A 72,089-nucleotide genomic window follows, 5' to 3' on the forward strand; every position below is an offset into this window, starting at 1 on the left:
CTCCAGCCTGCTATGCTATGCTATGCTATGCTATGCTATGCTATGCTATGCTATGCTATGCTATGCTATGCTATGCTATGCTATGCTATGCTGGCTGGAGAATTCTGAGAGTTGAAGTCCACAGGTCTTAAATTGCCAAGTTTGGGAACCACTGGCCTAGAGCAAAGTTTCTCAGCCTTGGCAACTTGAAAATGTGTGGACTTCAACTCCCAGAATTCCCCAGCCAGCAATGGCCTAAAGGCACAGGAAGGTTATCTGCTTTCTTGCTCTTCTGTATTATTCACACCATAGTATCACATTTACATAAAAACAAGTTTATTTAGATTTTTTATTTCTGTTTTCTGTTATAAAGAAGCAAGTTGATTTTAAAGTAAGAGTGGGGAATGATAGTCCTTTCATGGCTTGTGGACTCCACACTGGTTTTTCTGGGAGTTGAAGTCCACAAATCCTAAAGGGGCCATCATCGTTCCCCACCTCAATTTTAAAGAATCAGATTTTTTTTAAATGTCTGAAGACTTGAAATCAAACCCATTGGCCTTCTTTTTTTACTTGTTAGAGATGATTGAAACTGTGTGAGTGTGTGCGTGCGTGTGTGTGTTGATGTTACTGTATATGTACATGTGTACAACAGGAAATTATTCAGGTTAGGATAGGGATTGTTTTTATTTTTATTTTTTTTATATGTAATCCTACATTCTGCATTTTCTCTATCATATCAGATAAACTTTGCTCCACATCTGCCGTTCCTTCATTAACAACCTTTAGACATAGTCTATCCATGGAAAGTTTCCAAGAATCCAGTCTACTCAAATGTTCTTTGTGATATTTCTTGACCATCTATTCTTAATCCCATTTGGTGGTCAACGTCTTCACATGGTTTCCTTCTTGTGTGACAGTAGTTAATCTTCCCACCTCCTTGATCTTGATGGTTTATTTATTTATTTATTTTATTTATTTTATTTATTTATTTTGTCCAATACAATGGTAAAATGTTTTGGAAATACAGATACTGCATTTTAAAAATGAAGGTGATATGTATAATAACATTATCATGCCATAAAACAATACACAACCCTACAAGGCTATGCAGTATACCATCTGTGAGCAGATTCATTTGAAATCACTGTTTATTTGTAAATTTGAATTTTCCAATAATGGTTTCTAAAGAATCTGAACAAAGAATCTGATCTGACCTGGATCCCTTTTTGCTAAAATCTTCCTAATATTCAACGCTTGTTTCCACTTATTTGCTCTCATCAGAAATGAAGCACGAAGCAGCTCAAATAGATCTATGGAACACCATCCATTGCAAACAAGGCAGAATAGCCTTTAATGAGTGAATTCCACCCCACTGATTCAGAACAATCACCCTGTAAAAGCATCGCTACAATGCAAAGTTCCTAATTAATGAACAAGCAGCGTGAAGACTGCAGTCCATTTTAGTAGTAATGCTGTTTACAAGACAGAGTAGGTGTTTTCTTGCTGGTGGGAATTCCTGACTGCAGGCCATTCATGTTTGGCTCCTTTCCCTGTTGTCAGTCTGGTTTCTAAATGCTACTTTTTTAAAAAAAAGGATATTTCAGTGACTTGTTCAGTACTTGTTTTATAAAGCAAAGTTAAAGGAAATGGTCTATTTCAAAAACAACAGTCGGGTTCCAGGTAGCACACCAGCAGGAAAATAAAACACAAAATTGCCCAATAGGAACTTTCATCATGAACAGAGAAACCTCATCCTGCTTTCCTTGTCTTACACTACTGTGAAAAAAAAAAGCAATGTTGTGTCCAGCAAGAAAACTTAAAGAACTACTATGCATGCGTGCATTCAGGTTTTTTGATGCTCACCAAAGAGGAAACCCCAAACAAGTCAAGGTTTAAACTCCGTTGGATAATTAAAACATTAAAAATAATAGCAATTGCTTAAAAGTTGAGTTGCTGGTATTTTCTGAGTTTGGTTATTTTCCTGCAGATTTTTCATTACCAGACTAATAGCAAAATCAGTGCATGGGAGAGTGGACTTTTCTGGTTATGTAGTAGCTTGGTCTGCCAATGTTGCCTGGTTATGGTTTGTTCTTAGATGCTCCCTAAATTGGGGCATTCTATATTCTTGAACCATATGATGTGTCAAATGCTTTGGAAGAACTGCTAAAGAAGCTACATTTGGGGGCCTCACAATCTGCAGGGCCTCATAGCATTGCAGTGTATGCTGTTTGTGTGTCTTTTATAATTTGATTTTGCTTTTATGTGTAATTAATTTAATTTAATTTAATTTATTTATAAGCTGACCATCTCCTGACAGACTCACAGTGTGGCATACAACAATAAAACAGCAAACAATAATAAAAAAACCCCAATATTAAAAGACATTCATCCATCTGTCATTCATCACTTCTAGCTGGAGCAGAGTGCTGTTGCTCAATGGCCCCAGGCCTACCGGCAAAGCCATGCTTTTAAGGCCTTTTGGAAGGCAAGGAGGGTGGGGGCAGTGCGAATCTTCAGGGGGGGTTGGTTCAGAGAGCCGGAGCCACCACAGAGAAGGCCATCCCCCGTGGTCCCACTAGTCAGCACTGCTTGGCTGACAGGACCCGGAGGAGTCCAACTTTGTGGTTGCTAGGAAGTGTAAATAATCTGGTCCTAGTCCATGTAGGGCTTTACAGGTGATAACTAACACTTTAAATTGCGATTGGAATGTATGTGCAGTGCAGTGCAATGCAGTGCAGTTAATGGAATGTTGAGCTTATGTGGGTGTATCTGGGTGTATCTGGGTACACCAACAACAGCTCACACAGCTGCATTCTGGACTAAGTGTACCATAATCTATTAGAGAGATTATGTACTGTAATCTGTGTGAGAGATCAAGCCAGCCAAAGAGAGATCAAGCCAGCCAAATTATAAATGAAAGAGATCAAGCCAGCCAAATTATAAATATGTAATCAGTAAATGCATTCATTTGAAAATAATTTTCATTTTAAGTATCTTGCTATTAAATTATGTATATGTATATATTCAATTTTTTGTATCATCCCAAATGTCCTATTTTGTGAGACTTTCTGGTGTAATTTTAAACAAAGAGCCTTCAAGATTTATATAGTTTTATATAGTTTTGGGCCTCACAAAGTCTGAACCTGGCATTGTTCAGAAGGCATACAAATGGGAGCAATTTGCATGCAGGAAATCTCAACCAAGGACAAGCATTATTTCTGCACAAAAGTCTATGACAGCAGGCCCTGCCCACCAGCATAAGATTCAGGTTTCCAATAAACTATGCAGCTGGATGGAAATTAGCCCAACAGAATGGCTGAAAAATGGTACATCTGATGATCATGGCTGCTTGCCTTGTATTGCATAAATGCCAGCATTTTTTTGATGGCTTCAAAAAGAAATCAGAGCAAATTATGATGCAAACTAATACAGATAATAGCAATGACCATCAACACCATCTCAGAAAGATAAATTGGAAAGGGAAGATCTCATGTGCAAATCAAGCTACTAAACCCCACAGAAAAAGAGGAAACCAAACCTGGAGGGCAAATTCTCCAGCTGTCCACTGTCCACCACAAAACACAGAATGCCCCAGAAAAAACTTAAGCACAATACAAAGAATGCAAGCCAATTAGAATTTTGTCCAGCCCTGGAAGCATGATTCAAAACTACTTAGACTAAGGGAACCCCAACAAATATAATACAGAAGAGTATAACAATGAAATTTTCATGTATATGTATATATTTTTATGGTGTCTCAACAGTTAAGGCACTGGGCTTGTCAACTGGAAAGCCAACAACCATCGCACAACAGGGTGATTTCTCATCCTCACTTCATCCTCTACCAAAGTAACTTTTCAAAATCAGGCAAATGAGAGTAATAATAATAATAATAATAATAATAATAATAATAATAATAATAATAATAATATATTAGATTTGTATGCTGCCCCTCTCCAGGACTTGGAGCGGCTCAAAACAGCAAAACACAATGTATAAATCTAATGTTAAAAGCAATTTAAAACCCTTCTTATAAAAAACTATCACACAACCTAACGAACCATACATAAAAAAACATAGTAGCTAAGGGGTGTATCAGTTTCCCCATGCCTGGCAACATAGGTGGGTTTTTAGGAGCTTTCAAAAGGCGAGGAGGGTGGGGGCAGTCCTAATCTCTGGGGGAAGTTGATTCCAGAGGGCTGGGCCCCCCACAGAGAAGGCTCTTCCCCTGGTTCCCACCAGACGGCATTGTTTAGTTGATGGGACCCGGAGAAGGCCAACTCTGAGTATATAAATAGATACCACTCAGGCAAGGGTTTCATATCGGCACAAGAATCAGCTTCTGCGCATGTACAGGAAGCCAAATCTTGCACAAGGATGCTCGCATGCGTCAGATTTTGCTGATTTTCAGCCTTCTTCTGATTCACAGAAGCAAAAAAAAAATAATGCCGAAAGATAGTGAAATCTCACACACACAAGTATTCTCGCATGAGACTTGACTTCCCGCACATGTGCAGAAGCCAAATCTCATGCGTGCGTGTGCATGCACATGTCAGGGATGCGGAGCTGCACATGCAGGTCCATTTTTCCTACCGGGATGCCGTCACCCACCATCCCCCCAGGAACCCAATTCTGATACCACTTCAGCAGGACGATAGCAGTACTCAATGACATCATGCTGGCTACATGATGGTGGAAATGTGTTCAGACAGTGCTGGCTCAATGGCCTTGAAACAGAAATGAGGACTTCCCACCTACAGTTGGTAATGACAGTGTAAAACCTGTGGTGACTCCTCCCACCCACATACACAAACCAGGACTGCATTATTATAAACTAAGCACACTGGCTTTTCTGAAAGGTTGTCAGTGCCATTTTTAAAATTGGGAAGACGCTGGAAATCTTCCGCCCAGCACTGAGCATTTACGTGTCTGTGGCTCAGACACACAGATTGTTTTGCACATGTTATGGGGAACAATCTCTGATTCTCTTTTCAAGTCTTTTTTGTGCCAGGGATTTTTGCCAGGAACATACGTCTGCTGCTCTGTATTCAGGCTTCCTGCCTAGTGAACTGTCAGAGACACCAGCTGGAAGACCTCTTTGGGTCATAAATGGGGCACCATGAGGATAGGGCTCCCAGGGTTAAAACGCCAACAAATTGCTATTCCATGTTATATTTCTAGGAGACCTGTAGTTCCATTTTTAGAGTAAGTTTATTAAGCATTACAGCAACGCATATAAAAACTGACCAAAAAAATAAAGGGATAAAAAGAAATAGCAATAGAAAAGGAAAAAAAGGGGGGGGGGACAAATAATTTCCCCCTTCTTCACAATAAGATGTTGTACACCGCCCAAAGTTCAGAAGGAGTTGAGCGGTCTATAAATTAAATTAATAAATAATAAATAAAACAAGTAGGTAACTTTAACCACTTATTGTCTTGTCTTAAAATACAACAGTTTCTTCATTCCATATTTCAACCTTATTTATAAACAAATCCTTAAAGCCTTGTCACTCAGTCCTGGTCAGCATGAGACCATTAAGGCTTATCAGAAATAACAAAAATATTGGATAAACTGGAAAAAAATAAAAGAATTTTGACAATAGAAGTCCACCATTTACAATTAGGTTGCCATGCATTTTTATGGGAGGGGAAGAATAAAACACATACCTATTTTCAAAGGCATCAAATTAGAGAGGCTCTCTTAGTAATATGGGGAAAAACGAAGAAGAACCACTACAATAAAATACCAGTCTGGCTATCACCTATGGAACCACTAATATACCTGGATGTGTTGGAGTTAGATAAAATAGCAAGATACAAAGACATATTGGTGACCAAGGAAAATTAAAAACAAATCAAGATTTTTTAAAATCAGGGAATTAATATAGATTGGTGGCCTTACTTGCAAATTCAGCCGAGATACAAAGAAAGATGTAAAAAAAAGTAAAAAATACAAGAGCTGGATAAAATGCTAAAGAGGACAGAGGAAAAAATATTTAAAAATCGAATTATTTACTGAGATTCAAAATGAAAAAAGAAATGGTTAAGGAAACCATGATAACCTGGGCAAAAATTTTTGGCTGCACTATTGAATTAGAGAACTGGGAAAATTGTGAGTAAAAAATTATAAATTGACAATGTTAGCAGTACTGTATACCCCCAGCAAGATTAGCAAAAAGGTTTCCAAACAGATCAATGGAATGTTGGAAATATAAACAGAAGCAAGGAACATATTAGCAAATGAGGTGGACATGCCCAGAAGCAAAGAAATATTGGATGAAGATAAGAAAGTGGCTAAAGGAAATTACCAAACAATAAATAGAGCTTAAACCAGAGTTATTTTATTAGGCATATTAATAGGGAATTATAATTTTAAAAAACCCAATATATAATGTCACATATAATAAAAGTTGCCAGAAATGTTTATGTGCAAAATTGGATGATAATTCAGGATGTTAAAACAGGATAAGATGTGATAAAAATGTTATATGTGTATGTGTGTGTGTGTGTCTGTGTGACTGTAACAATTGCACAGTGTAAAGATCAACCTATGCTGCTAATCGTTATTCAGTAGTTATAAAATAATAGGTATGTATATAAAAAGAGAAGAAAAATGAAAATAACCTCTATGCACATATGAGGTCTACTGATATCAAAGTGCTGTAAAGATGAAAAGATAAAGATAAAAAAGAAATAACATCTATTTTAACCTTGATCAAATAAACCAGTATTATATTCCTCTCCTTTTAAAATTATTTATTACTTTGTGGTTAATATAAAAAAGTGGGGGTAAGGAAAACACAAAGATAATAATTATATAGATACATTTCAAAGATGAGGAAAAATACACAAAAATGTCTTTAACAAGAATGAATTTTGTTCTCTATTATCAGCTGTTCATTTCAGAATTTAGAATCAGGACACTCACACTGATAACTCTATTCCCCCAAAATGTCATGGACCAAAATGGAAGACCCTTCCTGAGTACTTATGCTGACCATCCACAAGTCCATGATAATATACAGATACGGTAAATGGTATAAAGGTGCTCATTAGATTATGAATCTGAATTTGGTAGTTTTCTTTTGTAATCCATTGTTTGTCTGTGCTTTGTGAGTAGCAGCTACAAGACATAATATTTTCAGCCTACTAACTGAAAGAACTCTGCCCCAAAGACAGAGATGCTTCAGCCAGCAATCCTCAAGAACTAGATGAGAAATCTGTTCCACAAAATGTTAATGTGTGAAGGACAGTATCTATTCCAACAAAAGAGATTAAATACAGTTTATTCATAATTGTTTTATTCAAAGATTCCCAGGTCTTTGTGAAATACAGATACCAATCATGACTGGTCTTTTATGTGAAGATGACTATCATTTTCCATCCACCTTTGAACTAAAATTTATTTTTATAAATTTAAACAATTTAAATTTATAGCAGACCTTGGATTGCGCGCCTCCCCCCCTATTGTATATGGTTAGCCATGTAAAATGTACACAGTTGAAGCTTAAAGGGCAAATCTAGTAGGTCATTTAATTCTGCAAGTTTGCAGAAGCTTAGATCTTGCTAATAGCCTCTGGTAAATATGCATGTAAAGAGTTTGTTCCTGATCTTCTGCCTGTTATAAATTAATGTCTCTTTCCCCCACCCCAAGGAGTTGGTATTTCTTTGACAGGAAGTATTTCCTGTCATTACTTTATTTAGAACCCACTTGCCATTAGCAATAACCTTGGAATCAAAGTGTGAAGATCAAGTTACAAAATTCCATACTTCTGCATGACACCTAATTATAATGATATAGAGTAGGTGGCAGAATTTTGTCTCTGTCTGTGCTTCCTTGTCTCTGGTGAATGCCAAAGAGCTGCCGCTTACCTGAGCTCCCAAATTTTTAAAAGCCCTGTTCCCAGAGCTGGTTATTACAGGTTTCAAGAGACTTATTACCCCTCCCTCCCTCCCTCCCCCCAATATTAGAAAAACTACATCCATTATTAGCGAGGGGGAAAACAGGTCTTTATGATTTACTATACAAAATATGAACCTGGAATATGATCAGATATTGCCAAGCTCATGACAGATGAATGCTGTGCTTCTGCTTAACAATTATGTATTTGTATTTAATTGCAAAGCACGGTGTTTGAGAAAAGCTTATTTTAAAGTAAGAATCATTTTGGAATGGAAGGAAGGAAGAGTTGATTCAATAATTTTAGGAGGGATCTGATTATGCATTGACAGTTTTGCTTTTGCAGAAAACAAGCACAAGGAAGAAAGAAAGAGAGAGAGAGAGAGATGGAGTTTGAATTTTTTTAAGGAAAAAGCTGTTTAATTAAAGATCAGCAGACTTGCATCTACATACAAGTAGCATCACTAGAAAGATTATTCTTGTGAACACTCCAAAGTGGGAAATGCTGTGTTGTGTTTGCATCATTCACTTCTTTTGAAAAGAGTGAAGTCTTTCTTGTCATTGCCTCTTTTTGTCTTAGAAATAAGAAATCCACTGAAGCAAAATTCTGCCCTTGTTTTAATGTCACAAGCTCACTTTATGAGAACCGGTGAAATGTAGTGGTTACAGTGTTCTTCTAAGTGCTATGAAAACTCACTGAATAACTTTGAACCAGTTATCAGGGGTGCCAAAATGACAGCCCATGAGCCGGATGTATCATGTACAGGCCACGCCCATCCCAGCTCCGCAAAGGCAAAAACTGTCACAATACATCACAATACATTATGTGATGCGACCATGTTTGACATCTGTGAGTTTGTTTCTCACTCAGCCCAACTTATATCACAGGACTGTTGCAGAGAAGTAAATGACAGAAGAGCTTTGTGTACCTTGAATTTTTGTTGTAAGGTGGGCTATAACTCTTAACCCATGACTGAAGAAATTCAAGAAGCGATAGGCAAAGACTCTTTGCAAATTACTTATTTGTGACGTGTAGGGTGGGAATTATTTTTTAAAAAGCTAATAGTCCTCCCTTGTTCATCATTATGTACATTTAAAAGATAGCAAACACTGTCCTATTTGACAATTAAAAATAAATTCTGTTGGAACAATGACAGGACCAGAAAACTACAGCAGAAAAGATCGGGCTTTGGAGAATCTGTAAATCTAATCATCCAGGAAATCACATTTTTAAAAAGATGTTGAAGCACCTATAAAGCTTTCCACAAGTGATCCATACCACCAAGGAAAGGTATTTATTATCTGATTGTCTTCCGGATCTGGCTGCCTTCTTACCTGTCTTTGAGATTTGGAATTGTTGCCATAGGGCTATTGTTTAAACTGCTCATTTGGAATGCGTTACTTACCCAGTAGAGTCCTGCCAAGACTGTTAATATTACTTAGAAATATCATCCCATCAACATTTTGCTTCATTCCAGGAACCAGGAGTTGCTTGTCAATATTTATCTATCTATTTATTTATGTGATTGATTGATTGATTGATTGTTTGATTGATTGATTAATTTCTGTAGCCACCCATTTTAATGAGTGACTCTGGACAAGCATACATAATAAGACATTAAAAACATGAAAGCATAGCCATAAGAGATCTGTGTCTAGCCCCCTGTAAATTCCGTTGAATCCTATCTAGTGCCAATTTGGCTTAGACTGTTATTTGGTCAGATTTATTTATTTGATTTATAAGCCGCCCAACTCCTTCCGGACTCTGGGCAGTAGACAATAATGAAAACAATATAAAAAACTATTTAAAATCCCTAAAAATAAATCATCCATATCCTCTTTGCATAGATGGCACGATTCCTTTGAATAGTTGGCAAGAATAAACTCTAATGCAGAGGTGTCAAATCAATTTCATTGAGGGCCACATCAGGGCTGTGGTTGACCTCGGGGATGGGGCTGGGGCAAGCAGGCCTTGTGTTTGACACCCCTCCCCTAATGCTTTGAATTCAGCTACTGATCCTGGTTATTTGCACCTGACAGGAAGGCCATTCAAAGAGTACATGCCCAATCTCACATTCAGTTGGATGAACCTCTCTGCCAATTACATCCTCAAGACTCTTTCAAGGAGCCCATGAATCCAAATTAATATGTTTAAATGTATGAGTTTTGATTTCTAATATAATAAATATTGATGGATATAATCCAGGAAAATCAACTCTCTTTCCGGTCCTCAGTCATTTTTAAGAATATAAATGGATCCTGAGAACAAATGTTAGTGAGTTGCTACTCTAAAAATACATAGAAATTGCAGAAAGATACTTAATGATGTAAGATTTAGACATCAATACTTGGATGAAAGATGGAAGAGTAATTTAATCTCTGTCTTTAATCAGAAAGCTATTGTAGATTGCTAGGGTCTTGACAAAACAAATGAATTATGGAGAACAAAGTACTCAAAGGATATTCTAGTTCAAAAGAATCAAAGTAAAAAAATAGGAGGCTAAATAGCTTTGTACACAAACAACCACCTCACCTGAATATGGCCATCCTGCTGAAAGTTTCTGGATGAGATTAAAAGGAGTAGAATAAAATAAAATAAATAAAATAAAAAAGTTGATGAGGTCTGTAAGGGGCGGTAAGCGCACGATTGGTCTGTAAGCGCACCATTGTGCCTACTGACACTAGGCCCTCAACAGTCAGGATTCAGGCCCGGCTACAGCACGGAAACTGCTTTGGTTGCATTGATGGATGATCTCTGGCGGGCCCGGGACAGGGGTTTATCCTTTGTCCTGGTGCTTTTTGACCTCTCAGCGGCTTTCAATACCATCGACCATGGTATCCTTATGCGCCGGCTGGAGGGGTTGGGAATGGGAGGCACTGTTCTTCAGTGGTTCTCCTCCTACCTCTCCGGTCGGTTGCAGTCGGTGTTAGTGGGCGGTCAGAGGTCGACTTCAAGGTTACTCCCTTGTGGGGTGCCTCAGGGGTCGGTCCTCTCCCCCCTGCTGTTCAATATCTACATGAAACTGCTGGGTGAGATCATCCAGAGGCATGGGGTGAGGTATCATCAGTACGCAGATGATAGCCAGTTGTACATCTCCACCCCATGTCCAGTCAACAAAGCAGTGGAAGTGATGTGCCAGTGCCTGGAGGCTGTTGGGGTCTGGATGGGTGTCAACAGACTCAAACTCAACCCAGATAAGGCGGAGTGGCTGTGGATTCTGCCTCCCAAGGACAATTCCATCTGTCCGTCCATAACCTGGGGGGGGATTATTGTCCCCCTCAGAGAGGGTCCGCAACTTGGGCGTCCTCCTCGATCCACAGCTCACATTAGAGAACCATCTTTCAGCTGTGGTGAGGGGGACGTTTGCGCAGGTTCGCCTGGTGTACCAGTTGCGGCACTATCTGGACCAGGACTCACTGCTCTCAGTCACTCATGCCCTCATCACCTCGAGATTCGACTACTGTAATGCTCTCTACATGGGGCTACCTTTGAAAAGTGTTCGGAAACTTCAGATTGTGCAGAATGCAGCTGCGAGAGCTATCATGGGCTTTCCTTAATATGCCCATGTTACTCCAACACTTTGCAGTCTGCATTGGTTGCCGATCAGTTTCCGGTCACAATTCAAAGTGTTGGTTATGACCTATAAAGCCCTTCATGGCATCGGACCAGAATATCTCCGAGACCGCCTTCTGCCGCACGAACCCCAGCAACCAGTTAGGTCCCACAGAGTTGGCCTTCTCCGGGTCTCGTCAACTAAACAATGTCATCTGGCAGGACCCAGGGGAAGAGCCTTCTCTGTGGCGGCCCCGACTCTCTGGAACCAACTGCCCCCAGATATCAGAGTTGCCCCCACCCTCCTTGCCTTTCGCAAGTTCCTTAAAACCCACCTCTGTCGTCAGGCATGGGGGAATTGAAATTTTCCCTACTCCCTAGGCTTATATAATTTATACATGGTATGTTTGTATGTATGATTGGTTCCTTAAATTGAGGTTTTTTAAGATTATTTTTAATATTAGATTTGTTTACATTGTCTTTTTTATTGTTGTTAGCCACCCCGAGTCTGCAGAGAGGGGCGGCATACAAATCTAATAAATAAATAAAATAAAAATAAATAAATAAGAACTTATGAGCCATGGAGGTGAGTGCAATTTAGCATTCCAGCTCATAGCCCACCGCTGTATATAAATCTAAATGCTATTGCTATTGCTATTTTGGCACCAATGAAGACAAAACCAACTCTAGCTAATTCGCACACAAACCCACAAAGTTACAATATGGATTTCTCCCTTCCCCTATTAGTATAGGTCACATTGTCCAGAGAAGAAGTCTCTGGAGTTGGTCTTGGCAAGCACCTGCAGATGTGTCCTTGGGCCTCATGGATCTTCTTCTTGAAGTCTGGGGCCTGCATTTCATCTCACTTTTCCCTCCCTCCCCATTGGTTCTTTAGTAAGTTGGGAAGCTATAATAGCTGCAACGGCATAAACACACATCAAGCTTGACAGCAATTGGGCTTTCTTTGTTTTTCCTTGGTCCAGTTGCCTTTTGAAAAGCTACCTTTGGGACTTTTTTTTTTTTTGAGACATCAAGCACCACCCTTCCTCTTGCGATTAGATTAACCTGCTCCACCACCACTCCTTCTGCCACAACCATGACCTATACATTTTTCCCTCCTTTGAAATAATTCTTCTCCAATTTCATATTCATGGCCAAGGAAATCCCCTACCTTTCAGAATGGTGGGTTTAAATATAGAACGGATCTAATCCTACAAATCAATCTGTTCCATGACAATATTCTTTCACAGACCCAACTATGTTCCCAAGGATGTTAAAGAGAATCTTTCCACTGTCAAGATGGCTTATTAGACACATATTTGCAGTGTAACAAAATGACAGCTGCAGAAACCTATTCCTCATCATATTGACTGATCTTGAAGAATGCAGAAGGTATCAAAGAAGGAGCCATGTCACTTTGGGCATTCTCATCAAGATAACACTACAAACACATCCTCATAATTCATCCCAGGTAATCATACTTCTTCGCCACTCCTGAATTAATAATATGCAAAAAAAACCAAAAACCCACCCACAACCCAACATCAACATCAACCTGGTGACACACCGCTTCAAATATTGTGGGGGCAATATGGTGGCTCTGTTAAAAAGTGCTGTTGCTAACATGTTGTAAGCTGCCCTGAGTCTAAGGAGAAGGGTGGCATAAAAAAAATCTAATAAATAAAATAAATAAATTATGATATGTTATGATTTAATTGTAGATTGTTTAATAATAAACTGTAAAGGTTTATATATGTTAAGCCAGTGCTTCTCAATTGTTTTCTATTATGTCCACCTAGGAAGAAGTAAACATTTTGCACCCCCCAACTCTCTTCTGGGAGATTGTTTGCAATATATTGGCATGTTTTTAATGAAAACATCAAACGGCTTATCAACATGAATGGGATTTTATGTGTTTAAGTGATGCCTTCATGTATTTGGCTTGATGCTGTCTGCTGCCAACGTAAACATACCAGTCTTTCCTCGTCTCCCACGGTAATCACAGTGAAGCCAAGCACTACATATGCTTTGTCATATTTCCTCGTCTTAACTTTTCGGAGATTTACATTTGTCTCACTATCTCCATCCTCCTTTCTTTTCATCCCTGTTAAATATTTTTCATTGGAGTCTCTTAAAGGTTTGTTATCTGCACTTATTTCCCATTCCTTGTGCCAAAAAAAAAGCACATTCCCCAAGATCATGCACCCCCCTGGCATTGCTGCACGCCCCTCCCGGGGGTGTTCGCCCCATTATTTGAGAAACACTGTGTTAAGCTAAAAACCAAACTGCTTAATAGTGGGATTGCAAATAATCCAACCGTGCTCTGAAAATGACACTTTTAAGAGCACTAGTGCAAAATGAATAGTGTGATTTGCAGGTGTGCACCTATCCCCTAACCCCCAACATTTTACCCTTAGACTGTCCAGGGTTGACCTCTCCAGATTCCTAAGAGGTCAGTAAGGGGCGTGCATAAGTGCACTATAGCGCCTTCCGTCCCCTGTCCTATTGTCTCTCCTATATCCCATATAGCTTCTCTTCTATCCCTATATCTTTCTTCTATTCTCTTATTGATTTATTTTATCCTATATTCTCTCTTCTATTCTTTCTCAAATTCTATTTTCTCGAAGGTGTCCTCTATTACCTTCATTGTGTATTATTGTGTATTGGACAAAATAAATAAATAAAAAATTAAATGTGATCTATGTTTCCTGTAGGAAAGGATGCGAAGAGGTTTTTGCATTCAGAGGCAGAATAAAGCCTAACATTATTTGCCATTATTTTCTGCTTTGTTTCTCCTCACTTCTATTCAACCAAGTGGGTAGAAGCACTCATACATGGCTATTTTAACTCCTTTGGACAAACATCCATCTTCTGCAATGTTTGGGAAGCTTCGTCAAAAGCCTCATGATTCTAGAACCAGGGCAGCTTTCCTATTGATCCAGTCCAATTCAGACTTGAATAACTTCAGGCCTATCTGAGAGCTAATTTTGAGGATCCTATCAGGGAACAAAGCAAAGCTGTGAGATTTTCCGCCTGCAATAGAAAAGCCTTGAATATGAGAATAAGCTATAGAGTTTCACAGCTGGCCCTGAATGTGTGTTAGAATGAGAAAGACATGACTGATCTGTTTAACGAGGCACTATCTGCTGAAAATGAAAACTGGACTTCTGTGATACAATAGCAATCCAAGGCGTTTATTTAAATTTTAGGAATTACAGATAATCATAGATAGAAAGCTGCCATTCCTTTTATTCCCTTCTATTTCACCTTCACTAAAGGTTTTTAGGCAGTGGTGGGCTACTAGCCGGAACGCCTAATCGGGCTGGCCTCTGTGGCTCTAGAGGTCCCATGAGTTTCAGCAGAGTTATGGTACTGTACCCGTGCAGATAGAAAAATCATGCATGGAGAATACAGGTGCACCCATGTTCTGGCAAAGTTTTTTGCTTCCGCGCATGTGGAAAAATACGTTAATAAATAGTAAGGAGAATAAATTAGTAAGAAGCAAGTAAAACAAATAAAATAAGTTAGTAAATGTTCTGTCAGGGTCACTCCGGAAGCCAAGACCAACCCAAAAAGAGAAGCCAGACACACCGGTAAAAGGCAAAGGCAGTTTATACAATTCAAGAAAAACACAGGTAACAAAAAATGTCCTTACAAACAGGAAAACGCTGTATCTTCAAATATATCCACGAAGGCAAAAGTCCATGCAGCAATACAGGATTCGTGCTGCCAAGACGAGGCTGTAGAAAGCAGACCTACACCCCCACGGGTCTTCCAAACTGCTGGGCCACAAGCCAGGAACAGAGACGCCGAGAACAAAGCAGGACACCGTAACTCCAATTGATAACACTCCACATGGCTTCAAGGGCTTGCCTGCCTTTTAAACCCTGCTAAGGAGGACCACACCCAAGCCCAGCTGTTCCTAATTCAGTGCTGATAATACTTCTTTAATTGCTCCTTTCTTTGATCTGACCGTCTCTGTCACATGTCAATGACGGCTTGTGCTTCATCATCTAATGACTCCAAGCTACTGGCTGGGGAGAGCCCCCCCCCCGGGACTCTCATGCTGTTCTCCTTCGTCCCATTCCTGACTTTCCTCTCCCCCGTCCGACTGTGTTCAGCCCCCTCCTCTTCGCTGTCATCCTCCTCCGGGCATGGAGCCAGCAAAGACGCAGCTGGACCCTGATCGGCCTCAGGCTGAACCATAACAGTAAATTGTAAGTAGAATAAGTTAGTAAGAAACAAGTAGAATAAGCATAATAAGTAGTAAATAATAGGTAGAATAACTTAGTAAGAAGTAAGCAGAATAAGTACAATAAGTTAGAAAGCGGTAAGCAGAACACGTAAGTTGAATAAGCGATTTAGGAAACCTTCTAATAACACCACACCCCCATGTTACATTCTAACAGACAAAGGGAAGCCTATCAATAACCCAACACTCCCACACTCTACATCCCCACTTTCACTCAAAACCAAAAAGCCACACACATTGATGAAGGAACAGATTCCATTGTGACATGTAGAACATGATCTATGTACACACCTATGCCTACAGAACACCATAACTACACTTGCACCAAATGCAAACTAATCAAATTACTAGAAGAAAAAATTGAAGACCTGGGGAAAAACCTAAACACCCTGAAACTCAACCAACAAAACCCCACAAAAAGAACATAAAAATGACCAAGTATCTTCTACTATAGCTAACCCCTCGGAGGAAGAAAGCCGATGGACACATATCGGGCTACCAATTTTTTTACTACCACACTGTGGGCATGGTTTATGCAGGACGCCTTGCATTTTCTTTCAGCATCTTTCAGTGCAAATTGGGTGCTCTGGGGTGGAGCTCCATTTTTGCTACCCCACTGCGTTCCCCCCCATGTTTGGGTAGCAGCCTACCCCTTCATGTCACCCACAGAAAAAAAGCACAAATCAAACACAATCCAAATCTAAAGACCCAGATCCATCCCCACTGGCTCTAAGCAACCAAAACCACGGACTCCCAATAGAATAAAATGCACAGACACACAAAAAAGAAACACCAGAAATGACCCTCAAAAAAGCACCACCACCAAACACTACTATGATGAAGAAAGAAACTCCAAAAAGAGAAGAAACTCCAAAAGGCAAAAAGAAAAGGCAAGTACTGGTATTAAGAGATTCAATCCTGAGAGGAACCAAACCCGCCATCTGTAGACCAGACAACCAATTCAGATCAGGTATGCTGCCTCCCTGGGGCCAAAATCAAAGATACAGCAGAAAAAGTAACAGAAATAATAAAAACCACCCCTCCTATTAAACCATGTAGGTACCATATAGATACAAAAATGTACTTGAAACCAATACAGAATGACTACAAGCAACTAGGCAAGAATGTCAAAGACCTAGGTGCACAAGTAGTCTTCCCATCCATACTACCAACGAGAGGAAAACATCCAGAAAGGGAACATAGAATTTCACAAGTGAACCACTGGCTAAAGGGTTGGTGTCATTAAAAAAAACCTTTGGATTCCTGGACCATGGACTGTACTACCTCCAAGATGGACTATTGGCAAGGGATGGATTAGACCTCACAAAGACTGGGAAGTCTTTGGAAAAAGACTGGGCCAACTAGTCAGGGGGGGCTTTAAACTAAAATTGTGAGGGGTGGGTGACCAATCTACAGAATCCATGGGACCCAACTCTAAACAAGGACTCCATGTAAACAAAACAAACAATGAGGCTAAAAGGGATGGGAAAGAAAACAAACTCAAATGCCAAACAGGAGACAAAGAAAGCACACCCAGATTCAGCCACAAAGAACAGCAAAGGTGGTTGAGGAACTCTGGGAGTTATAGTTCACAGGTCTTAAAAGTTGCCAAGGTTGGTGATCCCTGCTCTAGAAACACTCCTTTTAAGGAATATTTCAGGTTTATCATCATCATCATATATTTCCATGCACTTCAATTGTGAGAATCAGAATAGTCAAGAGAGGGGTGTTTGAAAACCTCATGGTATAGTAGTAATATTAAGGCAACCTCAGCAGGGAATTATAATTGTAAATGATTCTATCACTAGCCATTTCTGTGACCAAAAGAACAACTAACAAAATGAATTGTCCCCGTTTATTTGTTTGTTTGTTTGTTTTGTTTGTTTGCTTGAGTTAGGGGTTAGGAGTGCAGAGGTCTTCAAACCTGGCAAGTTTAATTGGACTTCAACCTGGACTTCAATTCCCATTTCTGAGTTAGCATGATTGGTGGAAGAATTCTGAGAGTTGAAGTCCACAAGTCTTGAAGCTCTCAAGTTTGAAGTTTGTAAAAAGTGTATGTGGTTTTAAAAAGTATTCTGCTACACTGGTGTTTTATTAAACAATATAATACTACACCATTTGGTTCAGAATACTTTTCCCCTTGTTTTCCTCCTCTAAAATCTAGGTGTGTCTTATACACCGGAAAATACGATAATGAATCAATCCTATTTTCTGCAAGTGTAACCACAATTTTTCGGAGGATGGTTATTTGCATGTAATCCTCTATGTTCAGCTCCTTAATTCCTTAACAATTAGGAATCAATATCCTCTTTCTCTGATTATGGAGTGCTTAGAACAGCTATAGAAAGCATGCATCTTCACTAGGCTGGAACTGAGGAGATGATTTTATCCCTATGAAAAAAGGGCATAAATATTTAACAGCTTTATTATGAATGTATTTTTGTGTTTTGTACCTTTTGTTTATTTATTTTTGTTCAGAGGGGGGGATTGCCCCACAATCTCCTAGAGCAGTGATGGCGAACCTATGGCACGGGTGCCACAGGTGGTATGTGGAGCCATATCTGCTGGCACCCAAGCCGTTGCCCTAGCTCACCTCCAATGTTTATGTGTGTGCTGATCAGCAGGTTTTTGGCTTTCACAGAGGCTCTGGGAGGGCAGTTTTTGCTTCCAGAGCGCCTCCGGAGTGTGTGGGGGAGAGCATTTTACCCTCCCCCAGCTCCAAGGAAGCCTTTGGAGGGAGAAACACAAGCCTACTGGGCCCACCAGAAGTTGGTAAACAGTCCATTTTCTGCCTCCATAGGGCCTCTGGGGGATGGAGGAAACTGTTTTCACCCTCCCCAGGCATTTAATTATGGGTGTGGGCACTCGTGTATGCACGATGCATGCTCTTTCAGCACCCAAGGAAAAAAAGATTCGCCAGATTCCTAGAGTCTAGACACATTTCTGACAGTAAATTGCCATACCTGCTTATTTACTTTCAGGACTCTGTTCTTTGTTGTGTTAATGCATGCTCAGTTTTAGAGCATCGGGTTTGATTGCAAATTAATGTATTAGGCTAGATTATAACTCTTTGATCTGCCTGCATGGGTTGTTTTTTGTTATCTTTGCTGACCCACACTTTTGACTTCCCTGCTTTTACCATCCTGTTGACTCAACTTTCCCTGGGACTTAAAACCTCAGTAAGAGGGTGATCAGCTCAAATACTTTCACTTCTTTCTTTTTTTCTATTATCCGTATAGCTATCCAGTTTTTTTAACAGAGTAGAATAGAGTAGAGTAGGGTAGGGTAGGGTAACATAGGGTAGCGTAGGATAGGAGAGGAGAGGAGAGGATAGGTTAGGATAGGATAGGATAACAGAGTTGGAAGAAACCTTTGAGGTCTTCTAATCCAACCCCCTGCTTAGGCAGGAAACCTTATAGCATTTCAGGCAAATGGTTATTCAATCTCTTTTAAAAAGCTTCTAGTGTTGGAGCACTTACAACTTTGGGAGGCAAGTTGTTCCACTGATTGATTGTTCTGTCAGGAAATGTCTCTTTAGTTCTAGGTTGTTTCTCTCCTTGATTAGTTTCTATCCATTGCTTCTTGTCCTGCCCTCAGGTCCTTTGAACAATAGCCTCTTTTCTTTGTGTCAGTCCCTGAAATATTGGAACACTGCTAACATGTCACCTCTAGTCCAGGGGTGAAATTCAGCAAGTTCTGACAGATTCTGGAGAACTGGTAGCAGAAAAATTGAGTAGTTTGGAGAATCAGCAAATATCGCTTCTGGTTGGCCCCAGAGTGAGTGGGAGTGGAGATGCCAAGTATATGGGACCATTCTGAAAGTTTGCAAAATTTTGTACTGATTTCTCTCTTATCTGCCACCTTGAAGATGCATCCGGGATGGTGCAGCACTGCAGGCTACTTCAGCTAACTGCTAGCTGTAGTTCAGCAGTTCAAATCTGCCAGCACTGGCTCAAGGTTGATTCAGCCTTCCATCCTTCTGAGGTGGGTAAAATGAGGACAATATGTTGATTCTGCAAACTGCTTAGAGATGGCTGTAAAAGCGCTATGAAGCAGTATATAAAATGCTATTGCTATCCATTTTGAAGTGTAGCACATTCTGGATTTTGAGTACAAGAAGTATCACCTTTAGTATTAATTCACTGGAAGGACTAATTGGAAACCCAAAACTGTTCTGGAGATGCCACTAATAAACCTCCTTTGCTCTTTCCATTTGTTATATTGCCATTAAACAAAAGTGCCTGGCTGACTTCACAGAGGGCCCTTGATCCTTGCAAGCAATTCTGATTCTAGGGAAGAGACACTTAGTTGGAGCAGGAGATGAATGGGAATTGGATGACAGGGAGGAGAAGTGAAAGGACAGGCTGTCTAACAGCCTCCTCCTGGACCAAAAAGACCTCATCACCAAAAGAAAGGATGTAGAATGCTGAGTTCTCAGGTGCATCACCAGCTTCACCTAATGCTCTCTAAGGGAGGAGGAATGTATTTTTTTCCTTGAAGCTTGAATTGGGTGGAAGTAGAGATGGGCCGGTGTCATGTTGCTGTCACATGATGTATTGTGACCTTTCCCCCCTTCATGGAGATGGGGTGGGTGTGGCCTGTACATGGTGCTTTTGGCCTGTGGACCATCGTTTGGCACCCCTGTATCTAGACACTAAGATAGACAGATATGGATTGTATGGGAGTTATATTGGGAGCTAAAACTACAGCTTCTCCGATGGGAGTTTTGAAAATATCTGACGGTTTTCAGTGTGAGAAATATAAAGTAAGGCTTCCATTACATTGTAAAAACAATGGGAGGAAAAAAATACTTAAGTTTAAAGGCATTTCAATTAAACTAAGAACTCTAAAGGAACTTGCTACTGTAAAGAAATCTGTAATGGCCTCTACTTAGATGTATAATAAAGTTTCCTTGCTAACAATGTGTTAATTGTTTGGAAACTTTAGCCAGGTTTACTCTACTTAAGAAAGGTAACCTGAGCCCTTCTTTTGCTCTGTATAATTTTATTCCAATTTCAATTTGTTCCAAGAACTTAGGTCCTCTAGAGGTTTCAGAGAGGAAACATGCATATTTTTAATTTGTTCAAACATGCCAAAACATGGTCCGCTATAATATTAGATGTTGTAATGCAATAGTGTTCACAATTAATTAACAGAGAATATATACAGGAAATTTCCAAATGAGAGAGATCATGTTTGTAAGAACTGCTTCACCCAATCTAATTGCCTAAAATGAATAAGGAAAGCCCATGGCAATTTTACCAAATTAGAAGAAAGGACGAAAAAGAGTAGGAAAACATCTTACAGATCTTTACATTTATCTTTTCCCTTAAATATTATATATAGCCATGTCATCAGTTTTCTACACAGGATCTCTAAAACCTCCATTTCCCCCCCAGGAATTTATCCTGCCAGTTGGGGTATCTGGAAGATAAAGTTCAACAGATCTTGAAGTCATCAGGCTGGGGGAAAAGCTGTACTTGAGTATAAACAAATTTAATCTGTCCCCATTAGATTACTATATAGGAAGGTCGCCCAGAAAGTAATACACCACATTTTTTTTCAACAATTATTTATTGAACACAATGAAACTTACACAGAAGAAAGAATGATGTTTCTTCTACATTCCCTATTTTTCCATGTAATTACTTCTCTTATGGATTTTAATGTTTAAAGCTCACATTGAACTCAATTGAAAGAGCTGTGCATGAGGCTGAGTAGCTCCCAAATCTCCCACCCACCCACCCACAAAATAGTATGCGGATGCTCACAGAATCAATAGAAAGGCCCCTGTGTCTATAATCCCTGCTATAGACAGTCACCAGGTTCATTATTACTTATATGTAAGTAAGCTCTATTTAACTCAGCTGAGCTTGCTACTGTATGATAAGGCCATTAATCCAATAATTCTACAAGTCTAACAGCAGTGAATTTGCTATGTTGTCTTCAGTTCTTGCTCTTTTAATACACATCCCAGAAAGAGACATTTAATGGAACCCAATCTTGCGGCTAGATTTCCGAATTCACTTATGATTTCTATCTAATCTGTTGGAATCACAGCTAGGAGGCAATAATTATCTAAATAATTTATCTAAATAAACACATCCATTTTATCCATTTATATGGTCGTGGAAGACCCTTTGATACGGGAAATAAAAACAGCATGAATCATCAGTAGCCATTCTTCCTTCGATGGAAATTCTTGAAACAAAGCCAACCAGCTGCACTGGCTGAATTACTAATGAATAATCAATGACATCATTTCAATTTTTTCAATGACCTGTCTGACACAGACCCAATCGGAATATCCATTATGCTTCCTCACGCAGCAGTAGATGGCTTTCCGGGATAAGGAGCTACATCCCCTATTGAAAACATGCAGAAATAAATAAATGGATCAACCAGCTGGCCACATATACACACATAATAATTGTTAACCTGTATATGTTGTACTTCCTGATGATTAACCTCTTTTGAACTGAGCAGGACTTATTTGAACATACCTGCACAAGTAGGGACAACTATGGGGTGAAGTATAAGAAAAGAGACTTAAGGTGATGGTTGAGGGAGTGTCATGCACCAACATATAATCTTTATATACTGTTGTTGCTCTCTAGCCCCAACTAGTGGCTGGAGGGTCAAATACCAATTATATTGTTTTGAAGCTGACCCAATCCCTTTACCTATCAACCCTCACTCTCAAAACAAGTGCATGCTGGGAGGCCAGATTCCATTTTCCTTTAGCATTTGGAGGAGACAGGAGCACAAAAAAGAATGCATCTAAATCTGTGGCACATGTACATCCAAAGACAAACCCACATCCTCCACACAGAGCATCACTGGCTAGATTTAGATTACTTGTATTACTAATTATGTTCAGCAGTAACTCAACATTGCCTACTTATATTTGGTTCTCATTGTATATCTATCTATATTTTCCCGACTTTTACCATATCCATATCCATATCTTGCAATAAAGCATCCAGATCTATGGGAACAGTCTGTTTTTATTAGAGGATAGGTGGGTTTAGCTCATCGGTGGGCTATGAGCCAGAACGCTAAATTGCGCTCGCCGCTGCATTTTGCTTCTGTGCCTGTGGAGGTAGCAAAATCACTCATGGAGCTGCAGGTGCACCCATATTTCAGCATGTGCAGAAGCAGAAAACCCTCACCAAAACACGGACACACCTGCGGCTCCATGTAAGATTTTGCTACATTCACAGGTGGAGAAGCAAAATCGCACTGGCCCCGCAAACACTTACGAGCCACGGCGGTGAGTGCAATTTACCATCCCAGCTCATAGCCCACTGCTGGTTTAGTTGCATGTTGAGCTGCACACAGACTGACATGTAGCATGGACAGAACAGTGAGGAGTAAAAAACAATAGTCTGAATAATCTTTGCTGCCATCTTGACCCTTTTTTTTTTATTCTTCTGCAAATATCTCTCTGCAAAAGTCTAGGTAGTTACACACATACATACTTAGTTTAGAATCAGAGATCTCTTAGTTATTTGTGGAGGAAGGAAAGAGGATTGTTTTTTTTCACACATTGAACATTTACTGCTGCACTTTTATATTGAACTTTATTTGTTGTGAACTTTTTGAAAGCTCTTTGAAAGTAGATAAAACTGTTATATATAGCACCATTGCTGAATAATTGGTCATTTGCTGGGCATGATATCAACAGCCCATTTCTAAGTGAACAGTCTTCTGTATTTCTTTTGTAGCATGTACAAAATATACTATTTCTGACATTAGGGCTTAACTCAATTTTTGAGAAGAATTCTTAGATGACAAAACAAAAACAAAAAATGGTGGGGGAAGGTAAAAGGAAAGCCTCTTCACTTGGATGAAAAATAAAAAATTATTGCAGCAGATGATTGATTTATGACTGTTTTGGAGACAAAGCTAAAATTGGTATCAACATTTCAAGAAACCACTAGATATGCCACTTTTTTCTAACAATAAGTCTGGTTTTTAAAGCTGACAATTTTATTTTTTATTATTATTTGGTTTTTGCAAGTAAAAATACAAACCTGTGTCCAATTTTATTTTATATTTTGCCACCCTGCTTTGAGGAGATTCTTCAAACAATGTTTTATTTTAAACAAATATATACTTATTTTAGAAAAAAAACTGTTGCTTTTCCAACACGAACCTTTCCCCTCTCCCCCCACAGCAATATTTTTGTTGAGTCTGCATTTACTCTCAGCGTTCCAAGTAACATCCGAAAAATAAATTGTTAAAAAAAAATATTAAATCAGAGTCCAGACCTTGGCCTTCTTCCAAGTTCCAATTCATTGACAGAGTCATATTGGCTACGAACCCGATACTAACATTTCCTACAATTCTCCACCTACTTCATCCCTTGTCCCCACACCCACAGGTAAATCACATGGACCACTCTGGTTCTCTCAACGCCCACGATTCTCCCCTGTATTTCTGACTGGCGCTAAACAAAAGATGACCTTGAATCTCTGGAAAGAATTTGTTGTGGCTAGTATTTTTCCCTCTCATGGAACTACCTCTCCCCAATTCCCACAGTGCTATTCTACTTGTGATAAGCCAAAGTTTCTCATTCAAAATGATATCTTTGGCCTGACATATATTATCTGAGTTTTTACAGATTCAGGGGGGAGGGAAGAGTCATTTCATGACTGATATAATTACCATTGAATTCATTCTTTGTGAAAGTACGAAGAGAGGTGATTGGTCAGTTTGTAACATGACCATTAGAAAGGCCAATCGATCGACTAGGTCATTTCCTTCTCCTTGAATTGTGATATAGTAATTTTTTCTGTTGAGTGCATTTGGGAAGTTCTTGTATCTGTCTAACCTAGAAGAGAATAAATACAAGTGCACAGTTGACACTTCAATATCTAGGCCTGCTAATATCTCAGTGATTAAAATTTAAAAGAACAGATACTACTAGCTGTGTGATTTAATTTTCAACAGCAGCCCTTCCTCCCAGTGAAACACAGCAGATGACATGGCAAGAAGACAGCAGGCTGTGTGAGCTATACTTGAGCATAAAATGGCTGGTAAATTAACTTAAAGGACATCTTAACAGTAAAAAGTCATTAAAGATAGTTCAAGTACTGAGTAAGATATATAAAAGCTCATTAAGATTTGGGGGCAATCCATCTAAGGCTTTTAAAGCCTTTGGATACCTTTTTTTATTAAAGAGAGTAAGTGTGGGCATAAATTATATATGTTGGGGGGGGAATTAATTACATTTGCTGGTGGCAGTGCATACATAAGGCTACTTAACATTTCAATAAACATCCAAAAATTCATAAGAACAATTGAAACATCTATTTTATCACTACAAATGCTGTGTCACTTGTAAACTGTTCTACTTATTTGGGGCTTTATGGCATTCTTTGCTAAAAATCCAATTGTCTCTGCTTTTCCTCCCTAAACTGTTACTTAGTGCAGGTAATATACCCTGTTAAGAGTTTTATTGACTAGTATTCTTTCCTAACGTTGAAGATTAAGAGCCTCCCAGATGAACAAATTCAATGTCCTCACAAAAGTAGCTTAGATAACGCACTAGAGAGAGGACAGGATCTGCTGAGCAGCTTCTGGTACTTTTTACACTTGGTATCACTGTCGTTGCATTTCAGAAGTGAAGAAAGATAGGAAAGAAACACACAGCAACAGACTAATTTAACATCTCAAAAATACGATATCTGTATGGACTACGACTGAAGTAAAATTGGAATGCCACATGACTTCATCAAAGAATGAACAATTGATTGTTTCTCTAACATTCTGAAAAAGCAATAATTTAGAGAAGATCTGCACAGGTTACATGCTATGAAGGTAGCAAGATAAATGTTACCATTTCAAATAGTAGATGAGTCACACATCTTATTTTAGAAGGCTCCTTACATCCAGAATTCCAAATAACTGAAAAATACTTCTATACTAGAAAGGCTGGGGAAGAATAATAATAATAGTGGTTGCTGTTGTTGTTGTTGTTGTTGTTGTTGTTGTTGTTGTTGTTATTATTATTATTATTATTATTATTATTATTATTATTATTATTATTTGAGAGCATTGATTTTATAGGCAGCTTCTTTTACAAAGCAGGGTATTTAAAAATGTAATTGAAGAAATTGTTGTCTTGGTATCTGTGATCTGATGTAGAAGTCCCTAATTTCTTTTCATGGAACCAATTAATTTTGATTAAGAAGTTTTGAGATCGCTATATAAGCCAAAGATTGGCAATAAATACTCCACTGAATATGTTGGCGTGTGATTCTCCAAGTGGTGTTTGTAAGATTCCCATCATAAATTATGCTTTTATTATGTTTTTTAATGAAAAAAAAAGTTTGAAAACTCATGAGATCACCACATTTCACAAGAGCTTATTTTTCCCCCCAGAAATCTTGGAGATTTAAGGCAAGAAAGGCACATTTTAAGGCAAATTTTGTGTGGCTTTGGTGATTTCATGAAATTTTAGACACTGGGGAGAAAATGTATTTTACTTTTAGTTTTCCCATACCAGAAATGATCTGCAATCTGTATGGATTGCAATAATCCTCAGAATGCCTATTAAGAACCACTGGCCTAGTACTTTATCTTATGAATCTCTTCTTCTGTTCACTCTTTCTTTGCTACATCTGTTTTTAATAAAACAAATGTACTACTGAGTTAGTTGATAAAGTTTATTGCCAGAAAGCGAAAGTTGGTGAATACCTCTGGTTGTTGCTTCCCAGTGATGTAGCTATTCCTCAACACAGGAATAGGTCTTATTGTTCTAGCGGGTTAGAATAATTTAATTTGAAGAAATGCCATCATCTATTTTTGAACATTAAGCTAGGATTGGAGGGGTCTTCCAAATCCCCTCCCCCACACTTTTGGAAATTGAGAAGGGGTGGATGGGACAAGGGGAGTCAAATCTTGAAAAGTGATTGCAACACCATAATCCCTTTTGTGCCAGCATCACAGAGTTGCATGCAAGTTTGCATAGGGAGAGTTGCCTCATAATGCTGTGATGCCCATTTTGCTATTTGGATACATTATTCTCTTCCTGCATCATCCTTCAAATTCAATATATAGGTGCCTCCCCCGGGAAAACCAATGTTGAAGAAATCTGGGAGTTTTAGATCAACAACATCCAATGGGAGGCTCATCAGATCTGGGCTGGGGTATTCCAAACAATTTTGTTTTTTGTTTTTAAAGAGGCCTCCTTGTTGCCCCTAGTGGCCATTTGAAGTTTTGGAACACAATTTTTTTCTGAAGGACTAAAGATTCTGCTTTCCCTTCTACTATACCCATGATGGTGAACCTATGGCATGCGGGCCACAGGTGGCATGCAGAGCTCTCTCTGTGGGCATGGAAGCTGTTGCCCCAGCTCAGCTCCACCACACATGAGCGCATGCCTCCCATAAGCCAGTAGGTTTTTCGGTCTCTGCCACGTATGCATGGGAGAGGTCAGGGCACATGTGGGAGTCGTGCACAAATGCACAGGGGGTCAGGTGCACATGTGCTTGAGGTGGGGTCCACGCAGGAGGTCAAACACACATGCGTGGTGGGCAGGGGTAGCGCAGACGGGTCACCTGTGCATGCACAGGGGCAGGGTGAGCATAGGAAGTTCATGCATGCATGCACTGGGGCAATGTGCACATGGGGATATGTGTGCAAGGGCAGGGGTGGGGTGCATGTGCGCATTGCATTATGGGTGGGCACACATGTGCAAGCGATGACAAAAAGGTTAGTCATCACTGTACTATATTATATAAATTTAAAAGGAGAGAGGGCTTAGGAGAACATCAACCATTCACATCTTCTTGATAGTCATCCATCTGAAAGGATTATTAAAGCCATAACAACAAGTTAAGCAAGAGACCTAACAGGTCAGCAGCTCTAAACATGCCATGGGAATGCACAGATCCAAGGTTCTCAGTGCAAATTGTAAGAGCCCTTCTGAATATGTGCTGGCAGATGATAAGTTAGTTGGCAGGACAGGCTCAGGCCCTCAGAGAAAAGAAGAAACTTCATGTTATTCTTTCTATGCTTCCAAACTATAAAGCTAAAGATGGAACTCTTCAGACAGAACTCTTGCTTTTTGCGATAATATGAAAATTAGTTTAGTTTAGTTTAGTTTATTTAGATTTGTATGCTGCCCCTCTCCGAAGACTCGGGGCGGCTAACAACAATAAAAAACAATGTAACAAATCTAATATTAAAAAGTAATCTAAAAACCCCAATTTAAGAGACCAATCATACCAACAAACATACCATGTATAAATTCTATAAGCCTAGGGGGAAGGGAGAAAAAAAATTTCAATTCCCCCATGCCTGACAACAGAGGTGGGTTTTAAGGAGCTTGCGAAAGGCAAGGAGGGTGGGGGCAACTCTGATATCTGGGGGGAGCTGGTTCCAGAGGGTCGGGGCCGCCACAGAGAAGGCTCTTCTCCTGGGTCCCGCCAAATGACATTGTTTAGTCGACGGGACCCGGAGAAGGCCAACTCTGTGGGACCTAACCGGTCACTGGGATTCGTGCGGCAGGAGGCGGTCCCGGAGATATTCTGGTCCAGTGCCATGAAGGGCTTTATAGGTCATAACCAACACTTTGAATTGTGACCAGAAACTGATCAGCAACCAGAAAATTGTCTTCTAAGCATTTGTTTGGAACTTTGTTTTTGGTCTGTTCTTTTTGAGTGAATTGCAGCTTCCAATGCTGTGGGCTAAGCATGAGTATTATCCCACCAAATTTCAACCATGCTTGTGTATCACACTTTCTGAGACAGGATTTCCACTTCTGCTTCCTTAGCCTGTATGTATGGACACATATGAGATTCTGAGTTACACTCACTTCCATCTCTGTTGTAGGATATTCAAAATACTGAGTTCCTACCCTGGCATCTAGTTTCTCTTTTGTGCACCATGTTCTTAAACCCAGTCCTTGCCTGTGCATTCAGTCTTGGCTTCTTCCACTTCTCTCTTTTGTTCCCGTTCAATGCCTTTCTGGTGAAGCATCTTCCAAAACTTCTTCCCAATATTTATATGATGTATCCCATTTATTTTCAGTCCTCCAATTCTCCAGTCTATTCTCATGGAATGCAACCCTTGCTCCACAATCCTCAACTAGAGAGATCAATGAAAATAATATATTTTTTAAAAACCACTTTTAAAGATTCTCTCCTGAAACCAGTTGGTGCTCATCAAGCATGTTCATATTTTCGGTTACTAAGTTGCCTTTTTCCGATATAATATTACTCCCCAGAAGATCATTCCTGCAAATTCACACTTCTGTATCTTTCAGTATTTTACTTGGGAACACACAGCTGCTTTTATTATGGACTTAGGGCAGTCAAAATTGAATCAGAATCTAGAATTTAACTCTTGGGTCACAATTTAGGAGTGGAGGTTACTGTCAGGTCCAGGCCAATGCAGGGATATCTGTAGAATCTGTTGGCTTGTCTCGGTTAGCTATGCAATGAAACCTTAGACAATACCGAGCAGAGAATTTTAACAGAGCGTGGATGTGTGATACAGCCAAGACACAGACTTAGTTAAATAAGTATTATTTACATATAAACAAAATATAAACAATCCAGAATAAGCACGAAGCAAATACAGAATAATATGCACTGAGCATATTATTCAAGATTAGAGCACAAAGCAAAATACAATATAGATAAAAGCACAAAGCTAAAATACAATATAGATAAAGCACAAAGCTAATACAAGCACGGAGCTTAGAAAAACAACTCCCCCATCTCAGGCAAAAGTAAAGTAAAGGAAATGACCAAGCAAAATAATGAGCTTTTATAGCTTCAATGAGGAAGTGACGAAACAGCCTTGAAGATATTAACTCTTCAAGCACAAGTTTGGTACAGTTTACAATATGCAGTTTATAATGGCAAACCCTAACACACATGTACTCCTGTACTACTAACTTCTCCTCCTCCTCTGAACAGTCATCCTCAAGGCAATTTTTTTTTAAAAAAAAATACCGATGAAGAAATAAGTATGCTTTGTCCTATATTTGGAAAGACCAGGCTGTCCTGATAGACTGGTCTCACCAGAAAAATACTTACTCTTCCTCCTGGTACAGCCAACAAAGCGAGGTGAGCCTGTGGCCTAGAGGTTCGAATTCCTAGCGCCATGTGATGGAATGTGTTCCGTTATATGCCCCAGCTTCTGTCAACCTAGCAGTTCGAAAGCATGTAAAAATGCAAGTAGAAAAATAGGGACCACTTTGGTAACAGCATTCTGTGTACCTTCAGCATTTAGTCACATTACCATGGAATTGTCATCAGACAGTGTTCTGGTTTCTGGTAGAATTTTAGCTATTGCAAATAACTTTTACTAAATGCAGTATTTCATAAACAAAGAAACTCCATCTTTATTCTCTTCCTTCTGTATTCAAAATACACTTCATACTAGCACATTTCTTGTTCTCCCATTATCTCTCCTAATTACATTCCTTTTGCATTCCTCCCAGCCTCCTCCGTTCACCAAGATTTATGTACTCACAGCATGGTTCAAAATCAGCAGAAATGACTAGAAAATAACACAGAATGAGTTTGCTTGCTTGGGAGCTGAATGGGAACACCTTCCATTTTTGTTCTACAACATTGAAACTCCACCCTTCTTCCCCACTGACCCCCTAACATACCAAATACATCACTCCAGTATTTAACCCATTCTTCCCCTTAATATCTTCTTCCAAACACTTGTTCCTTACATTTTTGGACCCTTCTGAATTTAGGATCAACCCAGCGAACATCTGATTCTTCCTCGCTAGATTCTGGACTCATAGCAACATCCTGTGGCTGGCCTCCCATCTGTTCTAATACCTGTAACCCTGGACCCACCACTAATTCATAAACACTATCTGTATCAGAGTCCTCAAGTTCTTCATCATCCTCCAACTGACCAGGAGTATGTACAACACGACAGCACTGGTTCTTAGGCTTACCAATGGAGATAAACACCCTCCTCTAGAGTCGAGAATGACTAGCACGTATGTGCGAGGGGAATATTTACCTTTTACTAATATGCAAGCTGCCCGGGTTCGAATCACAGAAGGTTATGGTTACATGATGAAAGCTTTAAAAAGCTTGAAATAGCTACACTAGTCTCTCTTTATTTCTTTGTTGGTTAAGTTAAAAAAAATAACACAAAATAGTTTGTTGTGGAAGCGACTGCCTGCAAAGGCTCCTGGATTGGGGCTGAAAGGCAGAAGCAGAAGCAGTAGATTTGGAAAGACCGGGTTCCTTTGATAGTCTGGAAAAACACTTAATCCTCAAGAGAAGCCACTACATGTTGTCAAGCAACAGTTATATAATAAGCAAACAACTTTGTAAGTAGCACCAAGTAGAATCAACTGCAGATGCTGTTGAAGTGAAAGAATAGGCTTCCATTTTTGGTCATGGTAATTAGGACTATCCAGAGTGTAAATTCAGATGTTTTTGGATGGCTACATCCCCAGGTTTTGCAAAAATGCTCCATCATCTTAAGGGTATTGTTTGCCATAAATAAATAAATAATCCAGATCTGTCTAAAAATTCACTCCCCTTCCCGTACTTGCTAATATCCATTCTGAAGACTATTTCTTTGTCTATCTCATTTTGGATAGCTCAGCATACTCCTGTGATGTTTAGTTGCTATTGTGCATTTGATTGAGGGGAAGGAAATTACTGATTTGCATGCTTCTCTCCTGCTATTCAGCTCTGATTTTCTCCTTTTGTACTTTTCTTCACAGCTTTACTAGCTAATACCAGTTGCCCACTAATTGAAAATTGATTTTGGATTCTGTCCAAGAGCCAGCTCAGGAGACCTCCATCAAAAATACTTGATGAGTCTCATTGGCAGGCCCATCCTTCTGAATCTCCCTTTTGAATTTTGTGGCCACAAGTAATGTGTTGGCAGTGGTGGGCTTCTAGCCAGAATGCTAAATTGCGCTCGCCGCGGCGGCTCATGACTGCTTGCGTGGCCAGCGCAATTTTGCTTTTGCACCTGTGGAGGTAGCAAAATGATGCACGAGCCACAGGTGCGCCCATATTTGGTGAGTTGTTTTTGCTTCCACACATGCCAAAACATGGGCGCACCTGCGGTTCTGTGCGTGATTTTGCTACCTCCACAGGTGCAGAAGCAAAATCGTGCTGGCCTCGCAAGCATTCATGAGTCGTCGCGGTGAGCCCAATTTAGCTTCCGGCTAGAACCCCACCCCTGTGTGCTGGACACCAAGCACAACAGTGATTTAAGTGTAGTAAACATCCTTGCAATGGTACCTCGCTGACCAGATAGAAGGCAACACCATGTATGGATAATATACAACTTTTGCCAGGAGCTATTGTTGGACAAACGCTGCCTGCTAAGAATGACAGGGATTTATGAATTGGTAAGGAATATAAAGAAGGATAAATTGCAAAGAGTGTAATTTGCAGCTCCTGCAACAGTTTGATTATGATTGGCAATTGCATCTCCCAATTTGAGGATCTCTAGATGATTAGTCTTTGTAGGGTATGCTGGAATTTATCTGGATCAAGTCGCACCATGTTTGCCTAAGCACCAGAAGATTTTAGGATTAAGACTCTGAAACAGAGCCATCAACGTGACAGGGCAGCTGAAGGTAGGCCCTGTTTAAATGTAAAGGACTGCAAAATAACACTTGAGACACAACACGTCCATCTGGAATTTCATGAATTCCATTTCTTTGCATAAAAAACAATGGTCTTGTCCCATGTAGGACAGGTAACTGCCTCCTTAGCAAATTGCGATATTGTAATTACTGGGTCCATTGATTAGCTTCATGGCAACTCTCTTCCATCATGTCCAACCTCACCATTGTGCAGGATAAAAGGAAAATGTCACATCACTTCCAGCTACAAAATATCTGAAAAGTAGAAGGATAAGCTCTGTTTTGATTACTTTTCCAAGATATGGGTGCTAAGAGAGATAGCGAAAGAGTGTGGAGAGGAAGTGCTTTTGGTGTGGAAACTATAAACAAACAAACAGCAGCCATAATGTTTTAGCCCAATCTAACCCTTTCTATTGCCCCACCTGCAGTCATCAATTTGTAAAGAACAATCTAAATGTCAAGAAATCTGATTATATGGTAGATCTTCCCCAGAACCTGACATTTGGCCTTTGCTAAACTTTATAAGCAGACCATTGCCAAATATGCCTGCTGAGCCTGACTCCAGGTTTCAGTTAATTAATCAGTTGGCCTTGTAGTGTTATTTGTCTGAGGAAGAATTCAATTAATCTTCAACTAAAATTACACCATGCTATTCTGTATCCATTTTGGTAAAACTCTCTAAATCTTCACTCTCCATTATTTCATCAGCTGAGCTCTGTAGCCCTATTGTGAAGAAATGAATCTGGTTTACAGCCTCAGGCAAGTAATTGAAAATGCTATAATATTCTTTATTCTTTAAGACAGCAAATGAAACTAATGTAAGGATATCCTGAGGCACATCTAGAAGGTTACTATGCTCCTAAACAGGCAAAGAAATAAATTATCATTGCAAAGAACAATAGGACCTGAAAAGCCATAACCTACAGTTGTATGTACATAAGTCCACCTTTTGCAGATAGGTTGCTGCTTTTGTGTTTTCTTACTCTTTGATAACAGCTGGAGAAATGTTCACTCGTCACTTGTTAGATAGAGATGAGAGATTTTTAAGAATTGTTTTTATTGTTTTCTCCCCTAACATTTCTGTTTAAATATGCTTCATTTTTTAAAAACTCTCCCAGGCTGAAGAGCGTTAGGAGATAATAGCACACTTTCGTTCCAATCACCAGTTGTTTTTCTAGGGACATCCAGTTGGTCTTAGAATGAGACAACCTGTTCTGCCCCAGTTACGAACGTAACGAACACACAAGTTGGACAACTTAATTTAATCAATAAACCACTACTAATAACTGGCTTACACACACACACACACACACACACATCTAAATGCAATCTTTTCTTACAAAAACTCAGCTGCTAATTAATCTTCATTAGCAGCTGTCATAATTCAGCAAAGTCTTAAATCACAGCAATGCAATTATTGCTTGTTATCTCAGGAAGTTTCAAAGGCTTGGCAAAATGCCTAGAAGTCTTTCTCAATAAGCAAGCCAAAGCAGGAAAGCACAGTAGAGAGTTTCTTAGACACCAGGTACTCACAATGGATACAAGATTCTAAAACATTGTTTCCTGCAGCCTTTCAGGTGCCTTTGCTGTCCTTAAGTAGACTAGGGGAGTGGCCAATTAGTCCCAAGTCTTACTCCCGAGGAGACCTCCTCTGGAGTAACCACTCCTGCCTCTTGGCAGCCCTGCATGTTCTTGCATTAAGAAGAGGAGAAGTATCGTCTTCCTCATCACTGCCAAGAGGTGCTGGAGGTTCCAAAGGCCCTAGCCTCTGGCACTGTCCCTGCCAGCCTCCTCACTGTCTGATTCAGTTGCCAGCTGCACACGCTGCTGGAGCATCATCAAGTTGGTCTCCTCTTGAATGGAATTCGCTATCAGCTGCATGGTTTGCTAGTGGGCCATAATACTACCACTCTATCAAATTAGGGAGTCAAAAGAATAGTTGGAGTCCAAACTAATGTGTCTATCAAGGAATGTCAAACTCCCGTTGTCACAGTGTCATCATGTGATGTATCACAACTTTTTCCCCATTTGCTAAACATGGAATGGGCGTGGCCAGCATGTGAGACATCTTATCTAGATGGAAAAATAATCAAATTATTTATCACGGGCAGTAATGTGATGAAAAACTGCATTGTGAAAGTGTGGGAAGCAAAGGAGACTCCAGAATCCCAGAAAGATGACAGGATACTGAACAGCAAACACCTTAACAATGTGGTCATTATGTATGCACAAGAATAGAATACATCTATTTCATTTTTATCATTAGGAACATTTTTTTATTTATTATTATTAGATTTGTATGTCGCCCCTCTCCGTAGACTCAGGGCGGCTCTTCCAGTTGTGTCAATGTGGGTCTCAAATGTTCGTTAAGGTTTGGACAGATATTCTACTAGATTGGATTTAAAAGGAAATGGTTACTTTATGCATTTTCTTGGAGAAAAAGATGTGGATTAACTGGATTTCATTTTGGCAAGTTTCTGTCATGCTTTGATGGGAGCAAAATATTACTAGGAACCAAGCAGCCTTTCTTTCTTTCTTTCTTTCTTTCTTTCTTTCTTTCTTTCTTTCTTTCTTTCTTTATTTATTTATTTATTTATTTATTTATTTATTTATTTATTTATTTATTTATTTATTTATTAGATTTGTATGCCGCCCCTCTCCGAAGACTCGGGGCGGCTCACAACACGTAGAACAAATCATAAATAATGTGACAAGTTTAAAATATTTAAAGATTTAAAAAAGACCCCATATACTAACAGACATACACACAAACATACCATGTATAAATTAAACATGCCCAGGGGGAGATGTTTCAGTTCCCCCATGCCTGATGGCAAAGGTGGGTTTTAAGGAGTTTACGGAAGGCAGGAAGAGTAGGGGCAGTTCTAATCTCCGAGGGGAGTTGGTTCCAGAGGGCCGGTGCCGCCACAGAGAAGGCTCTTCCCTTGGGGCCCGCCAACCGACATTGTTTAGTTGACGGGACCCGGAGAAGGCCCAGTCTGTGGGACCTAATCGGTTGCTGGGATTCGTGCGGCAGGAGGCGGTCTCGGAGATATTCTGGTCCAATGCCATGAAGGGCTTTAAAGGTCATAACCTTTGTTTCTAGTCCTAACCTTTGTTTCTAGTCCTATTGCTTTCATGAGGATTTTGGAGAGAGAGAGAAAAAATTACAAAAACTAAATCTCTTTCATCAAACTGAATACAAGCAAGGGAAAAGAGAACTTGGAGAATTTATTTTTCCCAGCACTGTGTGGGGCATAATATAGTAAATTGCCTTTCCCTATCCACTCACCAAAACTATGCATTTCAGTTAGTCTGACTGTTGTCTGTTGCTCCAGGGAGAGGGACTAGAACTGATGGACTAGAATAAGTAAGTAGATTTTAGCAGAACTTTATGGGAAACAGAAAGAAAGATCTGACAATGAATAGACTGCCTTAGGCTTTGGTCAAATTTCCTTTTCTGGAGATTCTTCAACACAGGTTGCTGGCTTGCACAGTTTTGCACTGAATTGATACATTTTCAACTCTGAAATCCCATGCCTCTTTAGCTCAAGCCACGAAGCCTGAGAGCCAAATTGTATGCTATTTTATTAAAGCGTGATGCATATTTCATTGGCCAGGGGTCTGCAACTTGCGGCTGCAGCTCTTTGCCCTCTGCTGGGGTTCTCTGTAACCCTGTCATGGCAAAAGGATGAAAGAGCCATTACCCTGTCATGGCAGTGGGATGGCCGGAGCCTTAGTGCAGGAGCAAAGTGCCCCTCTACTTGCCTTTGCATGGCAACAGCATTCCACCTTCATTGTGATACATTTTCTGTTGCCATCATCAAAGAGGGCTGGGAGAGAATGGTGGGGACAGAACTTGTAAGGTGGAAGCCATCTCCCAAACCTAGCCTTCTTCTTTCCTTGTTGGCCGGGCCAAGAGAAAGAAGGGGGCAGTGTGTGGAAGTGCTCCTCTTCCTTGCCAAGCACCAAGCACAACAGTCCAGTGGGGGAAGGGAAATGGCATGGAAGAAGCAGCCCCAGTGGTGAGTTAGACAGCAGAGAGGCTTGGTCCAGCTCTTGCAGTGGAGCACTGTTTGCCAACTTTGAAACACGCCGTTTTCTGCTTCCTATTTCTTCCCAGAACAGCAATGGCTGGGTCTATGGGGCAGGGGAAGCAGAAGCATCAGGGCTGCTCCCAATCCCCCAACAAACTAGGCCTGGAGGAACGCAGAGAGTTGAAGGCAAGCACAACAGATTCAGAAGATGTGCTCTGACATTGCCTCGACACATGTTTCCAGCATGTCTTCTCTGTCACGAAGTAGGATTGAGTGGTGAGAAGGGAGCAGGAGAAAGGGTAGGAGGGAAGGAGAAGTCTGGCTGGATTTCCTTTGGTGTAGGGTGGGGGAAGACCCAATACCCCCTCCCTGGCCTACCCACTGCTATTGCAGTGGCTTGCACAGCTCAGTGAAAGCTAACGTGCTTCAGAATTGGGGAAACTAGATTTCCTCCCCCTCCTGGATCCCATTCCCTTCCCCACTTACCTCTGGCAACACTCACACTCCCCCTTGGAGCAGAGAGCAAATCCAGATGTAGCTGCCCACAACCCACCTTCTCCTCTTGAGACACCCTGGTTGGCTGGGGCAGGGCACGGAGGATGCACACTAGTAGGGGAAGGGGAGGGGAGGAAAGCCTCTGTTGTGGGTTGTGCTCATTCCTCAGGCAGCCCAGATTTTCAAAAGAAAGAAATGTGCAGAAGCAAAACATTGCCGAAATCTCTCTCCTGTGTGCATTCTCTCATGAGATTTTGCTTCTTGCGCATGCACAGAAGCAGAATCTCACTGGGTCATGCGTGCGTGAACACCGGCGACACAGAGCTGCATATGCAGCTCCATTTTTGCTACCGGTATGCAATGTGGTCTATTCCAGCTAGCAAACCAATACTAATCATAAATGTGAACCAGTCTGAATTTTGAACCCATGACCATAGGGATGCTTCATGGTTGTAAGTTTGAAAAAAATGTTCACAAGTCATGTCTTCAATGACGTTATCACTTTGAACAGTCACTAAATTGTTGTAAGTAGAGGATTATCTGTACTTGGTGGAGCAATTCTTCTTAATTGCCCCAAATATAGCACACTACAAATAATGAGTAGTCGGGTTGCATTCAGCTGTTGTAAGTATATGAGCTGAAGTTACATTATCTTTCTCCACAAACCCTGTTCTTCTTTTCTGTTTTGTTTCATTTTTCCCCTTTTCTATATTTCCCCCATAATCTGACTTTCATCATTCTAAAGCAATCATAATCCTCAAATGCATGGTTTTTTTCCCTGAACATGTGCATAGGTTTGTGAGTACACACACACACACAAACACACATACACACACCTACCTCCATTAAGGGAATCATTGTCGCAATTGTGCAATCTCTTCAGTCAGGTTGATTCTTGTTCATTGTCAGAAATCAATACCTATTACAAGGCTTCTCCAATCCATGGCTTATTTTTTGAGGGGGGAATGGAATGGAAAGATTCTGCACTAACCAGACAAGCACCCTTACATCTTACATTCATTGGATGTTGATGCTTTAAAACAAAACAAAAAAACAACAAAAGCAGCGTATGAAAAAAAATCAATTGCCGTTTGTTCTGTAACGGGATAAACCGGCGCAGAGCACATTTGTAAACAGCAGGCAAGGTGTACAGTTTTGAAAAACAATCCAATTGTCTTCCATTTTGCTTCAAGGACATTGCTCATAACTCGGCCACCAATATAGTTTAGGTATCAACTTGTTATTGAGGGATTCTTGTAGTTAGAAGACAGGGACAAAATAGGATAACATTCGCTCCTTGGTGGAATAACATTCACTCCTGAAAGACTTTGATTAGAAATATATTATGTTTTCACCTCCAGAGCTTTGTTCTCCCTTGTCCTCCTCATCTCATCTCAAGGCCCTACATGGCATCGGACCAGAATACCTATGGAACTGCCTTCTGCCACATGAATCCCAGTGGCCTATTAGGTCCCACAGAATTGGCCTTCTCCGGGTCCCGTCGACTAAACAATGTCATCTGGCGGGGCCTAAGGGAAGAGCCTTCTGTGTGGTGGCCGTGGCCCTCTGGAATCAACTCCCCCTGGAGATTCAAACTGCCCCCACCCTCCTCGCTTCCACAAGACCTTGAAGACCTATCTATGTCGTCAGGCATGGGACAATTAATGTATCTTCTTCTCTGACCATTAATTGTGATTGTATGGTATTGATTGTTTTTTAAGATAGTGGGGTTTTAGTCATAGTTTTAACTATTAGATTTGTACTGTACTGTTTTATTGCTGTTGTGAGCCACCCCGAGTCTTTGGAGAAGGGCGGCATACAGGTCTAATAAATTATTATTAAATTTATTATTATTATCTTCCTAGGGAGGACAGAAATGATTCTCTTATTGTAGATTAGACAGGGGAATAGGGTTTTTCTGCACAAGCACGTCACCCATTCTCAAAAAGCTCATGATTCAAACCTCTTTAAATCTATGCAAGTGGTTGAAGAAGGCATGGCATACAATCGCAACCTCCTCCATTGTAATGTTTGCCTTTGGTGGGAATCAAGTTAAGGAGACGGAATTACAGAAAATAGCAGTATCCAGGCAGCTGTTGGGGAACAGCTTGACATAATTACTTTTTCCTAAAGAAGTCATCAGCTGTTTCTTTGCTGTGATTTGCTCCTTTTTCAAATCCAAGACAGTGGAAGCAATCGAGGCTATTAGACAACAATTTAAAATACAGTAAAAGTTAGAAAAATCAGAACTCCTCTGTCAGAATAGAATAGAATAGAGCTGGAGGGAACCTTGGAGGTCTTCTAGTCCAGCCCCTTGCTCAAAGAAAAGAACCTATACCAGTGACGGCAAACTGTTTTTTGGCTCAGGTGCCAAAAGGGCACGGGGGTGTGCCCACACCCATAATGCAATGCCCTCCCCCTGCGCTGCCATCCTGTGCATGTGTGGAGGCCTCACTGAAGCCTCCGGACTTCTGGTAGGCCCGTTGGGACATGTTTCACTCTCCTCAGGCTTTGAGGCCTTCCCCTGCCTTCCAGAAGGCTGAAAATCAGATGGCCGGCCTGCACAAGTGTGCTGGAGCTGACATATGGCGATGCCTCATGCCCTGAGATATGGCTCCATGTGCCACTTGTGGCATGCATGCCATAGGTTTGCCATCATGGATCTATACTATGTCAGATAAGTGGCTGTCTAGTTTTTTCTTTGAAAACCTCCAGAAACCCATGATTTCTGAAAGCAAGCTAATCCACTGGTTAATTGTCCTCAATGTGAGGAAGTTTCTCCTTAACTCCAGGTTTCTTCTCTCTTTGGTTAGTTTCCAACCATTGTTTTGTGGCCTGCCCTTTGGTGCTTTGGAAAATAATTTGACTCCCCTCTTCTTTGTAGCATCCCCTCAAAATACTGGGATACCGCTAATATATTGCCCCTTATTCTTCTTTTCTTTAGACTAGCCAAACCCAAATCCTGCAACCATTCTTCATATGTTTTGGTCTCTAGGTCTTTGATCACCTTAGCGGTCTTCACTGTTATTAGTAATTAGGCAATACTTGGGGCGATGCCCTAGTTTGCACATTTATGCCTGCTCACTGATTTTCTTTTGGTGTTGCTTGAAACCAGAAATCTTTCCCTGGAACTGATTCATCTCTCCTTTTTTTCATCTTTTCCTTTGAACGAAACTTCTTTGATTGAATCATGACCTAGTTACAAACAATGACCTATACAATATGTAAGAAACTACAAATATCACATTTTCAACCTAGCTTCTCCGGCCCCTTTCTCTGCATCAAACTTGCTCCAATAAATTACCTTTGATTTATAGCAGTCACAGATATAACACAGGACATCTATAGCTAAGCACTTAAGAAGTGAATGCAACAACTTTATCTAGTTACTCTCATTGGCAGAACATCTGCATTTCACTTCTGGAGCCAGATCCCAAACCCCAGGTCAGATGTATGTTTTTCATTAGCAGAAGATCCAGGGTCTAGTCTCCAGGCGCTATTAGTCAATTACTGGCATCTGCAGATGTTAAAGTTTCCATCACCCCCAAAATTGGTGCCCACAATTTGACTCAAAATATTTAAAGGTTAGATCTTTTTTCAGTGCCCTTATGCAGGTAGGTAGGTAGGTAGGTAGGTAGAGGGAGAGGGGGGGAGAGACCTTGGAGTCCTACTGGACAATCATTTAAATATGAGCCAGCAGTGTGCAGCAATTGCAAAAAAAGCCAATACAGTTCTAAGCTGCATAAACAAAGGGATAGAATCAAGTTCATCTGAAGTGGTAATACCACTTTGTAATGTCTTTGTAAGGTCACACTTAGAATACTGCACCCAATTTTGTTCACCATGATGTAAAAAAGATGTTGACACTCTAGAAAGAGTGTGGGGAAGAACAACAAAGATGATTAGAACAGTGTTTTTCAACCAGTGTGCCTTAACACACTAGTATGCCACAAGAGATGGTCAGGTGTGCTGCGCAGAAGGAAGCTCAGCTAAGAGCGAGAAGAGCAAAAATTTGTGAGATCATAAGCTGAGCTTCCTTCTTTGCACCTTCCTTCTTTGCGGCAGGTGAGCTTTGGGGCCCAGCGGGAGGGCGGTGGAAGCAGGAGGGTGCCAGCAGCAGCGGTACCAAGCAGTAGCCATGGGGCAGCAGCTGTGAGCGGGAGCTCCAGGGCGGAGGCACCAACAGCGGGGGCTGGATGTGTTACTGGACACCGTACATGCTGGCGCTGTGCTGGGCATGGGTGTGGGACTGGCACTGGCCCGCTGGCCCACTGGCTGGGCTGAGACGGAGGTGCCAGCCTGCACCCATGCCCAGCGCAGCACCAGCATGTACAGTGTCCAGCAACACGTCTAGCTGCCGCCGTCGGTGTCTCCACCCTGGAGCTCCTGCTTGCAGCTGCCCCCCTGCCACTGCCCCATTGCAACTGCCTGATGCTGGTGTTGCCAGCGTGGTGTATGAGAGAGAAAGAAAGAGAGAGAAAGAGAGAGGTATCAAGAGAGAGAGAGCAAGAGAGAGAGAGAGCAAGACACAGAGAGCAAGAGAGAGAGAAAAAGAGAGAGGGGGAGAGAGAAAGAGAGAGAAAGAAAGCAAGAGAGAGAGAGAAAGAGAAAGAAAGCAGGGGAGAGAGAAAGAATGCAAGAAAGAGAGAGAGAGAGAAAGCAAAAGAGAGAGAAAGAGAGAGAGAAAGAGAGAGAAAGAAAGCAAGAGAGAGAGAAAAGGAGGGGAAGGGAGAGAGAAAAATGAGAGAAAAAAGGAGAGAAAAAAAGAGAAATGAGAAAATGATTGAGGCAGAAAATGAGAGGAAAGAGAGAGAAACAAAGGAGAGAGAGTAGGGACTTTTGATTTAAAGCATATGATAAAAGCATCCAAAGAATAAGAGAGAAAAAAATCCCAGCCCTCACCTGTTTTTGGAAATGGTTCAAGAGTGTGTATATATACACACACACACACACCAGGGTGTGTGTGCAGGAGACAAGGATGGAAAAAGAGAGGAGAGTGTCTTAAGGTGTCATTTTTGTCATTTTGGTTGGTGGTGTGCCCCAGGATTTTGTAAATGTAAAAAAAGTTTGAAAATCACTGGATTAGAGGACTAGAGGCTAAAACATATAAAGAATGGTTGCAGGAACCTTATATCTAGTTGAATTAAAAGAAGGATTAAGGGTGACATGCTAGCAGTGTTCCAATATGTCAGGGGCTGCCACAAAGAAGAGGGAGTCAGGCTATTCTCTAAAGTACCTGAGGGTAGAACAAGAAGCAATGTGTAGAAACTAAAAAAGGAGAAAAGCAACCTAGAACTAAGGAGAAATTTCCTGACAGTGAGAACAATTAATTAGTGGAACAACTTGCCTCCAGATGTTGTGGATGCTCCAACACTGGAAGTTTTTAAGAAGATGTTGGATAACCATTTGTTTGAAACGGTGTAGGGTTTCCTGGCTAAACAGGGGGTTGGACTAGAAGACCTCCAAGGTCCCTTTCAACTCTGTTATTCTATGTTTTATGATATAGTATAGATTATGATAGTGAGAAGGAATGTGTTAATACCTTGGTTGCATGGAATAAGTAATTCTGGTAAGGATGGGACATTTTAATTATTATAGTAAACCTTTGAGGATAGATGAATTTAAGCCCAAAATTAACAATTTACTTAATTAAATTTATCTTTTCCTTAGCAAAAATGGCAAGCCTTTACTATCTATGCTTATTTTATTGCAGCACTGCATGATCATTGTATCAGAGAGGCTCTATTGTCATTTTTAATACTTGCTGCCTGTCCTGAGGCTTTTAATAGCATGAAGAAGGTTGGAAATTAAATAAGGATAGAATGAAACGCACAGGACAAAAGGAGCTTGATAGAGTATCCCAAAAGTATAAGGTGAAAATCTGATGTAGCACTAACAAAAGGGTAGTATTACCATGATGGAGTCTTGACAAAGGTCAGCGCAGCAAAGGTTTTGACATATCCTGGCTTTTATATTACGGCTTAATTTTTAAAAAAAAAAATATGCATAGTGACTCATAATCATAAAAGCACAACGCAGACTAGAATAGAATCAAGGAGAAAAACAAAAATCTTCAGCACTCCATTAAAAGGAGAGGTGGCATATTAGCAGCAGAAACAAATATAAATTCCAACCTGGACCACTATTGTAATGCAAAACCCTGCCTGAATAACAATGTCTGCCTAAAAGTCAAAAAAGAAAGAAAGAAAGAAAGAAAGAAAGGGGAAAAAGAAAAAAGGATTAAGTTGTTTAGATAGCTACAAATCAAATTAAGGTCATTTTTTTAATGCCAAGTAAAATGTTAAAAAATACCAATGTATGCAATCTTGAGCTTTGTTGAACCTTTATCCTGATTAAAGATGATAAAGTCAGGGTCAATGGAAACTATGGCTGGTCTTTAAACCAAGTCTGCAACAGTCCAATACAGCAAACTGATCATTGATCTAAAAATGTTGAAAAATTATTGATCTCAGAGATAAAATGTATCACTTTACATATTTTGATTAGATGGTTTAGAAAACGGGTGATAAAGGTGCTGGTTGGCTAAAGTTTTCAAGATATTTCACAATAAAGATTTATATTCAGATGAGTGTATTTGCCTACAAGGGAGCAATTAAACAAGCATACTTTTTTGACCCAGCATATGAATAGAACACCCAATTTGCACTGAAAGATGTTGAAAGAAAATGCAGGGTGTCGTGCATAAGCCATGCCCACAGTGTGGTAGTAAAAACTTTGGTAGCCCTTCACTGCACCAGACCATTTGAACGACCAGTCAACAAGAGAACCAATCAGCTGCTCAGAATTTAAATGTAGCTCTAAACAAACAACCAGTCACACAACCAACTGACCACACTGGCACACAAAGCATTTGTTAATGTATGTGCAAATTAACCCTTGAATAACAAAGATTATGCACACGGAAGTGTTTATGAGAGTAGTTATGAATAATTATTCACCCCCACACAGATATACTAACTTGAGTTAAGTTTACTTTAAGAAATAGCACAATCCAATAAACAGTCCAGGCCATATACATAATAGAAAAAAAGTCCAAAGAATATCCAATTACAAAGCCTTCTTACCAGTTGTCTGTGTCATGCACAGTAAGCAAAGATACCAAGGTATAAACAAAGTTTAGATACAAACAGAGAACAGAATGGCAAAGAAAGCATATCAGAGAGAGAGAGAGAGCTATGATCTCTAGCTCCCTCTTATGGCAACCTGCAACACAATCAACCAATCAGAAATAGCATTTAGTTAAAGCTACATATATAACACAGTTAAACTACAGAGATATATTGTTGGTTTATATATAGCCAACCCAAGTAATAGGACAAACTGATAACAAAATTTATAAGCTAAGGACAATTGGACAAGAAAATGCTTATGATGATGTTGCATAGTCTGGTAACGAAAACATTCAGAAACTAAATTAAAACAACCTTGGAGAGCAAATCACTGCCAAAAAAGGAAATGATCATGCCTTTTCATCTCTAGATCAGAGCTGTCAAACTCGGCAGCCTGCAGTCCAGATGCATCACATGCTGGCCATAGTTCCCTCTAAGCTGAGCAGTGAGCAATCGCTCACTTAAAAATCATCATCAACTCAGAGTTTTTCAAACCTGCCCAGAAGCCGAGAGGGAAAGAGTGAGAGGGAAGGAGAGAGGGAGGAAGAGAGGAAGAGAGAGAAACAGGTAGAAAAAAGAGAGGAAGGAAAAGAGAAAGAAAAAGAATGGGAGTAAGGAAGAGAGAAAGAAAATCAAAATCTAGTTTGAAACTAGCTCAACTATTTAAGTGGCATTTTGATATTGATAGAGTTGCCCTATTATGAGCTCACTGTTATAGACACACAGTACAGTATTTTATTTTAAAATTCTCTGAGGCAAAACAGGGTGGGTTTTTTATTTGTTTGTTTGTTTGTTTGTTTGTTTGTTTGTTTGTTCGTTCGTTCGTTCGTTCATTCATTCATTCATTCATTCATTTATTTATTCATTTATTTATTTAATATTTCTGTGCCGCCCAGTCCTGAAGGGACTGCCGCTCAGACACTATACTTTTTCGCCCACCCCCCAAAAAAATTAGAGGGAACACTGATGCTGGCCACTCCCACACCTGGTTTGGCAAAGGGGAAAAAAGTCACAATATTTCATTTCATTTATTAGATTTATATGCCGCCCCTCTCCGCAGACTCTAGACGGTTTGGGTTAAAATCCCTGTAATCCTAGCATTGCCAAGGTTTAAATCCAAACTTCTGAAAGATGTTAAGTTGCTTGCAATAGTTTGGTTTGGTTTGCAGTCTTGCACTTTCCATGGATTAGTTCCAGTGTGACTGTGTGTAATATGTATGTACACATATGGCATATATACATAGAAACCCTGGTGTTCTGTTCGGGTCTGTGAAACCCAAAATCAAAGTTTGAACCCCTGTAAAAAAATTTCCCTCCATATCTGAAACTTGAAATTTCATGACTTTGCATCATTTCAGGGGTTCTCTCTATGAGAATATTTTTTTTTGGGGGGGGGGGGGGGGGGCTTCTTTCTTGCTGAAAAAATACTCCCTAAAGTTCTGTTCCCGGGTCAGCCTGACCCAGACCGAAAATTCTTCATTTGAAGTGCTTATGTTTGGTCAATTTGAAAACTTTTTTCACTTGGAAGGTAGTCTGAACATTTTTTCACACAATGAAATGAAAAAGCCCCCACCCCCCTTTTTGTGATCTTTTTTTTCAATTTATAGATAGTTTAGCCTGCAAAATGCATTCAATTTTACTAAAGTTGGTGTGGGATTGGTAGTTTGAACATTTCCGAACATAAGAAAAATATAAATGAACTGAAAAAATGATGCTTATTGGTTTTTTTAAATCAGAAATAACCCAAAACCCCCCGCCCCGGCTGCTTGCAACCATTTTCACTTTACATTTTTTTTAGGCTCCAAATTCAAAATATTTTTAACATCTTAGGCATTGATTTACTAAATTTAACATTACTGATCATCATAAAAATATTTTTGGGGGTGGGGGCAAATTTCCTTTGGGGAAAAAAACTAACACCTTTACTGTTTTGGGTCATATAGGACCCACACCAAAAATATTTTTTGGGGGTATTTAAATTTGGTCTTTTTGAAAACTTTCTTTGCTGGTAAACTAGTTTGAACATTTCTGCACACAATGAAAATAAAATTGAACTGAAAAAAATTGATGCTTATTGGTTTATTTTGATCAAAAAACCCCACCAACATTTTTGAGCATTTTGTGTCAGTTTATTTTTATTTTTTTAGGCTACAAATCTCCAAGGGATTTCCCCCCAAAAGGTTTGATATACAAAATTGAACATTCCTGATCATAGGAAAAATATAAATGAACTGAAAAAATTGCTGTTTATCAGTTTATTTTCGAATATAAGACCATAGCCTACTTGAGTATAACCCTATTTGAGTATAAGCATGGGGGCCACCTTTTATGAGCAAAATAAACTAATAAGCATCATTGTTTTCAGTTCAATTTTCATTTCATTGTGTGCAGAAATGTTCAAACTAGTTTCCAAGTGAAAAAAGCTTTCAAAAAGACCAAATATAAGTACCTAAAAAGGACTATTTTTGGTCTGGGTCAAATAGACCCGGGAACAGAACTTTAGGGTGTGTTTTTGAGCAGAACAGCTTACATAGTATATTTTGGATGTTCAGTAATAGTAAATAGGGAAATTGTATCTCTGAGAGGCCAGGCACCATAACCCTAACCCAAACCCTTGACATGAGTGACATCAAGTTGGCCACCTTTAAACCAGTCACATGACCATTAAGCCACCTCCCAGGCACATGATCTTCAAGCCATTCCCACCTGGTCACATGGCTGACAAGCCACACCCACAAAATAAGTCACGCCCATAGTGTGGTAGGAAAAACATTTCAGCTTTTCACTGATCAGTTCTATTTACTGTGTTAGGATAGGTGGCTCCAGTAAGGAAGGAGCGTATCAATTTACACATTGCAATATAAACTTGCCTGTTCACATCATAAATGCAAGTCAAGATGGGAGCTCAATGCTGAGTGATAGATTTGAGCTATGGCAGCCACCTCCCACCAATACAAATTGGCCCTGACATTCTCATTTTAGGGACAGAAAAAGGAGATTGAGAAACAGGCTGATTTCTTCAAAGCCACTTAGTGAGTTCATGAATGACAACCTAAGCTCAAGCCTATAATTCAACTTATAAGAGTGCATCAGCTCTCCCAATATAGATTCAGAAATAAAATCAGTGGGCATTTTCCCCCACCTTTTTTGAAACACCATATAAAGCTTGACAAACGGATGATTATGTTCCATTCAGCAAATGCAACCCATTTAAGATGCTGAGCATACTCTAATCCTCCAAAAGAATGAACAATGAATTTTTCCTGGGTTGCAGGGGAGGAGAAAGAGGAGTAAAATAACAAGACACCTAACAATGATAGCGGGTGGCAGGATTTGCTTAATTATGTTCCAAAATCATCCTAATGAGAAAGACGGGAACCAATAATGCTATGCATACTTCTCTTCTGCCCCCACCTTGCCTGCCTTCCCCATCCCCCCAATTCAGATATACAATGTGGAGAAGGCCAAAGGAGATGGATGAATTAGATATTAAGAGGAAAATTGGGTGTTAGGTGTGCTACATTTTAGGGCATTTCCCATTCAGTTTGTTTTCATCATTAATTCTACAGAGGATTCATTGAGTCTGTCATTTGCACCACTATAGCTGTCTGGTTTGGTTCTGCTACCCAACAAGATGGACACAGACTTCAGAGGATAATCAGAATTGCAGAAAAAACAATTACTTCCAACCTGCCTTCCATTGAGGACCTGTATACTGCACAAGTCAAAAAGAGGGTGGTGAAAATATTTACTGACCCCTCACATCCTGGACATAAACTGTTTCAACTCCTACCCTCAAAATAACATCTAGAGCATTGTACACCAAGACAACTAGACACAAAAACAGTTTTTTCCCAAACGCCATCACTCTACTAAACAACTAATTCCCTCAATACTGTCAAACTTTTTACTAAGTCTGCACTTCTATTTCTGCTAGTTTTTTCTAATCATTCCTATCATCGTTTTCCTCCCACTTAGGACTGTATGACTGTAACTTGTTACTTGTATCCTAAGATTTTTATTAATATTGTTTCTTCATTGACAAATGTATCTTTTTTCTTTTATGTACACTGAGAGCATGTGCACCAAGACAAATTCCTTGTGTGTCCAATCACACTTGGCCAATAAATAATTCTATTCTATTCTAATAATAAAGCAAATTCACATTTTTCCAAAGTCTTAAAGATAACCCAGGATCTAAGAATACACTAAAATTAGAAATCCCTTAATAGATAGCTTTTTTGTGCCCTGCCTTTGATATCAGAAGGTACAGGTAGTCTTCCACTTATGACCACAACTGAGCCCAATGTTGCTAAGTGAAAACTTTGTGCTGAGTTCTGCCCCATTTTACAACTTTTCTTGCCACATTTGTTAAATGAATCACATGGTTGTTAAGTGAATCTGGCTTCCCTGTGGACTTTGCTTGTCAATGGGGATCCCATAACCCCTCCCCCAAGGACATGGCAACTGTCATAAATGTGAGTCAGTTGCAAAGCTCCTGGATGTAAATCAAGTGACTGTGGGGCTGCTGCAACAGTTGTAAGTGTGAAAAATCAGTGCCGTTGTAACTTCAAAACGTCCCTAAGTGAATTGTTTTAAGTCGAGGGCTACCTGGGCTTGAAACTGCAACATTCCCCCAACAAACCTAAATTGTCTTTAGTTAAAGATAGATCACATGTTCTGCAGATAGAATCTCCAAAATTCAACCCCAACATCTTCCATTTGTAAACTGTATGTTGCACCCGCCCTTCCTTAAAAGCACTTGAGAAACCCTAATTATCAAGGTCAGTGGTGGTTTGCTGCCAGTTCAGACCAGTTTGCCCATACCAGTGGCAGAAATTTGCCCCCTTTCACTCAAGCAGTAGCGATGGCCAGTTGGCCACATCCCCAAACCGGTCCTCCAGTTTGAAACGGCTGGCAAATAACCTTCTGCACACATGCAGAGGCGATGTGACGTGGGCACGTGTGCAAGTGAAGCAAGCACACACATGCAAATCGCACACTTCCAACGATACGAACTAGTGGGGAAGGTAAATAGAACCCACTTCTGATCCAAGTGGATCATTTTGCACCATGTGGGCTTCTGGCTGCAAGTTAGCTTCCCAGGTTGATACATTTAGAAGCTATGATGAAACTGAATTGTACCATTTGTTTAATTTATCTTTTGTAAATAGGGATGCTACATTTTTGCACAATCATCTAAGGCATGGTGTCAAGCGCGTGTCCTCACATTGTAGTGAAGCAACATATCGTGACATGTTTCCCCCTTCACTAAAATGGGGTGGCCAGTGTGTGGTGCATCCAGCCCACTGGCCTTGAGTTTGACACCCATTAAAAGGAAGCCTTTTAGGTCAGGGGTCTCCAATCTTGGCAATTTTAAGACTTGTGGACTTCAACTCCCAGAGTTCTTCAGCCAGCTTTGCTGGATGAGGAATTCTGGGAGTTGAAATCCACAAGTCTTAATGTTGCCAAGGTTTTAGATGATTAAGGGTAATTCCTTCCTCAGGGCATTTCTGAGAAATGGCGCCCCTGCTACTGCTTAAAAACATTCCATCAAGGGGATTCAACTCTTCTCTAACAAAAGCAAAGACCTGATGAGGTTGAGAAGGACTTTTTCTAACATCCAATAGGAATCTGCTTCAGTTCAGTATGGGCCACCCTGAGATAAGGTAGAGCTTTCTTCTTATGTGGCCTCTTCTCAGGTATTATAAACCATGAGATTGTATCATCTCAAATTTTCTCTTTTCAAGGCTAAACATTCCCAGATCTTTTCTGTACGAGCTTTCTTAAATTCTGCCCAAGTTTATCACAGACATTTTCCGATGTGTCATATGACTCAGGATGGGGTGTGCTGAAGACAAATCAAAGTAGAATTTTTACTTCTGAAGTTTTGAGATTTTGTGGCTGATATGGGGAGCCTAAAATTGGATCTGACTTTTTCAACTGCCACATCATACTGCTGAATCATACTCTATTTGTAATCAGTTATTATTCCATGCTCTTCTTCACAAATATCACTGTTAAGCTCGTTATGTACTACTGCAGTACATTTGTTTCCTCTGTGCATAACTGCATTTATGAAACAACATAACAGAGTTAGAAGAGACCTTAGAGGTCTTCTAGTCTAACCCCCAACTCAAGCAGGAGACTCTACACTCTTCCAGACAAATGGTTGTCCAGTCTTCTCTTAAAAGCCTCCAGTGTTGGAGCACTCACAACTTCTGAAGGCAAGCCATTTCACCGGTTAATTGTTCTCACTGTTAGGAGATTTCTTCTTAGGTCTAGGTTGCTTCTCTCCTCGATTAGTTTTCATCCATTGTTTCTTGTCTTGCCTCCAGGTGCTTTGAAGAATAGATTGACAGCCTCTCAAATACAGTGATACCTCGTCTTACAAACGCCTCGTCATACAAACTTTTCGAGATACAAACCCGGGGTTTAAGATTTTTTTGCCTCTTCTTACAAACTATTTTCATCTTACAAACCCACCGCTGCTACTAGGATGCCCCACCTCCGGAATTCCGTTGCCAGCGAAGCACCCATTTTTGTGCTGCTGGGATTCCCCTGAGGCTCCCCTCCATGGGAAACACCACCTCCGGACTTCTGTGTTTTTGTGATGCTGCAGGGAAATTCCAGCAGCACAAAAATGGGTGCTTCGCTGGCAACGGAAGTCCGGAGGTGGGGTTTCCCAGCGAGGGGAGCCTCAGTGAAATTGCAGCATCGCAAAAACACAGAAGTTCGGAGGTGGGGTTTCCCATGGAGGGGAGCCTCGTGGGAATCCCAGCAGCGCAAAAACGGGCGCTTCGGCTGGCAAAAGGGGTGAATTTTGGGCTTGCACGCATTAATCGCTTTTCCATTGATTCCTATGGGAAACATTGTTTCGTCTTACAAACTTTTCACCTTAAGAACCTCATCCCGGAACCAATTAAGTTTGTAAGACAAGGTATCACTGTACTGCAATACTACTATTATGTCACCCCTATTTCTTTTCAAACCCAATCCTGCAACTGTTCTTCATATGTTTTAACTTCCAAACCCCTAATCCTCTTTATTGTACTGCATTCTTTCCAAAGTATCAACATCTATTTTATAACATGTTGACGAAAAACTGGATGCAGTATTCTAAATTGGTCTTACTAAGGATCTACAAAGCAGTACACTATTTCATGTTATCTTGATTCTGTCTATCTGTTAATGCAACCCAGGATTGTTAAATTTTAAATAAAATCTTTAAAATTTTATATTTTGATTTTCAGTTCATTTCTCTAGCCTACCAGCATTATTTTAATTCTTTCTAGGGTTTAGCCATCCTAGCCAATTGTGCACCTTTTGAAAAGTTTGCAAATATTCCTTCTTTTTTTCTTCATCTAAGATGCTAATAGCTGATTTGTCAGAATGGAAAGCTTTCGGGAGGTCCTGGCACTTTGGGTTTGACTTAATCTAAAATTTCAACAGTTTCCTAGTTGAAAATGTGATTGGCTTTTTCTGTTGACAAATCTGTCCTCAAAAAACACAGAGATAAACCATATGTACATACTATTTAAAAGATAGTAATCAAACATCATGGAAGGAGACAAACAACTCAGATACATTCCTCCCCAGAAGCCAACCCCCAGATAAACAGGAAACAGCATCAGATAATGAAGAAACAATATTCTAATCAAGGAACCACCAGTGAAGAAACTACACTCAACTAAGAATCTTTTAAAGCAGTACTACTACTTCATGTGATCTTGATTGGCTAGATGAGCTAGCTATATATAAACAACCAGTAAACTCCATTCTCCTAGGCATTACAATAATCTTCTAGAAGCAATCAAATTCAAAGAACACCAAAGGTCAAATATAATGTATAAAGTCTGCCCAGATCACAGCATTCATTCAGTTTTGAATGAATTTAAATCTCTAAAATCAAATAAGTATCTTTCTAAAAGAATCAAGAAAATTGCTGTGGTTGACAAAACCCTTATATATTATAAAGCCATGTTTTATTTTTAATTTGCTGAATCTCAGATCTAGATTTTCTTCTTTTGTGTGTGCCATTTTCCCCTGAAATGCAATTCCCCAGGTCCAATGGAACAGAACATATGCAGCTCAGGGCTGAACCGTGAAATCCCTGGTGTTTTCTGAGCTTGGTTGTTTGTGTCCTCTGATGACATTTCCCCCATTCTTCACTGTTGACAAACAGAGCCATATTTGTGCTGGATGGCTGATGACATTATCTGGGCAGCCAGGAATCTCACTGGTAAAAGACTATATACCATGCCACATCGCTTTTATATGAAACACAGTGCCAGTAGGAATGACAATTTCCCTGCCACCATCACCACTAGCATATCTCTGCTGTAAAGATGGAAAAGCAGTTCTTAACTTTATCTGGCTAACAGGGCCAGTTCTGATTGGATGTCAAATATTATGGCACCTACTGATATGTCTTCCTTTCTTACTTCTGCAATAGCACACTTTTTCCTATAAGAGGCTTAATCTATTTTCCTATTGGGATTTCAGGCTCCAAACTAAAGCCAGAAGCCCTATCATAAAGCAATAAAACAATAGTTATATCCTCCCTGGTCTGAATATCAGTGTAAATTGTTTTCATATGTGCAACCTCAAACCATACAATTTTATAACATTTTATAAAATGTTTCTGTGTCAGCGTTAGAGGAAACAACTAGGTGGAGCATATGTATGCCAAACATCAGGTTATATTGATAAATCAGATAGCTGTATTATTTGTCAATAAGATTTTCACACTGTGGAACTTTCTATTCACATTTTAAAGGCTAGATTTGCTTGTTATTACATTGGATTGTTGTTTTCTAATACCCTAAATTCTAATTCTGAAACTTTTTAGTAGATTAGGATGCAGGATGGTTATGTTGTATGTCTTGGTCAAAAAAGCCGACCAGTGCTGTTCGATGCTTTCCTACTATCTAAAGATAGTATGCCAATTGCACCCATTTCTGGGTTTGGAAATCCTGCTCATAGTCCCTCACTGTACACCTTGCATTTACATTCCTGCAATATGCTTTACACAAATCTGCCATTGAAGACCATCTAGAAACTATAATTAGTCCAGAATACAGCATAGGCAGTAGTAATGTCTCAATACTCCCTTGTGATACCACTAGTCTGTGGCTTTCGCTGGCTTGCCTGGGCTTTAGTGTGTAATTCAAGATGCTCATTATTGCCTATAAAGCCTTATTTGGCACAGCACCAGGTTTTCTGCAGTACACCTTCATTTATTTCAGCTTGTTCCATTAAGTTGCATAAGTAGATAGAATCAAAGTTGATGCTCTTTGAGGCAAAGGAGACATGTCTTAACGATGGTTGCCCCTTCTCTTTGGAATGAGCTCCTCCAGCCAGATATGAATGGCTTAAATCCTATTAGCCCTTTAGAGAGCCACAAAGTCCAGCTCATCTTCCATTCATTGGACCAGAATGGTAATCCAGCCTGTTTTGCAGCAGAAATTTGCATAATTTATTCATTAAATTAGCATACATTTAACTATAACCCTAAACAAGGACCCGCAGGGTCAAACAATTGCTTCCGGGGCGGAAAATGACGTCAGAAAAACTTCCGGGGCAACTTATGGGCGTAGCTCCATGCTGATCCAGGTGAAGGGCCCTGCCCTCACCTGGATCTCTGCCATGCACCTGCATGTGGGAAGTCTCGCCGTCTAACCCCTACAAGGGGAAAGAAATGGGCGGGACCCAAAGACAGGTTCCCCCCAATTGCTCAGGTCGTTAGCACCATGAGCCTTTGGAGAGAACCTGTCAATCATCCCCAAAGATGCCCAACAGAGAACACGCAGTTGCTAAACACCACCCAGTTTTCCGCCCCTAAGCTGCCATGGACTTTGGGTCAGATCTCTATCTTGGCCCCCCAACTCCCCCCTCAAACTGCACCAGCTCGTGCAGTGACCTCTGCAGGTCCTGTAAGAAGGTGGTGTTCCCCTGATCTGACAGGTAAAACGCCGTCAGCACGATGAAGCCATGGCTGATCTATGGTGATGTTGGGGTGGGAAACCACTACCCCACCCAACTCTCTAACCAGCCTACCCATAGCCTTAGTCACCTTTCTTGACCTTGTGAGTGGCCCTAAGGGAAATGGCGTCCGCAAACGATCCTCGGGAGGATCTCAGACCAGACCACTTGCGTGGTTGGCCAGCTTTGCGAAGAATACGCAAGTCTTTGCGGGCGTGGCAAAGCAGTGCCAGACCCCCAAGCACACACAGGTCATTGCCACCAAAGTGCAAGACCGACCACCTGGGCACGACACCTCTTGTGCCGCCCTCCCAGGAGCAGCAGGAGAACCCCCTCTCTTGGCAGGCCTCTTCCTCTCATGGAGACGATGCTGACCCACCGGACCCAAAGACAGCCGGGTCCCCATGGTGGTTCTTGCTGCAGAGCGGCCAGCCCAAAAGACCACTGTGGACACACAGCAATGCCGTCTGTCTCGCCTTGGTGGGACCACTAGAAGAAGGCAGAGAAAGGTTCCCTAGCCTGACATCCTATCCTATTACTGCAACTGGCCATTCATAACCTAGATAGGCCGCTGACCGCCAGCAGCCAATCTCCCAGGTCCAATGACCCGGGAAATCAGACACTGCTGCACTGGTAGCAGCACTACTACGGAAGGAATGCGTTCCATATCTGGTGGGGTCGAGGCCAATCCTGACTAGAGCCCTAGTCACTAAAACCCAGAATTGGTAGCGGGTAAGCGGGGTACCATCCTAGTGTCTAAAAGGTACCCCAGCCCCGCACCCCTAAGAATGCAGAAAGTAAAAAGAGCTGCCACCGGGCACGCAGACTGATCGGTGGCCGCCGTCAACTCTGTCCTGACACCCCTACATAACTGGTCAGTTTTAGATTGTCTCACCAATGGGGAGACCCCCCCTGCCTAAAATACAGGTTGGAAAACCGAGAAGCATGGAGGGACCTGTCGCCCTGAGAGGAAGCTAAAGCCTCGCTGACCCGAAGGGCCCCAAAAAACATCCCACTGGCCACCGCTTGCAAAAGGGGGGCCTCGTACAGAGAGGCGCACAGGCTGTCCCCACCATGATTAATAAGAGACAGCTACTGTACAGTTAATGCCTGTTTACTGTCCGATGGGGGCGCAGGCTGCTCCCTAACCCAACCTTCCAGCATCTTCCGAATACGGAAGTTGCAAGAAGAGTCCGGAAAGCCACTGGCCTTAGACAGAAAGGCCAGGCCAGCCAACCTGGACCTAATAGTCCTAACTGAAAAGCCGCGCTGCCCAAGCAGCACGCAGATTTCCATGAGGTGACCTACCGGGAAGGGCCAAATGTAAGGGTAACCCCTGGTTTGCTTAAAGTCCCAAAACTCCTCACCTGAGTTCTGATATGCCCTCAAGGTGCTGAGTGCCACCGAGAGGGCCATGGCCATGCTTGCTTCTGCCCTCAATTGTTTGTGAGCCTGCCCAGGCTCCATAGGTGGTCAGGGAAGACTTCCGGTGATGCGCGAGCCCACGGAGCCAGCGTCCAAAACCTGGACAACTGCCCACGGGACAAGGCGTCAGCGATCCCATTATCTAGCCTGGGGACATGCCGAGCCAGAAACAGGGCATTTAGAGACAATGACCTGTGCACAAAATGGTGGACAAGCCACATGACCCTGTCGCTCTTAGAGGACAGGGCATTCACAACGTGGACCACTGCCAAGTTGTCACACCAGAAGTGCATGGTTTTGTCTCTAAATTGCTCTCCCCACAACTCTAAAGCTACTATCAGTGGGAAGAGCTCCAGAAAAGTCAAATCCTTGACCAAGGGAGAGGCCCTCCATTCCGGAGGCCACATAGACTGGCACCACTGGTCGCCTAAGATAACCCCGAACCCGCAGGTCCCTGCGGCGTCCGAACAAAACTGCAACTTAGCTTCCAAGAGAAGCTCGTGCCTCCAAAAGGAACGACCATTGAAGTGGGCCAAAAAGCCCTGCCATACGCGCAGGTCATCCTTGACCCCCGCGGTCAGGTGGGTACAATAATGGGGCAAACGTAGCCCCTTCATCGCGGTATATACTCTCCGGGAAAAAGCCCTGCCAGGAGCCACCACCCGGCAGGCAAAGTTAAGAAGCCCGGCGAGTTCCTGAAGCTGATGAAGGGTCACCTTCCGACTATCTAACACTATGTCAAGCTTGCTCTGGATCTTGAGCAGCTTGTCTAGGGGCAATCTACAAGATTGCTCCTCCGAGTCCAATTCAATACCCAGAAAAGTGATCCTGGTAGCAGGGTGCTCGGTTTTCTCTGGGGCCAAAGGGACCCCTAAATGAGCACAAAGGGCTTCAAAGGCCAACACCAGGGCAGAACATTGCTCTGAATGCGCAGGCCCCGCCAACAGGAAGTCATCGAGGTAGTGAATGACCGAACCCAGACTAGTGCGCCTCCTGAACGCCCACTACAAGAAGGTGCTAAAGCTCTCGAACAGGGAGCAAGATATGGAGCATCCAATTGGCAATGCTCTGTCTACGTAAAAGCCACCTTCGAAGTGAAAGCCCAGGAGCTCAAAGTCATCTGGGTGTATGGGGAGGAGCCAGAATGCTGACTTAATGTCGCATTTACCCATAAGGGCTCCTACCCCACACTTCCTAACCATGGCTACCGCCGCATCAAAGGACGCATAGCGGACCGAGCAAAGCTCATCAGGAATGAAGTCATTCACTGATTCTCCCCTCGGGAAGGACAGGTGATGAATCAACCTAAATTCGCCACTGGCCTTCTTAGGAACCACCCCCAAGGGGGAGACCCGAAGAGCTGGCGAGGGCGGGCACGGGAAAGGTCCCAATACCCTGCCCTCGGCCACCTCCTTCTGAATTTTAGCCCTAACAATGTCTTCATGACCCACAACCGATCTAAGGTTGTCAGACATGAAGGCCTTCCTAGGTCCAACGTATGGAATCCTGAAACCCTCTGTAAAACCCTGTAAGAGAGCAGCCGCTCTCCAACGAGGGTGATACTCCCTCAATAACTCTTCCAGCACTCCCAGCCTAATTGGGCTGGGACCCTTTTCCCCCAGCAGGCGGGGGGTGCTTGGCCTTTCCCCCCCGTCCTTCCTATCCTTACCCCCTTTGGGCTTGGTACAAGCGCTGGTGGCGTGGGAGCCCCCACAGTTCCCACACGCGTGTCTGAATCTGCATAAGGGACGAAAACACCCCCCCCCCCCGGCAGCAAATTCATGACACAGAGGGGCAGCTTTTGCAGCACCTCCTCCAGCTGCCCGAGCTGGAGGCGATGCTGCCGGTTCGCCCTCCATGTAGTGACCGCTGTCCATGCGATCACCGCCCCCGGTCCCGGACATGTGGGTTGCGGAAAACCACAAATCGGGGACAACTACGTCCCAAGGGAGTGTGGGATCAAATGCCATCCGCATCCTAAAAGCCTCATCGTAGTAGTGCCAAACCATGCCCTTGTACTCAAAATGAGCACGGGCAATGAAGTCAATATATTTAAGCATAGAGGCAGCCCGAGCAGGCTCCCTCTGTATCACTACTGAGGCATATGTCAGGTATGCATACAGCCATGAGCTGAAGCACCTGCTAACCTTGACCTTCTTGGGCTTATCCACCTTAGCTTCACCCTCTTTCTCCTTCTTAGGGACTTCCCTGTTAAGGAGGGAGAAAAGATCTACGTACTCTCCCTTCCAGATACATTCCCTGACAGTGGGATGAAGGTGAAGACCCAAGGGCATGGAGGGTAACCCCCATGGAATGGCAGCCGCCCTAATAGTAGCCAAAGGGTCTAAGACAATGGGAACCCCTACAGTCGCCCCTCCTGACCCCGACAAGGGCGTTGAAGCCGTCGAAGGGGCCTGGGCCACCGCAGTAGCAGTGTGGGAAGCCCATACCTGACTACAGGTGATGGCTGAACTACCCAAAGAGTTGACCCCACTCCCAAAACCCGGTGGCACAACGGCCTGCCCGGTCAGAGGGAGGGGCGGTGTGAGTGTGATGTGTGGTGCAGTCTCACCTGCCCCCAAAGGGGTAGAAGTCATCCATGAGGACCCAACTCCTACTGAGCCAGGCGACGCTGTCATCTGCCCAGTCTGGGCCGCTGGTTCACCTGGTGGCCTGCCAAGGGCTGCTGGAGATGAGGGAATGGTGCCACCAGCCCATATACTGATCTCCAGTGGGCATCCAGATCATCCAGCCTCTCAATGATGCTGGACCAAGAATGAGCAGGCATGTTAGATTCATTCACAGGGGGACCCCTCATTCTGCCCCCCCTCCTGACCCCTGCTTGGGTGTCTTCTTGAACCAAACGGGCCCGGGCTGAAGGTCTCAAGGCCCTCCTGGGCCAAGCCCCAGACTCCACTGGTGGTGTTATAGGCTTCTGCCTTTTAGGAGCCATCAGAGTCAAAATAAGATCACTTAAAAGACAGGTCTGGGAATTGCTCAAATGGGGAGATGCCTCGTTATCCCAATAAGGCAGAATGGGAAGTGAAACGCTCGCCCCTAGGCCCCAAGGCCTGAAGGCTAGAAGGCCTCACTAGGCCTACCAGGCTGCACCCCCCTGGACCCAGGCCACCCTGAGGTATAAAGGGAACCCCCCCCCCAGAGGCAAGGTCCCTGCCCAGGAAGATTCCCCTTTGAACACCAAGGGGAAATCTCAAAAGCTCTCCGCCCCCCCGACACCAAACCAGAAGGCCTCCGATGAGGCCTGAAGGTCCAAAATGGTCGACGCCACGAGGCAGCCTAAAATGGAGGATTGAAGGAGCGAACCCCAGCCGGGTGTTCGCTTTGTCGTTGTCAGGGCGAAAAGGAGGCCCCAAGCCTGCACAGCCCTTTTTATAGGGCTGGCAGGCTCCGCCCACGACGACATCATCGGCCATGGCCGAGATCTCGCCCCCCAAGATGGTGGCTACGCCGGAGGGCTGTGTCTCCCTGGCCCTGCAGCAAAACAGGCCGGGGAGTGAAGCACTGGCCAGGTATTATTGAAAAAGGGAGGGGTTGTTACATCCCAGTGATGGTGAATCTTTTCTGCAACGAGTGCCCAAACCAGAACATACATGCACATGCTGGAGTGCCAGAAACCCAGAAACCAGCTGGCCTGGTGCACATGCAAGCACCAAGGAACTGGTCTTTTGGTTTCCGGTGCACACCTATGTGCCATCCAGTTGATTTACACATGCACTGGAGTGCCAGAAACCCAAAGACCACATGGCCAGCATGTGCATGCACACTGGCCATCTGGTCTTGGGGTTTTCAGTGCTCTGGCACACACAAAGATCACCTGACTGGTGCACACCAGAAATCAGAAGAGCGGCTGGCGATGGCATGCATGACCAGAAAGAAAGTTCTGGGTGCCACCTCTGGCACGTGTGGCATAGGTTGGCCATCATAAGAACATAAGAAGAACATAAGAAGAACCATGCTGAATCAGGCCAAAGCGCATCGAGTCCAGCATTCTGTGTCACACAGTGGCCCACCAATTGTCCATGGAGATCTTGAGCAGAAAGAGACCACCAACAAATGGTACTCTAACTATATGCTTGGCATCCATGAATCTGTCTAATCCTGCCTTGAAGCTATCAAGGCTGACAGCTGTCACAACCTCTTCTGGAAGTGAATTCCATAAACCAATGACCCTCTGGGTAAAGAAATATTTCCCTTGATTTGTCCTCACTTTCTTACCTATGAGCTTTAGGGAGTGCCCCCTTGTCCTAGTATTGTGTGATAGAGAAAAAAAAATTCTCTTTCCACCTTTTCTATCCCATGCATGATTTTATACACTTCATCATGGTTATTTCCAGTCTTATGTGTGTACTGTTGTCTTTGTTATACTGGTTTTATATTTGTTAGGTTTTGATTCTTCTCAACATAAGAACGTAGTGGGAAGGGACCTTGGAGGTCCTCTAATCTAACCCTCTGCTCAAGGAGGAAGCCCTATAGCAATTCAGACAAATGGTTGTCCAATCTATTATTAAAAACCTCCAGCATTGAACCTCTCACAACTTTGGGAGGCAAATCGTTCTACTGATTAATTGCTGGTTTTTATTAATATACAGATTCCAGAGTCATAGGTAATAAATTAGGCAACTTTATAAATTCTTTCATGAATAAAAATAAAGTTCTGATCCGAAAATAAATTAAAACCCATTCTCACTCCCCTGCATACATCAGAATTGATTGATACTGCCATTCATTTCAGGGAGAAGAACAGTGTAATGTCTGTCTGCCTACCTGCCTACCATATAACTTTAAGTTCCCAAAATGGGAATAGATAACATGAACAGGAAAGGAGCAGAGATGGTTCTAATTTACCTCACTGCCAGTTTGCTTCCTCCCACGCCACGTGGCCATGCCTCTGGGTGTGCACACACTTTGCACATGTGCACATGCGCAGTGCCAAATATTTTCCCCAAATTAAAAAGAAATAGAGCTAAAAACATGACAGCAGTGCATGTGCAGTGCCAGAAACTCAGATTATGTGCATGTGCAGAAGGGAAAAAACCCAAACTCCACCCCCAACAAAAATCCTTCCCCAAAAAAGATGACGGCATCAACGGGCCGGCACTGACTGAACCAATTCTGTGATGTCACCAGTAGTTTGCTACCAGTTTGGGCAAATCTGTCTGAATCGAGAGGAGCCCACCTCTGGAAAGGAGTCTGCCCAAGAATTCAGACAGCAGATAGAAGTGGGATTCCTAATGCAAATCTATTCTTTTGAACATGCCCGGTCGGCGACTAAACTGCCGGCCAAAATTACCTACGGAGCCCAGGAGACGCTGCCGGCAGCTCTCTGAGCTTCGTACTTCCGGGTTCCTCTGGAACTCGGAAGTTCGGCTTTTGGCAGCACGCCAAGGTGGCGCACTGCCTGCTGGGACTTGGGGGAGGTCATTCCACACTGACGGTGCGGACTGGATTGGTTAGGGGGTGCGGCACACTTAGTGGTATAGGCCTCCCTTTGGTCATTGGGGTTTGCGGACTGGATTGGTTAGGGGGTGCGGCACACTTAGTGGTATAGGCCTCCCTTTGGTCATTGGGGTTTGGCAGGTTAGGGGCGGAAATGGGTAATTAGAAGTGACTGCGCATGCTCCTTTTGGGCATCCTTCAAAGGGTGATGGACCGCCTTTCTCCAGGAACTAGAGGTTGGAACAACGTCAGGGATTGGAGAGAGGATGTCCATGGGAATCACCGGATCCAATTTCCCACGGGGATTGGAGGTTGAACTCCTCCCACATGATGAAGGGGCGTGGCTTGGATCCAGGTGAAGGTGGTACCTTCAGCAAGGAGTTTTGCCCAAAGTTGCCAAGGAATTTTCTGGTAGGAATTTCCGCCCCGTTAGTTTTGGCCTCTGCAGGTCCCTAGTTCTTTCTGAATTTAAATATTTAAATTGACGTATTCAAATTTATTCAAATTTATGTTAATTCAATAAATGACCCGTATTTAATCCACAACATGTCTCAGCGTCGTTACTTGGCTTCCGGGGTAATTGATGTTTTGCTTCCATACCAATTTTAAAGTAGGCTAATGGATAAGGTATACAATCAAATCATAGGGCAGAGTAACTAAATATGAAAAACCAGTGGGTTTAGTTCTGAAAGTTAAATTGTATATTCCCATCATCCAAAAATGGATGTACCATGTTTCTTGAAAGTTTAGGCTTTAAAAAATAAATAAATTATGTTCATAGGAAAAGCTGCTGCCAATTTCCTTCTGAATTTTGGCTACCATAGATTCATCTGGATCTCCTTCTAGATGCAGATCCTGCCCATTTTCATCATCTTTTACATCAGGATTCCTCAACTTTGACAATTTCTACTCCCTTCAACTCCTTTCAACATGGACACAGATGAGAATTCTGGGAACCGGTGTCAACACATCTAGAAAAGGGATCCTTGGTGCTCTCTAAGCTTGGTTGTTTTCTTGCAGACAATCCATTACCAAAGTATGTAGCAATAGTACTTATATACTGCTTCATAGTGCTTTACAATCCTCTCTCAGCAGTTTACAGAGCCAACATATTGCTCTCAACAAACTGGGTTCTCATTTCATCAACCTTGAAATAATGGAAGGCTGAGTCAACCTTGAGCCAATCAGGATTGAACTCCTGGCAATAAGCAGAGTCAGATAGCAATACTGCATTCTAACCACCGGTCTACCATGGTAACATCATCAGTGCCTAGAAGTAGCTACAGTTGAGAAACACTGTTATGGACATTGAAGTCACCTCCTTTACTCACTTCCTCTCTTCTCTACTCTGAGGTCTCTCTTTATTATTGCTTCACCAACACTTTATTAAGCAAATGGAGATACTTTCTGAGAAAACAGTAGGTTAAAGCAGTCTGCTATTTTATTGTCTGTCTGGAGAGCCTACATTTTGGGATATAAGGATGGTGAAATATAATATGCCAATTTTCCAACCAATAATGTTTGTGTTATTAATTAGAGTCACACCAAGCGAGATTTCCTGGATTTAACAAAACATTCTGCTGCAACATAGTCACTGAATAGAGCTCCCTCATTCTCTCTTTTTCTGAAAAGTCCTCACACACATACAATTTCTTCCACTGTTTTTTTGTGAGTGAACAATACACCTAAAACAGAGTGTTATGTTTCAAGAGGCTGTAAAAGAAGCTCTTAAAAAAAACCAAAACAATGAGGTTATATTAAAAACCTGCACTGAGGAAATTTATATAAGAAAACAAGGCATGAGGGAAATGTGCATTATAAAAGCTTGGGAAGTATTTACATTATAATTGCATACGTTAAAAAAAGATCTTTATGAGAGGTTAATCACAAGTATAAATGGAAGCCGTTATTTTAAAATCAATTTTTAAAATATGTATTGAAAATACAAACAAAGACAGTTCTATCCTTGATGACAAGTATCATATATAATCTGTATATTTATCTATTTGTTTCTAATCCTGGTGCTTGGAGAAACTGCAGCTCCCCGGGATGTGTAGGCTGTTAAAAACCTTTGGTCCTTTCCTTATACATTTTTTTTAGTAGAGAAATATGATAAAAATGGGAAAGTTTGAGTAATAGCTCTCCTTTCTTTCCTCAATCTTTTTAAAAAATTTGCTGAGGTCTTTCCAATATTCCAATTCCAGTTTTCTATCATATTGTTTCAACCACTGTGCTTTAAATGAGCTACTTCTAGGGAACCAACAGGATTAATGTGACAATTTGCCTTACAGAAGATCATATTTCAGCCATCTGATTTTTTTGGTACTAATTTTGACTAGGAATTACTAGTGTAACAAGAAATCTTCCAGCTGGGCACCATTAGGTGTCCTCAAAAGGGTACTTCCAAGCAGGAGGGGATTGCAACTCACCACCGCTATCAGTGTGCTGCGCACCCAGTTTCACGTCACCAGTGTGCAAATGCACACTACCCAGTGAGATTTTGCTTGTGCGCATGCGCAGAAGCAAAAAATCACCAAAATCTCACGCAGGTATCCTTCATGAGATTTGTTTCCTGGCAACCCGAATCTGCGCATGCATCTCCTATTTTACTACTAGTGCTTAGTGTGGCATATACCAGGTAGGAACCGATACTGCTTCCAAGCCCTTCTTACCTGGTGTTTACCGAATGTCATCTTCCTTTAATAGAAGGCTTTTATGTTTTAAAGTGTTACTTAATTAATTAATTAATTAATTAATTAATTAATTAATTAATTAGACTTCTATGCCGCCCAATCCCGAAGGACTCAGGGAGGCTCACAACAGTATAAAATTACAATAACAATAACAATAGCAACAATACTTACCAGCTCTCTTAAGATATATCACCTTTATTAATACTTTTCCCCAAGTAGAATATTAGCCATCATTTGTCCACACCATATTCCATTAAAATCATTCAGGAGATATCCACAATTTCAATAAATTGGAAAGAAAAAAAAACATGGATATTTAATTCCCCCCCACCTGTATATTTTTTCTTTAGAACTTTTGGCAGCATTGAAAAAGAAAGAAATAGAACATATATACAGAACATTAAAGTGTATAATTTCACAGTTGGGACAAGAGTATGACGATAGGAAAGAGCATAGCAAGATTATCAAGGAACCTTCCCCATGACTAGTGATGGGCGAACCCAATGAAATTCGGGTTCGGTGAATTCGGGAGGACTTTACAAAAAATTTGGGTGACGTCACCGAACCCGAACCCGAACACTCCATGACGTCAAAATTGTGGAATTTCGCAGCTCCTTTTGCTGAAAGGACCTCCCTTTACTTGCTTTGGAGAGAGGCTGGAAACATAGTTAATTCCAAAGCGCAATGGTTAGCTCTCTTGACTTTGAATCTAGCGATCGGGGTTCAAATCCCAGTGGAACCACCTTTTTTTTTAAAAAAAATAAATATTTATTTATTTTATTATTATTATTATTATTAGTAGTAGTAGTAGTATCATCATCATCATCATCATCATCATGCTTCTTTATATAATAAAAGGGGTTTGGGTCCTTTTAATCCTTTCTTAGTGGGAAAAAAATAAAGCATTAAAAAGACCTTCCAGCTCTTGGGGGGCAAAAGGAAACCTTCCCAATGTGCCCATGCTTCTGCATCTGTGGAGATAGTAAAATTGCGCATGGAGCTGCAGGTGCACCCATGTTTCGGCAAGGTTTTTCTGCTTCCGTGCATGCCAAAACGTGGGCACACATGCGGCTCCATGTGCGATTTTGCTATATCCACAGGTGCAGAAGCAAAATAGCGCTCGCCCTGCTAGCACTCAAGAGATGCGATGGCGAGCCCAATTTAGTGTTCCGGCTGGAGCCCACCCATTGTTTATATCTATAAGATGGGTATTGATAAGAGGGAACATTAGGACAGGGACAGTAGGCATGCTGGTGCATGTATGCCTGCCCCTTACTGACCTTTTAGGAATCGGGTGAGGTCAACAGTGGGCAGTCTAAGAGCAAAGTTTTGGTGTTTGGTGATGAAACCACAGTCACGTAGTGAGTTCTTTATATATATTATACAATATATTATATTTTATATTATATTATATATTACATAAAATAGTATATAATATACTTTAGTGTTCCGTCGGGCTCTCTGGTAGAATCCTCCCAAAAATTCACAGGTACAAATTTCAGACACACACACGTTTGAAAATTCAAAACAATGTTCTTTATAATGAAAATTCACTTAAACCAAGCCCTCTTTTGTTATAGCAAAGAGCACTTGTCTCCAAACAAACTGGTAATTTGTACCAGCCCCTTATCAGTTCTGTGATACTTAGCTTGCAGCTGTGAGGCAATTCACAGTCCTTCTTTCACAAAGTGAAACACACTTTGCTCTGGTTTAGTTTCCAAGCAGGGAAAAATCAGCACACAAAAAGTCAAAGTCAGTAAAGCAGTCATGAAACACAACGATCAGATAATCCTCCACAATGGCCAAACCCACAGGCTGCTCTTTATAGCAGCCTCACTAATTACCACAGTCCCACCCAACCACAGGTGGCCTCATTTTCTTTGATAATAATCTCTCAGTTGTTGTTGCCTATGCATCTCTCTCCGCATGTGTGGCTGTATCATTAACTCTTGTTCTAAATCCAAGGAGGAGCTAGATAATTGATCTCCTTCTGAGTTGTCTGCCACACTCTCCTCCTCCCTGTCACTCATGTCTTCTTGGTCAGAGGAGCCTTCATCAGCAGATTCCACTGGGGGGCAAAACAGGCCTGCAGCATGTGGATGTCTCCCCCACAGCCACAGTCCTTGGGGCAGGAGCTGGGCCAGAGCTAACCACAACACTTTAGTATATCTGTAATGTATACTGCTGTATAGCATTACAAAAATTGACATGGCTGCTTCATGGCATCGGACCAGAATATCTCCGGGACCGCCTTCTGCTGCACGAATCCCAGCGACCGATTAGGTCCCACAGAGTTGGCCTTCTCCGGGTCCCGTCGACTAAACAATGTCATTTGGCGGGACCCAGGAGAAGAGCCTTCTCTGTGGCGGCCCCGACCCTCTGGATCCAGCTCCCCCCAGAGATTAGAACTGCCCCCACCCTCCTTGCCTTTCGTAAAGTTCTTAAGACCCATCTCTGCCGTCAGGCATGAGGGCACTGACACATCTCCCCCGGGCCTATACAGTTTATACATGGAATGTTTGTGTGCATGTTTGCTTTTAATAATGGGGTTTTTAGTGTTTTTTAAATTATTAGATTTGTTTTTACATTGTTCTTGTTATTGTTGCCCCTAGTCATCGGAGAGGGGCGGCATACAAATCTAATAAATGAATGAATGAATGAATGAATGAATGAATGAATGAATGAATGAATGTCCCAGGACTAAGGAACAAAGGGGAGCCAATAGGAAGGCCATTGGCAGAGTTGTTTGGTATTAGAAATTATGTTTATATATATCTCTACAGAATTTATATACATAATCCTATGGATCAAACAATGTGTACAGTTACCATGGGTCTTGCTGCTTAACTGACACAGGAAACTCTCCTCAGAACAAAAAGACCATAGACTATATATAATATATATCACAGATTATACCTAGCAAACTTGCAAACACTGCCATCTATTGCCTGAATACTTTTGTAGCTGTTGCACAAATTACCAACTCCAACACTTGGGGATGTCTGAGAAACAGCAGGACTGCAGAGGAGGAGAAACCACCCAGCTAGTTCAGATTGTGCAACCCTACCCAATAATCTGCAAAAGTTGATTTTGACTGCCTTGATAACATCTACATCATTGCAAATAAGGAAAGCTAAACAATTAAAAGAAAATGGAAGCTCATGTAGTTTCAAGATGGGGTTATAGTCTTTAAGAGAATGGGAGTCACCTCCAGACATGACATGTCCTCTTTGCCAATATCTTAAAAGCCAGGTGCTAGTGCAGCTCCTGGATTTCATCAACTCTGCTCTCAGTTGCAAAGGAGAAGGTTGCAGGTGATAATAGTCCGGAGTGTCAGGAAGAAATAAAGTGCATCTCTGCTATTATTCTTCACCAAATCCATGCATAGTAAGATAATCTACCCAGCAAAGAAAGGGGTTATGATCCAATGCTAATTAAAAGGGTAAATAATAGTGACAGTTATACTCTAAACAAAGAGGTGACAAATAGGGCATCATCGATGGGAAGAAATATGAAGTCCTGATTAATTCAACTGCCCTTTGTAAAAGGTATGCATAATTATAAAATGCCAAGGACCGTGTTAATGTAGATATTTATTGGTGTTATTTATTTATTTATTTAATTATTTATTGGGTGGAATTATGTTATGCTGCAACTAAGTACAAATTAGATTAAATGTGGGTCTGAGCCTTGACAAATCAACATAGCTAGTAAATAGGGTACGGTGAGAAGACTCAAAAGCCTGTACTGCTTCAGATTTTGTCTCCTTGTTTAGGCGGTGGGGGATAGGAAACTTCACAATTAAGTTTCCAGTGAATAAAGAGAGATTAAATCCTGTTAAATATTCTGATCTACAAAAAGTTGAATTGGCTGAAGAGATCTGGATTTTCACAACTCAACTCCTGTCTTGAATTTAGGATACTATGCTATGTTATTACATATTATATTAAGTTCTGTTGTGTCCCTAAAACAGAATCGTTTGGCTTCCAGTCTTTTAGATACCTTGCTTCCAGTTTTTTAGATACCCGTTACTGCTTTTCAATACTTGGGAATATCTGCAGGAAAACAATCAAATTCAGAGAGTCCCAAGGACCCCTCAACTAATTGGTGTAGCTTCAATTTGGCAAAAAATAAAAAATTCACACCTTCCCACAGAGTAGCCCAGAGAATGGCCTTGACTAGGTTGTTTGTTTATTTATTCTAATTTAATGAAATGATAGAAAGAAATGATGTGAAAGGGGGTTAGAACTGTCCACAAGAAGGTAGGTGAAGTGTGACCTACATCCTGCTTCTTTCTACATGTCTGCAATTTAATTGTGGTTATACTGTATATTTTGTAACATACTGAGCATCGTAATTTTCAGCCAGGTATTAAATACATACATACAGCCTTTCAAACAGCACATAATTAAATTGTAATATTTATTATCCCACAATTTAATAGTGTTTCTGAACTTGGGCATCTCCAGAACCTCCCACTTGAGGCCATTTATAATAGTAGCTGTCAGCAAATCTTGAAGCAATGAGTTTCATAGATTAATCACATGTTGTATATTTAAAAGCTCTTCTGTCCGTCCCTCCCCCCACAAGTTTGCTTGAATGTGTTTCCAATTAACTTCTCTCAGTGATCTTGATTTCTTATATTAAAATAAGAACAGCACTTCCTATTTAAATTTTTGCTGTGGTGATGATATTCAGTCCGTTACTCATTATGGCTCCTATTTTCTGCCCCCCTCCCCCAGTGAAAATGATCTGTCCATGAACAAATTATTTGGGAAACCTTTAAAGCTGATTTAGACTCACCCCTGTAATACATACAGTGGTGGTGGTGGGAGTGTTTAGTCATACACCAATTGTGAAAGTTCTCCCACTTAAAAAGATGAGAGAGGCCTGTAATTGACATCATAGTTAGACCTCAACTATGAGATACAACCTGAGGAAACACACCCAGATTGTCTGATTTTTAATGAATTTATTTTCAAATTATGGTGGAAAATAAGTATTTGGTCACCTACAAACAAGCAGGATTTCTGAGTCTCACAGACCTGTAACTTCTTCTTTAAGAGGCTCCTCTGTCCTCCACTCATTACCTGTAACAATGTCACCTGTTTGAACTTTTTATCAGTATAAATGACACCTGTCCACAACCTCAAACAATCACACTCCAAACTCCACTATGGTGAAGACCAAAGAGCTGTCAAAGGACACCAGAAACAAAATTGTAGCCCTGCACCAGGCTGGGAAGACTGAATCTGCAATAGGCAAGCAGCTTGGTGTGAAGAAATTAACTCTGGGAGCAATAATTAGAAAATGGAAGACATACAAGACCACTGATAATCTCCCTTGATCTGGGACTACATGCAAGATCTCATCCCGTGTGGTCAAAACGATCACAAGAACAGTGAGCAAAAATCCCAGACCCACACGGGGGAACCTAGTGAATGACTTGCAGAGAGCTGGGACCAACATAACAAAAGCTACCATCAGTAACACACTGCACTGTCAGGGACTCAAGTCTTGCAGTGCCAGACGTGTCCCACTGCATAAGCCAGTACATGTCTGGGCCCATCTGAGGTTTGCTAGAGAGCATTTGTATGATCCAGAAGAATATTGGGAGAATGTCATATGGTCAGAAGAAACCAAAGTAGAACTGTTTGGTAGAAACACAACTCATCGTGTTTGGAGTAATAAGAATGCTGAGTTGCATCCAAAGAACAACATACCTACTGTGAAGCATGGGGGTGGCAACATCATGGTTTGGGGCTGTTTCTCTGCAAAGGGACCAGGATGACTGATCTGTGTACATGAAAGAATAAAGGGGGCCATGTATCATGAGATTTTGAAAGCAAACCTCCTTCCATCAGCAAGGGCACTGAAGATGAAACGCTGATGGGTCTTTCAGCATGACAATGATCCCAAGAACACCACCAGGGCAAAGAATAAGTGGCTTCATAAGAAGCATTTTAAGGTCCTAGCCAGTCTCCAGATTTCAACCCTATAGAAAAGCATTGGAGGGAGTTGAAAGTCCGTGTTGCCCAGCGACAGCCCCGAAACATCACTGCTCTTGAGGAGATCTGCATGAAGGAATGGGCCAACATACTAGCAACAGTGTGTGCCAACCTTGTGACGACTTACAGAAAACGCTTGACCTCTGTCATTGCCAACAAAGGATATATAACAAAGTATTGAGATGAACTTTTGTTATCGACCAAATACTTATTTTCCACCATAATTTGCAAATAAATTCATTAACGATCAGATAATATGATTTTCTGGATGTATTTTCTCATGTTGTCTCTCATAGTTAAGGTCTACCTATGATGTCAATTACAAGTCTCTCTCATCTTTTAAAGTGGGAGAACTTGCACAATTGGTGGCTGACTAAATACTTCCCCCCCCACTGTATATATTTGTATATTCCACATTAAAGTGGGTGAGGGAATTACACCTGAATGACCATAGCTGGTCCATCCAGATACATTCCTGGATTCAACCTTAAGAGGAGCTTTCCATTCTTTTGTCTTTAGGTCTAGATGATGTGGAGGGGAGGAATGGAGGGAAGTATAGTTGCTAGGCAACTACAAGAAATTCTCAGCTACCATCAACTCATCTCATTCCAGGAAAAAAAATAATGATGATTTCTTCATTTCAACTTTCATGCTCAGTACCAGAAGTACTAGCAACAACATTCTCATCATCATGTGCATTAAAAAGCAAAAATCCTCAGGGGCAAAATGACTCAACTCATGAGGCCTTGAGATGGTCCTGGGTCTAAACATTATAAGCAAGGTATCAATTTATTATCCTTTTGAGCAATCTGACGTAAAAAAGGGCAGAATTCTTGCACCTTTAGCTGCTAGATAGGAGAAGAAATTTAGGTCATGGTGCAGGAACACTATCTTCTTTCATATTTCCATGAGGAATAATCAAGATCAGAGGTTCCCAAACTTTAAAACTTGTGGACTTCAACTCTCAGAATTCTCCACCTAGCTATGCTGGGAGTTGAAGTCCACAAGTCTTAAAGTTGCCAAGTTTGAAGACCTCTGATCAAGATACAGATTTTGGATAAATTGTATTGTATTAAATGTGCCACTGGTTGATCTGCTGTGGATCCAACTCACTTGAAATATAAGGATGACTATGTGAGACTATCACACAATATTGGGTTGTCTAAGCTCCCTTATTCAGCCTGCAATGATCAGGAAGATCATTCAGTGGCATCACAGGGGCTTTTCTAAACCTCCTTGATGCTCTGTGTTAGTTAGTAAGCTGGTAGCCCAGCTTACAGGAGCCCACAGCTGCATACAGAGGCCATCTCATTAGTCCATCTGCTCAGTCCATGATACAAAGATGTGCTGTGTATTTTCTTCTAAAGAACAAAACATTTTGAGGCTTTGGGAAAAGTGCAGATAAGAGCAACTTAGATGATTAAAGGCCTAGAGACTAAAACATACGAAGGATGTTTACAGGAACTGAGTATGACTAGTCTAGATAAAAGAAGAACTAGGGGTGACATGATCACAGTATTCCAGTATTTGAGGGGCTGCCACAAAGAAGATGTGGTCAAGTTATTCTCTAAAGCACCGGAGAGCAGGACAAGAAACAATGGATGGAAACTCAAGGAAAGAAGCAATCTGGAGTTAAGGAAAACTTCATAACAGTGAAAACAATTAACTGGTGAGACAGTTTGCCTTCAGGAGTTGTGGGTGCTTCATCACTGGGACTGGACAGCCATCTATCTGAAATGGTATAGGGTCTTCTGTTGGACTAGAAAACCGCCAAGGTCCCTTCCAGCTCTTTTCTATTCTATTCCAAACCTGGATATCCTAGTACAATGGCATCAAATTCTTCCTCCAACTCTGTTGTTCAATAACAGATGGGAACAGGATTCCTGCTCCCTGATAAAGCTGGCCTATACTTGCCACCACTTTTGAGTATAGACATTAGTTCTAGTATGCACATTAAAGTGCCATCTCAAAATGGGAAAAAAAGTATTCACCTTATTACATTTTTAATCACAAGGCTTTTTATGTGTCTTGTGTATTTATCTCTTTTAATATTGTGTCTTACTATTATTAGCTCCTGCTTTAATTAATGAGCCCTGTAAACTAAAGTTTACCATGCTTTATTTATAAGTAGATCAGGTGGCTGGTAATCATATACCAGTATGATCATATACTCCTCTTCCACTCATTCACCCTTGCTGCATAATGTCTTTATATAAAAGTTCCTTAATTGAATAATAAAGAAGATGTTGCAGAGGATTGGAGGGGGGGCCGCGGAGAGAGATTGAAAGAGGAGCTATAAATCATCTTTCTGAATCTGCCTTGCTGAATGCACTTCTTGGGAACTTTTAAATTGCTAAATCGCAGCAGGCATCTACCATGGGAAGAGATTTCCCATATCGATTCCGTATGTATATTTTAAAAGGGTTCTGATACTAATACAATACAATGCAGCAGCTCAGCCTCAAGGTTTCATACCCATCTTCTATTAATAGTCAAGGCATGGAATCCAAAGCTCAGAATGTAACTCTGCATTATTTGTTTTAACTGATAAAGCTAGCTTGTTGGGAAATCTC

Source organism: Erythrolamprus reginae, chromosome 2 (genome assembly GCF_031021105.1).
Source record: "Erythrolamprus reginae isolate rEryReg1 chromosome 2, rEryReg1.hap1, whole genome shotgun sequence".
NCBI classification, from domain to species: Eukaryota; Metazoa; Chordata; class Lepidosauria; order Squamata; family Dipsadidae; genus Erythrolamprus; species Erythrolamprus reginae.